Source organism: Hyperoodon ampullatus, assembly GCF_949752795.1.
Source record: "Hyperoodon ampullatus genome assembly, chromosome: 3".
NCBI lineage: Eukaryota > Metazoa > Chordata > Mammalia > Artiodactyla > Ziphiidae > Hyperoodon > Hyperoodon ampullatus.
Genome location: NC_136916.1, coordinates 152,841,993 through 152,908,276, shown reverse-complemented (window position 1 = coordinate 152,908,276; position 66,284 = coordinate 152,841,993). Strand labels below are relative to the sequence as shown.

General features: G+C 49.9%; 1 protein-coding gene across 1 annotated transcript; it reads right to left on the bottom strand.

Moving 5' to 3' along the window:
* Nucleotides 1-6,492: 6,492 nt before the first annotated feature.
* JDP2 (Jun dimerization protein 2) lies at nucleotides 6,493-37,508 on the bottom strand (the record flags this gene model as incomplete). Its single annotated transcript, XM_079700135.1, has 3 exons — nucleotides 6,493-6,678; nucleotides 15,579-15,683; nucleotides 37,308-37,508. The coding sequence occupies 3 exons, from the start codon at nucleotides 37,506-37,508 to the stop codon at nucleotides 6,493-6,495; spliced, it is 492 nt and encodes a 163-aa protein (XP_079556261.1).
* Between the last annotated feature and the right edge of the window lie 28,776 nt (nucleotides 37,509-66,284).

The window sequence follows — 66,284 nt, the reverse complement described above, 5'->3', positions numbered from 1 at the left end:
GTCCTTCCCAACAGCAGAAGCTGATGCTTAAGTATAACTTCACTGAAGTTGGTCCAAAGCACTGGGAGTCGTTTCTTTAGGAATAACCCAGAGCCAGTTTAGGACCTAAATGAGAAACTCAGTCTCTTATTGTATTTAGTTTTTAAGCCAAAACAGTATGCCTGGATTAATTAATCTGATCATTAAGCATAATTTAGCTCTTATCAAAGAAAGACAATTTGCCAGTATGGAGAACAAGCTCATTTCAAAGTTACAGAAAAGTAATATAAAGGAATAAGTCTGGCATCAATCTCATTGCTTTATACTTAGTCACACCTTATATGAATAAATGTGTGTCTATATATCTGTGTGTTGTGTATGTAACTGTGTTTGCCTCTGCCTATATTGTGTCACATATCTGAGTAGATCTGTGGATTTGTGTGTGGCGTCTGTGTTCATTGTGTGTTGTGCGTGTTGACCATCCACTAAGTGCCAAGCACTGGGCATGCCTGTATAGAGACTCCATCCTTATGGCACTTACTCGGAAAACAGTCTATCTTGCCAGGGAGTGAGGAGGGCTGCCGTTAAGAATCTCCAACTCTTGGGACTTCCCTGGCGGTCCAATAGGTAAGACTCCATGCTCCTAAAGCAGAGGGCCCGGGTTTAATCCCTGGTTGGGGAACTAGATCCCACATGCATGCCACAACTGGGAGTCCGCACGCCGCAACTAAAAAGATCCCGCAGGCTTCCCTGGTGGCGCAGTGGTTGTGAGTCCGCCTGCCGATGCAGGGGACACGGGTTTGTGCCCCGGTCCAGGCAGATCCCACATGCCGCGGGGTGGCTGGGCCCGTGGGCCGTGGCTGCTGGGCCTGCGCGTCAGGAGCCTGTGCTCTGCAACGGGAGAGGCCACAGCAGTGAGAGGCCCGCGTACCGCAAAAAAGAAAAAAAATAAAAGATCCCGCATGCCGCAACGAGGATCCCGCATGTCGCAACTAAGACCTGGCGCAGTCTAAATAAATTTAAAAAAAAAAAAAAAAGATTCTCCAACTCGTAAATTCCTATTGTGGTAGGCAGAATAATGGCCTTCCAAAGATGGAAACTGACTATGTTATGTCACGTGGCAAGGGGGAATTAAGGTTGCAGGTGGAATTAAAGTTGCTAATCAGTTGACCTTAAAATAAGATTATCCGGCATTATTCAGGTGGGCCAATATAATCACAAGGGTCCTTAAAGGATGTAAGGCAGAAGAGTCAGTGTCAGAGTGATCGACAGGAGAAAGACACAACCAGCCAGTGCTGGCTTTGAAGTTGGAAGGGGCCATGAGCCCAAGGAATGTGGGTAGCCTCCATAAACTGGAAAAGGCCAGAAAACAGATTCTCCCCCGGAGCCTGCAAAAAGGAACGCAACCTGCTGGCACCTTGATTTTAACCCAGTGAGACCCATTTTGGACTTCTGACCTCTAGAACGCTAAGATATTAAAATTTGTGTTGTTTTAAGCCATTAAATCTGTGGTACTTTGTTATAGTGGCAACAGGAATCCGATACACCTGTGACACCTGGGTCTTTAAAAGGTTCCCCCTTTGCTTTAAAGCTGCACTTAAAGGTGTGGTGGAGTTGCATTTTACACAGGGATTGGGTTGAATATTCAGAATGTAACAAGAAAAGGTAGAATCGGAATTAACCTTGAACATACCTTGCGTGGCTCATTATGTAGAGGGTAGGGACCAGGACCCACTGAAGTGGTACAGATAAACACTCACCAAGTGCCCTCACCCCAGGGTACCCTCACCACCAGGCGCTCGGCTTATTAACTGGAAGGGCCAGCTAAACAAACCACACGCTTTGAATCATCTTTCTCTCCCTCAAGGCATGCAATTAAATTTGCATAAATTCAAAGAGCGTATGCTGCAACTCTATTGTAATTTCAGATTTTGTTTTATTTCCTGAGTTTGCCGAGGAAAGAATGGAAAAACAAAACCTTCTATTTGTGTTGTCTGTGGCTTGTTCTTTTTATTAGGAAATATACCAAGCATACAGAGAAGCGTGAAGAAGATAACCTGCGTCTGTGTGCATATCCCTCACCTCTGACAAGTTCTATTATTCTACATTTGATTCAGATTTTTAAAAATAAATGAAATGTTACACATACAGTTGAAACCCAGTGTCCTCTTTAGCCTTGCAGATACCATCCCCAAACCCCTTCCTCCCCACCCCCCAGGAGCAATTCCCTATTACTTCTTTTTTCTTTTGCGGTACGCGGGCCTCTCACTGTTGTGGCCTCTCCCGTCGCGGAGCACAGGCTCCGGACGCGCAGGCTCAGCGGCCACGGCTCACGGGCCCAGCCGCTCCGCGGCATGTGGGATCTTCCCGGACCGGGGCACGAACCCGTGTCCCCTGCATCGGCAGGCGGACTCTCAACCACTGCGCCACCAGGGAAGCCCCCCTATTACTTATTTTGATGTTAACAGCATTCCTGTGCATGCTTTTGTACCTCTATTACCCAGTTCTGTGTGTACCCATAAACAATAAAGTATCAATTTCCATGTTTGAAAACACTGTATAAATGGTATAGCGCATACATGCTTCTGCAACTTGCTCCCCATCCTCCAGTTCAACAGTGTGTTTCTGAGGTTTACCCACATTGATACCTGTAGCTCTGATTCATTCTTTATAACTGCTGAGTAATACTCGATTTTATGAAAACACAATTTGTTTACCTGCTCTTCTGTTCATAGGTATTTAGGCTGTTTGCAACTTATCTTTATTAGAGACGAAGATTCAGTAAACGTGCTTGTACTTTTCCTTGTGCCCCTATGCCAGGGTTCCTCCAAGGTGTATCCTTAGGAGGGAAATTGCTAGGTCAAAGATGTGTGTAGCTTTAGTGTCACCCGTTATTGCCAAACTGCTTTACACAGGAGTCACACCAATTTCCCACCGGCAGTGTAGGTAAGTTCCCTTTAACCTGAATCCTGACCAATACATACTAGTTGCTGCCTCTCTGATTGCTAATGGGTCTTGTCCTTCTCGGGTTGCCCAGCTGATTCTCACAGCAACCCTGGGCAGATGTGGCACAAGTCTCATATATGACCACCTGGCAGGAGGGCACAAGGAAGCCCAGGGAGAGGATGATGAGCCCAACACAGCTGGCTGTGGCCATTCAGGAGCCGAAAGAACCCAGGAGTCTTGGATCCCAGGCATCCATTGCCACAGGAACCAGATACATGGCCAGAACACTAACTCTGCAGCTACTTTTAGAGAATAAAAGATATTCAAGTAATTAGTACTACGTGGTAAATAACAACCATCCACGCTAACAGAGGGCAAGATAATTACCATTTTGTGGAGCTTTGTATTTCACCAAACACTTCTACATGCATTCCATATTTGACCTTGACAATAACCCCATTAGGGGGTTGTTGGATTACTGTTCCTACTGTACAGATAAGGGGTTGGATTACTGTTCCTACTGTACAGATAAGAAAAGTGAGGCTCATGGTTGGTCAGTAGAAGATTGGATCTTGAACCTACTTGCCTTTAAAGTTATGTCTTCTGTATGTACACTTGGAGATGGGTGTCTGAGAGTTGGGAATTCTCAACCTGTGCCATCTCTCCTGGCCCTCTGCAGACAAGTTCTCCCAGTAACTGAGGTCACACCACAAACACAGAGCATTTCCCCCAGGGTGAGGCCCAGGTCAGCTTTTTACACCTGGAGTCAGACTGTAAGAACATCCTGACTCTGTCACTCAAAGGACTGTGATTTTGGGCAAGTTACTTCTTCTCTGTGCCTCGGTTTTCTCATCTGTAACATGGGAATGATGGCACCTACCTCCCAGCAAGGTCGTAGTACGGACTGGCTGCAGTAGCACATCTAACCTGTCAGGCACACAGAAAACATGTGAACATTAGCTCTTATGAGGTAGACTGTGACTGTGGCTTCTGGTTTCCCACAGCAGGGAGCGGTGGTCCTGATGAGGAAAGGTGGGCCGCAGCATAGCACATGTCACTGATTCTGGGAGACAGCCCGTCCTTGGAGGCGAAGGAGGGCTCTGTCCTGGAGGTACAGGCTCACGGCACCCAGCACAGGACCAGAGGAACCACAGCCAAGGGCAGGCAGTGGCCCTGCAGGAACGTCCACCAGGTCACATGAGGGGCCTGTAAAGTCCACATCTTCACTTTTCTCAAGGCTTGGTAAATGTCAAAGGATTACAGCCTGAGGGTTTGCCGTGTGCCACTACAGCTGCCAGTGAGCTGACCAGGCACTGCTTCCAAGGCAGGGCTCGGAGGGTGAGGGCTGGGCATGACCAAGCGTGTTGGGTAGAGGGGACCTGAGATAAGGAAGTAAGGAACCAAAGGTGTATTAATGACCTATTCTTGGTTCCTGTCCATCCCAGAAGGACTTGTTCAAGATCTGAGAAGCAACCCAAGCTCACTGCTGTCCTTGACATGAAGCCTCACCATCAGCAACTAGTTATCTAGCCCCAGTAATGGAGGAAAGAGAACACACAAGTATAAGGTAGGACAGTAGGGTTCAGCTCCTGAGTCTGCCTGTTTACAGCTGGGTGAACGTTAATCTTCGTAAGCCTCAGTTTCCACAACAGTACAATGGGACTAAAACACCTATCCCACCTGCCTCATAGAGCTGGAACATCAGATGAGTAACTTGCATGAAAGTGCCCTGTGAACCATCACATGCCATGTAAATGGCAGCTCTTGCCTATGGCACTGAGCTGTTCTTGCTCTGGGTGGGGTGGGGGGGAGGTAGTATTCATTCACACCATATGCTCACATCACTGGTTCACTCCATGACCATGGCACAGCCTGGAACTCTATCCAGCCCTCCCAGAAACTAGATCTGTAACCATGGCCTCATAGGCCTCCTGTTCTAATCAGGTGAAACATTCCACCATGGGGACAATCACACAGTCAGCTGGCCACAGGTGGAGAGTCACGGGCCTTTGGAAGCAGAGTTCAGACATCAGCTCTGCTTATCACTAGCTGGGTGATCTTGGATGAACCACTTACCCTCTCTGAGCCTCAGTTATTTTAAAAATGGGGGTAATGATGCCTATTTTGTGCTGTTGAGAGAAGTGAATGAGACCATGTATGCTGGTCACCCAGTAAGTCCTCAACAAGGCAAGTTTAAACTCCCTGGGCCTAGAATTCCTCATCTACAAATGGGGACAATGGCTGCTCCTTGATAAGGCTGTTCTGAAGATGAACAGAGACAGTGTATGGAGCACACACAGGACTTAGCTCATGACTGTCAGGTCCATAAGCGCAGGGCCTAGGTTTGTTTTATTCCCCAGGGACTACTCAGCCCCTTGTAGCGTACCTGGCACACACCCAGCTGGCACTCAGGAAACATTTGTTGAGTGAATGAGCAAAGTAAGTACTGCAGATTTAACTTCTCTGAGCCTCGACTTCCTCATCTATAAAATGGGCATGTAAATACTTACCTGGGAGGGCTGTTGTGAAAACCAAGGGCCCACGGCAGATGCTCCAAACATCTCCGACACTGCACACTGGGAGGTCACCAAGTGTGCCTTGCACCCCATTCCCTAGGCAGACACCACAAGAGGCGGCTGGGTAAGTGAGAGTAACGTTTACTGAGCGATACAGGACTGAGTACTATGAAGGGTTTACCAGGATGGAAACGCACCCCACCCCCTCCCCGGACACCCCGCAACACCCAGAGACTACAGTACTTAGGAGTTACACACAACGGCCATAACTGCTGGATATCTGTTCGTAACAGACAAACCATAACATATTTATACTGTATCACATCGAGTGATTATAGAAATCCATATATATATTGCTTGTATAAAATCTTTTTTTTTGTAAAAAATATTAAAAAAAAAAAAGAAAGATAAAAAACATGTGCAGTTGAAAGCCCTGCCAGGACAGCCAGTCTGTAAACATTCAGTGAGTATGTGCTTTGGAAGGGCGCCCGCGCCTCGTGCCCACAGCAAACTCCAGCAGGGCCGGCAAGGGTGCACCCGGCTGCTACTCCCCAGCAAGGCCGCACTGGGCCCCGCATCACGGCCCTCTCCGGCCTCGCATCAGGGTCAGGGGTCAGGGCTGGGGCAGGCAGATGGCAGTGTTACTCAGCTCCATCCTCAGCCGTGTTTGGTTGTAACTCATGGCTTTTCCTGGCTGCTCGGAGGTCCCTGGGGTAGGTGGCCTGGCGGAGAGGCCGGAGAAGTGCCCAAGGCTGCCTGGCTGGGCGTCTCTCCGGCCTGGGTGCCTCTGTCCTGCCTCATTTGAGCTGGGCCCCAGCAGGACAGCCCCACCCTCAAGTCTACTTTGGTCTCAGCGCTGGGTCCTTCTGGGTTTCGTCAGCCTGCTCTTCCCCTTACGTGGCTGATCTGAGTTTCACAAAAAAGCCCCACTAATTACTGGCTGTGCTGAGCCTTGTTGTAAAGTTTTTCATGCACCAAGGAAGGGCCCTCTGGTGCCCTCCTCCTCCTCTTCCTCCTCTTCCTCCTCTTCCTCCTCCTCCCAAGCCCACGGTCACTTCTTCTCTAGCTGCTCAAGCAGCGGGTTGCCTTCCGACTCGGGCGTCTTGACGCTGTCCGTCCGAACAATACAGGTGGGGCGATGCCGGTTCAGCATCAGGATGAGCTGCTGTCGCTCCTGCTTTAGCTCCTCAATCTGGGTCTTTAGCTCTGCGTTCATGAGTTCCAGCCGCTCGGATTCCTGCATGCAAAATAGACACATGGCTTTAGGCTCTCACTGGGAACCAGCTCCAGGCAGAGACTCTCCCTCTGGGTAGGCACAGGGCACAGCAGGCTGGCGTTTGCCTGTTTTCTGTCTGCCAGTTTCCCACTAGAGGAAGCACAGAATCTGCTATTGAGTCCCCCGGGGTAACTGACTTTCTTTAGGCCATGCCCGTCACACCTGTGACACTGGCCTGTGTTGCTAGTGGGATGAACCCAGGTTATATCCTGGGGCCAGCCTGGTTCATGTCCCACCTCTCTTCCCCACTCAATCCACTCCAGCCACAGTGGCTTCCTTGCTGTTGCTCAAATATGCCAAATACTCTCCTGCCTCAGGGCCTTTGCACAAGAAACAAAGGGTGGGACAAGAATGGAGGCCAAGTGGATCAGAACAGATGCATGGAGGGTCCACGGAGGGGTTAAAGGTGGCCTGCGATGGCAGTGCAATGGCAAGGTGCTTTATGTATGATAAATGTATGTTGGGGATATACTGGCCTGTAGGATCCACAAGCCCAGTGTGGTCACGTAATTCCTCCTAAAACATGTGCTTCCTGGTTATTAGTCTATAATTATTTAAACAGCCTCTTCCTTATCCCCTGATATCTAGAATCTCTGCCCACTGGGAGGCAATCAATCCAGAAGTCATCCTTCTGGATCCAAAACGTGGCTTTAAATAGACCTCAAGTGAGATTTCCAGAGAACTTCCAGCTCAGTTGGAGAGGCTGCAGGGCAAGGAAGCAGCGTTGATTTGATTTAGGGGGGTTTACCTGTTCATGATGACAGGTGACGGGCGTACCAATTCAAGGCTCTGGGGGTCAACACAGGAAAATACAGAGGCACCGGAATGATATTTCTTGGACTCTGTCTCAAAACGTATAACCAGTTTGGAGGTTGGAATTTACTCAAGGGCCAGCAAAGGTTGACCAGTGATTCTCAACCAGAAGCAATTTTTGCCTCCCAGGAGACATTTGACAATATCTGGAGACATTTTTGTGTGTCACAGCTGGGGAGGGTGGGTGGTCTTGGAATCCAGTGGGTAGGGATCAGGGATGATCCCAGATATCCTTCAATGCACAGGACCCCACAACAAGAACTATCAATTCAAAATGTCCACAGTGCCAAGGCCGGGCAACCTGCATCAGACCGAGTGTGGGCTGTGGTTGCAATGGGCTGAGCGGCCCCGCCTGGGGGCCCAGCCAGACAGCCTCCCTCGGGGCTCTCCAGGGCCCCAGGGCTGCTGTCTTCCCCACACCAGCCAGGCTGACTGAGTTGTTCCTTTTGCTCATCTCTGCGGAGGCAGCCCAGGGCTGGGGACTCAGAACTGCTGAGATGTACAGTCCTCATGACCAGACGCTGAGGGAGAACAGCCTTAAAGAAGGAAAAAGTGCTCAGGGGGAAAATATTAAAAGCCAGCTAGGGTGGTTTTGGATTCAGCTGGATAAAGTGCGACAGGGAGGCTGGCCTGGTCCATGGTTCTCCAAATTCCGAGAGAATAGCATCGCTGAGGGCCAGGAGAGACCCCACGTGAAACCATGAGTCTGGGGCAGGTGGGTGCCCATCTTAGCTGCCTGCTCACTGGGTCTACAACCTGGTGACCTTGGGAATGTCTCTGACCATGTGGTTCCCCCCAGTCAAGGTTTTAGCTCCAACTTCAAAGCCTCTGAGCCTCTTGCCTCCAGGAGTTTCGGTTCAATCCACCCACCCACAAGCCTGTGCTGAGAACCTGCTGTGTACAGTGAATGCTCTAGGGGGTCCAGAGGCCCATGAGCTCCTAACACAGATCTTGTGCAGCTTCCACTCTAAGGGGAAGAAGGATTTATAGAGCAGGGAAGAGCTTATCATGTGTCCATCAGCCATCCAGGGTCTAGAAGACCAGGAGAGAGTGGGCTAAATGGCCGGATCTGACATTGGGTTTGAAAAATGGGTTGACTCTCATTGAGCAGAGAAAGTCGGTAGGAGTGGGGGGCATTTCAAGAGGCAAGCCCTGAGTGAACAAGGACGCAGACATGGGAAAGCTTAAGATGTGTTTAGGAGATAAAAATCCTCCATTGTGACCATAGGTCACTTTAGGATACAGTAGGGTACAAAGCTGGGAAGGTGGATTTATAGCCAGAAGCAGAAAAGCTGGTGGGGTTTGGAATCAGAGTCAAGAGTAAGTTTCCTAACTTCCCTGAGCCTCAGTTATCTCATCTGTAAAAAGATGATGATCCTGGGGATTAAATGACTGCACATGGGAAAAGCATTTTGCAAACTGAAGGGTTAGGGAGGCTTACGGAATTTTTACTTTAAGCCATGAGCAAGGGAATATGAAGACAAGAAGGAGGAGAAGCAGAGGAGGAGGCCATTTCCAAGAAAACTTGGCAGGTCTTGGAGACTGCCTGCATTTGCAGAATGGGCAGCTGGGAGGAGCGCTGCCCTTGAGCCTGGGGTGGGGGGTATCCAAGGAAGCGGGGAGGAGGGAGTTGCTCTGGAGAGCAGTGGGGAGGGCAAGGAACGAGTTGGGTTGTACAGTGAATGGAAGTTACAATGGACATGCAAGGGGCAGGGTCCAGCAGCGCTGCACACACATCCTTGTCCTTGAAAAGACTGTACGTCAAACCCACCTTACACGTGAACACCTGTATCGCACAAAAAGACCAAGTGTGTATGTGGCAACTTGCTTCCCTGTGCATGTATCATAGGAATGGCATGATATTTTGCTGGTTTGAAAATGTATGGGTACCTCATGGACTATCCTGACCTCTGACAGTCTGGCTATCAGACTGTAACTAACTGCTTTTTCATTTTATTTTCTTCTGTTTTATTCGTTGGTGCTATGTATTTATTTAATGTGTAAGTATAAGTTGAGCTCAGAGGAATTTTTTTTTTTAACCATGATTGCAGAAGTGGTTTGTGGTTTTAGAACAGCAATTACCTGATCTGTTTTCCTAATAAATTCAGGAACGTGGGCTAGGAGCTTCACACCTTAAGTATGAAATGAATAACTCTTCTTGCATTTTTATTTATCGGTTTTTTTTTTTTTTTTTTGTGGTACGCGGGCCTGTCACCGCTGTGGCCTCTCCCGTTGCGGAGCACAGGCTCCGGACGCGCAGGCTCAGCGGCCATGGCTCACGGGCCCAGCCAGTCCGCGGCATGTGGGATCCTCCCGGACCGGGGCACGAACCCGTGTCCCCTGCATTGGCAGGCGGACTCTCAACCACTGCGCCACCAGGGAAGCACTGTTTATCATTTTGCCTCTGGTAGATATTTACTGCCCTAGAGAAAATGAAACCATTTGTTGTTTCAGAATGGAATTAATGCAAGTGAAGGAGGTTCTGTCTCCTCCACGGTGGTCAGTGAAAGGAGCAGAAAAAACACAGGGTGACGGGGCTTCCCTGGTGGCGCAGTGGTTAAGAATCCACCTGCTGGGCTTCCCTGGTGGCACAGTGGTTGAGAATCTGCCTGCTAATGCAGGGGACACGGGTTCGAGCCCTGGTCTGGGAAGGTCCCGCATGCCGCAGAGCAACTAGGCCCGTGAGCCACAACTACTGAGCCTGCGCGTCTGGAGCCTGTGCTCCACAACAAGAGAGGCCACGATAGGGAGAGGCCTGCGCACCGCAATGAAGAGTGGTCCCCGCTTGCCGCAACTAGAGAAAGCCCTCGCACAGAAACGAAGACCCAACACAGCCAAAAATAAATAAATTAATTTAAAAATAATAATAATAAAGAATCCCCCTGCCAATGCAGGGGACACGGGTTTGATCCCTGGTCTGGGAAGATCCCACATGCCACGGAGCAACTAAGCCCATGAGCCACAACTGCTGAGTCTGCGCTCTAGAGCCTGTGAGCCACAGCTACTGAGCTCACGTGCCACAATTACTGAAGCCCGCTCGCCTAGAGCCCGTGCTCCACAACAAGAGAAGCCACCGCAATGAGAAGCCCGTGCACAGCAACGAAGAGTAGCCGCCACTCGCCGCAACTAGAGAAAGCCTGCATGCACCAACAAGGACCCAAAGCAGCCAAAAATAAAAATTAATTAATTAATTAAAAAAAAAACCCCACAGGGTGAGGGGCTGGGCATCCTTCTGTGTGCCCTTGGAGGACTAGTCACTTCCCTTCTCCGGACCTCATTTTCCCCCTTAAAATATAATGATTGGCCCAGGGGACTTTAAGCATTAAGATTCTCTGACTCTATTATTTTTAAAAGTTACCCTAATGAACTTAAAATAGGGCTCTACTTCCCAACTCTTCCTGGTTAAAAAAAAAAAAAAAGCCTGGTACAGACTTCTGAGCCCAAAAGCCCTGTCTGAGTTAACATTTTGATGCTGCCACTGGCCAACCACACTGCTGTGAACAAGATTCCCAAGTCCCTGAGCCTGGGCACCTGAATAGAGTGCTGGGCCACAGAGGAAGCTCTGGGCTCCGGTCCTGACTCGGCCACCATGTGACGCTGAGCAACTTTCATCCCTCTGAACCTCAGATGCCAGTCAGTGGAATGGGGCTGCCTTGCCTCCTCCTGAGTCACTGTGACCATCAGGGAGAGAGTGGCTCTGAAGAGCAAGGAACGCTGTGAGGGTGTGAGACTGTGTCACTGATGCCACACCCAGGGAGCTGTGTCAGGCACAGCGGGGTTACAGAGGCCGGCTGTATAGCCGTGGGGAGCCAAGGGGCCGCCACTCCCGAATGCAGGCAGCGGAGGTGGCCTGGGGCCTGCATGGCGTGGATCTGACCCCCACAAAGGCCTGCCTCCTTCAGGGCTGTGGCTGGTCCTGGCAGGTGAACTCCGAGAGGCTACAGGACTCTCCCAGGGTGGCTCTGAGTGTCCAGGGGTCAAGGATGGGAGGGTAACTTTTTACATTATATGTATATGTGTGTATGCGTATGTATATATATATGCGTGTGTGTGTGCACATACACATACATATACCTTTGTACCTCTGAGCCTTGTAAATATTTGACGTGTTAAAAATAAATTACAGAAATACAAATCAAAACTACAGTGAGGTATCACCTCACACCAGTCAGAATGGCCATCGTCAAAAAAGCTACAAACAGGGCTTCCCTGGTGGCGCAGTGGTTGAGAGTCCACCTGCCGATGCAGGGGACACGGGTTTGTGCCCCGGTCCGGGAAGATTCCACATGCCGCGGAGCAGCTGGGCCCGTGAGCCATGGCCGCTGAGCCTGCGCGTCCGGAGCCTGTGCTCCGCAACGGGAGAGGCCACAACAGTGAGAGGCCCGCGTACCTCAAATTAAAAAAAAAAAAAAGCTACAAACAATAAATGCTGGAGAGGGTGTGGAGAAAAGGGAACACTCTTGCACTGTTGGTGAGAATGTAAATTGATGCAGCCACTATGGAGAACAGTATGGAGGTTCCTTAAAAAACTACAAATAGAACTACCGTACGACCCAGCAATCCACTACTGGGCATATACCCTGAGCAAACCATAATTCAAAAAGAGTCATGTACCAATACGTTCATTGCAGCTCTATTTACAATAGCCAAGACATGGAAGCAACCTAAGTGTCCATCAACAGATGAATGGATAAAGAAGCTGAGGCACATATATACAATGGAATATTACTCAGCCATAAAAAGAAACGAAATTGAGTGATTTGTAGTGAGGTGGATGGACCTAGAGTCTGTCATACAGAATGAAGTAAGTCAGAGAAAAACAAATACCTAACCATATATATGTGTATGCTAACACATATATATGGAATCTAAAAACAAAAATGGTTCTGAAGAACCTAGGGGTAGGACAGGAATAAAGACGCAGACATAGAGAATGGACATGAGGACACAGGGAGGGGGAAGGGGAAGCTGGGATGAAGTGAGAGAGTGGCATGGACATATATACACTACCAAATGGAAAATAGATAGCTTGTGGGAAGCAGTTGCATGGCACAGGGAGATCAGCTCGGTGCTTTGTGACCACCTAGAGGGTTGGGATAGGGAGGGTGGGAGGGAGACGCAAGAGGGAGGGGATATGGGGATATATGTATACGTATAGCTGTTTCACTTTGTTGTACAGCAGAAACCAATACAACATTGGAAAGCAGTTATACTCCAATAAAGATGTTAAATAAAAATAAATAAATAAACTAATTAATTAATTACAAGAGAATCCCCCATGTCTTCAGGTACTGACTGTGCACACAGCCTTCTGACTTCACGCCCTAAACCTCACACCCGGCCTCTGCTTCCAAGGCCAGAGGGGAGGAGGCGGGCGTGGGGATGAGGGGGGCTGGGCTTGAGCCCCGACAGACTTCCCGAAACCTCCCTCCTCGAGGCCTGCACTTCTCTTGGTCCACAGCTGCCTGCTCCTCTCACCAGGATGTAGCACCACCGCCACACAACCGGTCTTCCCACTCTACTCTCGGCTCCCCATTCCGTGCCCCACGCTGCAGCCACAGCGACAGGGTGTATCTCTCTCCTCCCGAAACCCTCCCATGGCTCTCCATGACCAACACACTTCGTCATCCTAACAGGGACACGTGAGAGAGTGAAAGAATGTGCCATCAATAACCAGGCCAGGCCAACAGGCACAAACCGGGACTGCCCCAGACAACCCAGCACAGGGAGTACCTGACAGGTGAAGGCTCTGGGGCCCTATTCTCTCCATGGACTGTACACTCCAGCTACACTGGTATTTTTTTCACTCCCTTCACCACATCCTTAAACAACGCCTCTTGCCTCTGGCCTTTGCTTTGGCTTTCCTGGTGACTGGCCCCTCCAGCCCTGTCCTTCCACGCGTTGGCTCCCGCTCCTGTCTTATGTCTCAATCAGCGGTCTTTCCGCAGCCTAGACTCAGACAGGGCCCCTCCGTCTGTGCTCACAGCCCGCCGCGCTTGCCCAACCAAACGCTCAGCACATATCCCATCCCTGTTTCCTGCCTGCCACCCCACTGCAGCCATGGCCTGTGGGCCCACTGTGTGGCGGGCACTCACTCAGCACTAAGGATGGACGGATGGGTCAGCGAACGGCTGGGTGAGTCCCGGCTCCAGCGCACACTAGCAGTGTGACCTCAGGCAAGTAACCTGACTCTCTGCGCTACGGGTCCATGTCTAAAATGGGGATCATCCATGTCTAGCTCAGTGGAATGTTATAAGATTAAACGAGATACGGGAAATGCCTGGCACACAGTAGGTGCTCAGCCGGTGTTACTGGAGTGTGCGGAGCAGCGAGCCCCGCTCACTCGGCGCTGACCACTTGCTGCACTCGTGTGTTACTGGTGTGCGTTCATGTGGGCCTTCTTGCCTGCTGGCTGGCTGACAGGCCCTTGAAGGCGGGGATGGGATGTGAGACGTCTCTGTCCCCTGCTATGCCTCGCCCAACTCCACAGGCACTCAGGGCTGGAAATGAGGGGTGTGACACTCCGTCTATCTTAAAGGCCTATGTGAGACCCATGTCTTAGAAATTTCTTGAAAACGTCCTGCCTGGTGTTGGTCCACCATCTCTTCCAAGGGGCTCCCAGCTCTAGGAGTCTAACTCCACCTCCACTGACCTTTCCCCTGCCCTAGAGGCTCACAGCCGGAGGTGTACACACAGCCCCACGGTGTTGACACCCAGGATCTCAGATTTGCTCTCTGCTTGTTGCAAGCATGAGAAGAGACCCACAGATCCCCAGCATCAGAGAAAACTCAGTCCAGCCCGGCCTTGTCTCTCCAGCTCCCACAGGACGGACCACGACTGGTCCTTCCTGCGTGTCCCCAGCACACCTAGCACAGGGCTGGGCACTCAGTACATGCTTAAGACTACTTGTCCACAAATCAATGAACGAGCAGATGAATGAATGAACAATGGAATGAACAAACCCATGAATGAATGAATGAGAGCCAGCAGGGCAGAGTGCTGAGGATGGATGCTTTGAAGTTAGCCTCAGGCCGAATCTCAGTTCTACCGCTTAGTTGCTGAGGGACCTGGGCAAGTTACTTAACTCCCCGTGCCTTCCTTAGGGTCCCCATGTGCAGACAGAGAATAACGCAGGCCCCTACCTCATACAGTTATTATGCCGATAAAATGAGCTAATATGTGCACTGCGCTTTGCACAGGGCCCCACTTCACACGTTAGCAACTAGTGTTAATGGTTGCGCGCTGTAGAAGGGAGCCTGACCTGTGATGTTATTATTCTATGGTGTTACTATTGTTATTTAGAAATCAACAAGGGATTGGGGGTGGGGAGGCTGGAGACCACCGGCTTGGACTAATTAGCTTTCTGGTCATGTCCCTTCACAGCCATCTACCGTTTCTGAGGAGCAGGGAAGGCCTATTTGGCACATTCCAAATGAAAGGGCAGGGATGTGCTCCGAGGGCCACGAGGCAAGGCGGCCCTCCACTGGCCTTGGCATGCAGAGCTGACCTCTGGTCCCAGAGGCAACAGCCAAGAGCTCGGGGGTCAGCTTTGGTGGGGCTGAGGCCAAGCAGATGGGAGGCAGAGCCAGGAGAGCCTCCTGCACGCGAGGGAGGAACTTTTCTCTGCCCCATCGCTACGTCCACTGCCCACGTGCAGGGAGCTCTCACTGACTTCATCTGCACCCGCGCCAGACAACTCTGGTAGCTCTCAGAGCACCGGCATGGGTAGTGCCAGTCCTGGGCCCTCTGGGCCCATCAGCACCGCGGGTCTGACCTCAGTTAGAGGGGGGAAACTTGGCTCCTCCCACCTTCTCTGGTGGTCCAGGGATCTGGGTGGGCGGAACGGCTGCTGGCTGCCCCTGGGCGTCTTGGCTCAGGGAGGGGGCATCGGAGAGAAGGCAGGGAAGGCAGAGGGGTCGAGGCCGGTTGGGCAGATGCCAGCGAGTACACATTGATTCTGCAGGCATTTGATGGCATCTCCCGGTCCATAAGCATACTAGCCACTAAAGGACAAGGCCGGGGTCCCCCCTGGCCACTGCCCTGCTCACCCGCTGCAGAAATTCCGTCCGTTCCTTCTTCTTGTTCCGGCATCGGGCGGCCGCGACTTTGTTCTTCTCCCGACGCCTTTTCCTTCGCTCTTCTTCCTCGTCTAGCTGTGAGGGCAAAGAGCCACGGATGAGACATTGAGGCAAGCCTGGCGTACAGCTTCCCTCCTTACGCTCGGACCAGCAGATGGACAACTTAACCCACACCTCGCCGTGAGTGAGCCACACTGCCAGCCCGCTGGCCTCTTGGCGGGTGGGATGGCAGCGTTTCCCAGCCGGCCCGAGGATGCTCTCGGAGTGGGTGGGCATCCCTGGGAGAAGTCAGTGCCCCAGGAGGGCAGGGCCACCTGGGTTCTGCCAGAGTTCAGGAGGCCCAGAGCCTGGTGCTCTCCTCACACAGGTGACACCCCATGGGTGGTGGCGGTCTGTTCTCTTGCCTGGCCCAAGCCCTCTGGGCACTATTTTCCAGGTCAGCGGCTCCCTGGCACTTCCTTTCAAAACACCTTGGGCATGAGTGTTGATTTCACCCTCTGCCCCACTGTCACCTCCCTGAGGTATTGTCCTCTCTCTCGGTCCTTCCAAACCCTCAGATCTATCCCCTGGTGATGGAAAAATCTCCCCAGCCCCCTCACCTGGGTTCATCCTTCTCTCTGCCTCTGCATGGCAGAGGACACCCACTTGCATCCCAGGATCCCATGGGCTCCTTAAAGTGCCCTGCTTGGGACACAGGCAGAGGGGCCTTTGGAGTCTCCAGGCTTGCTTCTCCCCGAGACACACTAGGAAATTTACCCTGCATGAAACAGGGCCCGTAGAATGGGAAGGAGAAGGCTCGCTGCCCACCAACACGGACTTTCAAAGCTGCAGTTATTGTTGTTTCATTAATAATAATAACAAGAGCTGCCATTTGTTGCCTACTTTGCTAAATGCTTTAAACACAGGTCATGTAATCCTTACAAAGTCTGATGAGGAAGGTACTATGACTGTCCCATCTCACAGATGGTGAGACTGAGGCTCGACAGCTGAGTTTGCCCAAGGCCCTACAGCAAGGAAACAGTAGAGTCAGGCTTCCAACTCAAGATTTCTCTGACTTCAACCTTCCTGCTCTTGACCACAGCCCCAGCCCATTAGGATCACTTTGACGTGATGCCTCTCACTGTCCATTACCCACCAGGAGAATCTGGAGGATACACAGGACCAGCCGGTCTGGGAACGGCCTAGAGTCCGAGGCCACTGGAGAAGTGTTGGGTTGCCAACTCTCTCACTTCTGGAGCCAGTTGCGGGTGCTTCTGGCAGCCTGAGGCCTGGAACAAGGTCTCAGCCGAAAGGGCTTCAGGCCAGGAAAATAAACAGCCTCTCTGCCTGCACTCCCGGCATGCTCTAGGAGCTCAAGACCGAGGGCCTGGGCTGGAGACCAGCACCCACGGCCCTCAGCACAGGCCCTGGCAGGGCACAGCCCCTTCTCCTTCTCCACCACCTTGGAGCTTCTCCCTGACCCACTCCCACCCTGCCTGGGAGGCTGGCTGGAGAGGCGCCTTGTCAACACGGCCGCACCCAAGCACCTCCCAGCCCCTTGGCCTCCTTTGAAACAGAACCAGAAGTGACAGCTCCTCTGGCTGACCCGCATCTGGGGAAATAGAAACCCGGACAAAGTTGATTCCACCCAACCTCTACCTCACCCCCAACAAGGCCAAGGTAACCGTGACGACAGGCAGAGGGAAGGAACTGGAGGAAGTGGCTGGCAGTGCAATCTCCCCTCGGCCGAGAGGGTTTGCCCACAAACTGCCAAGGTGATGTGGGCAACCTGGGCCCTGCCAGGCTCACAGGGTTCTGGGGTTCTGGCAGAGCCGCCGTTTCCTAGGAGACACAACCTCTGTCCTCCAGGACCCACCTCCCTACCCCACCCCTGCGTAGGGCCTCATCCTACATAAAGCTGGAAGCCAACGGAAGCTGCGCTAGCAGCAGATGCAAAGAGGCTCAATGCTGGAAGTTTAAGAGATCAACTGGGCCAGGATGACACCCGGATGGGGGGCTGCTCCACCCTGCCTCTGCAGCCACATCAATTCCCTCCTGCCATTGCTCTCGACTCCAAACGTCTCACCCTTCTCCAAGCCAGCCAGGCCCTCCCGAGATGACCTTCCTTTCCTATTTGTAAACTCTTACAACCCTCAAGAGCAAATGCCGCCTCCTCCAGGAAGGCTCCTTTGACTCCCCAGATAGAACTAACTGCTTTTTCTATGCTGCTACAGCACTTTGAGTTCCCCGCTGTAAGAGTCTCTATCACACCCCACGTTAATTCTCTGCTTATGTAGTAGCTGCCTTCCCTGCTAATCTGGCGAATGGGGGACCTGGGTATCCCCAGCACCTGGCATAGAACATGGCACTGAGTAGGGGCACAGCAGATGTTAGTCACATGAATGAATGGAATAAACAATTCAAGAGAAACATGCCACAGGCTTGGATTCTATAATTATAAAAGTGATGTATTGCCTACATTTGCATCTGCATAACCTTTTCTTCAGTGCTTATAAGGAACTGTCTCTGCCAGGGATGGCCTCTTCTCTCTGTCTGTAGGAGGCCAGCAAACCTTGGGGATTGGGTGCTGCCATCCCCAGAAACACATTGGCCAAAGATGGAGTCAAGATTCAGGGTGCAGGGACTTCCCTGGTGGCACAGTGGTTAAGAACCCACCTACCAATGCAGGGGACACAGGTTCGAGCCCTGGTCCGGGAAGATCCCACATGCCACGGAGCAACTAAGCCCGTGCGCCACAACTACTGAGTCTGCGCTCTAGAGCCCACGAGCCACAACTACTGAGCCCGTGTGCCACAACTACTGAAGCCTGCGTACCTAGAGCCTGTGCTCCGCAACAAAGAGAAGCCACTGCGATGAGAAGCCCGCGCACCGCAATGAAGAGTAGCCCCCGCTCGCCGCAACTAGAGAAAGCCTGAGTGCAGCAACGAAGACACAACGCAGCCAAACAAGAAAAAAAAAAAAAAAATTCAGGGTTCAGGCCCCCGATGGCTGTGGTGGGTGCACAAATCCCAAGCAGGCCCTGGAAGGATCCAGGCTGTGCACTTAAGCCTAAAGCCCCCAGCACCACAGCACCACCGGCTTCCAAGTCCATCCCTGGGCCTTTTCTGTACCTATGCCTTGGCTAATATCTCCCAATAAAGCAAGAAATGGCCCCAAAGCCCCATCATCACACTTTCCCCTTTGAAACTGTGCTGCCTCTTCCCCAAAATCCTCCTGCTGCTATTTAAGAGCCTCCCACAGGGCACATAGATAACGGATGCTGAGGTCCTGCTGGAAATAAGACAGAGATTGGGCAGTGCCCTTGGCCTTCTCCATCCCCCACGGGCTCACTCTGGCCCCTTCCGCAGGGCCTGCATGGTCTGCGTCTCTGACTGGAGCTGTCTGGACTGGCGCAGCCCTCCCCCAGGCCTTTGTTCATCCCCAGGGCTGAGGCTGCTGCCTTCTCCTTGAGGCTCCCCGGAGTCTCTGAAGCATTTGGTCCCGCGTGGGTGAGAGACAGCAGAGTGTTTTCACCACCCACAGCTCAGACATCTAAAACGGGAACCCCGAATGGGAGACATGACTTTTTCTGCAGATACAGTGGGAAGATCCAGCATGTTTGAGGAAGAGGCAGCTTGAGGCTCAAGACATTTAAAAACCATGAGATGGGGGCAGGGGTGGAGGAAGCATATCATTCCCTCTTCCCAAACTGGATCCTGGCTCTGTTTACCCCCAATTCCCAGGAAGGCCCAAGGACAAAGCTGTCTGTGTTCTGGCAGTCAGGGGGGCCCTGCACCACCCTTCACATTGGAGGGACAGACCTGGGGATCCACGGCCAAGGGTGCCCTCCTGTTGAGCAGTCCCTCCTCAGAGAGCCTGTCCCAAGCCCCTGCTGAGGGCCAGGGCGACCCCAGCCCCTGGCCCAGCTGACTGGACGAGGTGTGAGCAGCTGACCCAAGCTGGGTTGTATTCACCAACTAGAAATTTGAAACAGAACTGCTGGACTGGGAGGCATACAGGCTAGACAACCAATTTCAACCCAGAGAAGCAGAAAGATCAGGCTGCTGATGTGTGGAGGTGAGCAGAGACCACACGGCAAGAGAGAAACAAACGCTCAGCTATAGGAGGGAGTCAGACAAAGAGAGGGAATGGGTGGCAGAGAGAGAAGCAGGGCCTGGATAGGGTGTGGTGAGCGAGGTACCCAGGGTACACATTTCAGGAGGCGCTCACTCTGGGGCTTGTGCCAGGGCAGGGTCAGCACCTGAGGGTGGGTGCCTCCTTAAATGCCGTGCCCTGGGCATCTGGCTTGCCTCACCCTGTCTAGACCCCGAGAGATGGAGGGAGCTCCAGAGAGAGAAAGGTAAAGACAGAGACAGAGAGGAGAGACAGAGGAACACAGAGAGACAAAGGTGGGTGGAGAGAGACAGAGGGAACGAGGCAGAGACACAGAGAGAGAAACACAGGGATACGGCCACAGGCCGACGGTACAGACAGACAGAGGGACAGACAGAAACTCTCTTGGTCCTTCTGATTCCACCCCTGGAGAGGCCTGACTATGCTTTGTCTCCGTGGGGTCCATGATGGGTACACCTGAATCTACCCTGGAAATTCCTCCTTTGGCCTGAAGGGAGCTGGAGAAGGTTTCTGCCTCTTGCCACTGAAAGATGCCTGGGACACCAGGGTCCCACCCTTGTGAAGTCAGGTGATGCAGAAGGTGGTCCCCAGTAATCCAGGGGAGAAGGCCTACCCAGGAGCAACGCTTCTAGAACAGCTGGGAAAGTGGCAGAGCCTGGATGCAGAAGAGCCCTTGAACAAACAGAGGTGGGTCACCTCAGCAGGTAGAAAGTCCCGGGTATCAGGGGTCCCAGGGGGTTAAATGGTCTCAGTAAACCAGTCAGGACAGGCCTATTATCTTCCTCACTTTCACAGATGAGGAAACTAAAGATATCAAGGCTGTCCAGAAGGTCAGTGACAGCACTGAATCCAGGCCTTTTGGCCCCAGGGCCTGAGCGTCTTCTGCTCTTGGAAGGCCAGGCGGCCTAGGTAATAAGCCCCCCACCCTTTCAGCTCCACCCTGATGATGGGACCGTAAAGCAGCAGCAGAAGCATCTGACTCTGAGCACGATGACCGTTTTGTTTTTTCCTACCTGGGTTTTTTTTTTTTTTTTTTTTTTGCGGCACGCGGGCCTCTCTCTGTTGTGGCCTCTCCCGTTGCGGAGCACAGGCTCCGGATGCGCAGGCTCAGCGGCCATGGCTCACGGGCCCAGCCGCTCCGCGGCACGTGGGATCTTCCCGGACCGGGGCACGAACCCGTGTCTCCTGCATCGGCAGGTGGACTCTCAACCACTGTGCCACCAGGGAAGCCCCTACCTGGGTATTTTTAAATAAAAAATAGTTTTTGCACAGTTAACATTAAACGTGTAGCGCTGAAAGCAGGAGGGGGGCCTCTCCTCACCCTGGTCATGTTTCTCAGGCCCCGTCTGCCAGCCACGTGGCTCTCACACGGTGGCAACAGTCACCCAGATGTGATTTTGAATTCTGACATTTCATAAGCGTTTCCAAATATGTATCTTGCGAGACCCACAAAAAGACAGGATGAGAAAGAGCAATGACACTTTTTAACCCCAGGCACTGCAAATACAGAAACTCTCACATGGACAAAGCAATAGAGAAAAGAGCAATAAAGCAGGTGACAAGCAGAAATAGAGAGGGGGAAAAACCAAATCAAACCCCCAGCACTAAGCAGAGCAGTGAAGGTCTGAGAGGCTTATTCAGACTAAGAACTGTCTCACGGGCAGAGAGAAGCAGGCTTATCTGAGACTCAGGGCATCAGGGTCATCAGCATGAACTTTGGGGTCTAAGAGGCCTGGGTCGCCCTCAGCAGCTCTGCTGTGTGCTCCTGGGCAGGTCACTCAGCCTCTCTGAGCCTCCGTCCCTCACTTGTACAAGGAAGGCACTGAGCCCTGCTGCACAGGGTCGTCATGGGGACTAAGTCCCAGCCCAGAGCCGGGGACCCAGGAAGGGCTCTGAAAATGCCAGCTTCCCTGCCTGTCTTCCCAGGTGAGGCCAGTGCTGCCCGGGGCCCACCCAGCCTCCCCCACAGGCAGAATCTGGCATAAAAGGAGACCTGGGGGGGTGGTGCAGAGTGGAGGTGCTTCAGGGCACGCGAGCTGTCAATGGGCAGGCCTGGAGTGACTGCCCTGCTGCCTCCAAATCTAGCCCTGGCCACGCCCACTGGGGGCCCTCCCCCCTGCATGGAGGAGCCACATTTCAACACCAGGGACCCAGGAGCACCCTGGGAAGTAAACACCCAGATACCAAACATACCAGACATTCTCCCACATAAGCAGGCTGCTCGGAGCCAGGGGCTGCAGAACCTCCCCACCCCCTGCCTCCACCACCCTACCCTTCAGACATCAACAAAGCGGGCCAGTCCAGGGATAAGACTTCGGCCAGGCCGGCCAGGCTGGGCCCACAGTCCCCTCTGCCTCCTGCCACCCCTGCAGGGAGGAATGAGGAAACGCCAGGGGCCCTTGTCCAGCACCCTTGCTGACCCCCTGCAGCCCGCAGGGCACGGGCCCTCCCCCGGGTATCTCTCCTGGGGCTGAGCCATCAGAGACTCCACCCTCCTCTCTGTCCCATCTTCTCCAGCCAGGCCCTCTCACTCCGAACGGCCAAGGTATGGACCTCAGCTATGAAATACCGGACAGTTTTAGTGAACAGTTGGCCAGGCTGTAAGAAAATTCAGGACAAATGGTCAGTCAAAGGACTGGCGTTGCAAACTCAAGCCACCCCCAGGAGCCAAGCAAGTCAAGGCTGGTGAGGGAGGATGGCTGGATGAGGGTCTGGCCCCCAGAGGGGACACCCCCGACTCGCCCCAGGGCAGAGAGGGCTCAGTGTGGCCAAATCTTCCAAGTTTTCAAGTCTAGCTGAAAATGTGAGCTTGTGGGTAAAATCTCCCCATTTTTAATGTTGGCAATGAATTCCATTTTGAAAAGAACACTGCAGGAGCCAAACAAAACACAACTGTGGGCTGCCCCGGCCGTGGGCTACTAATTTATGATCCCTGGCAAGAGACAGACCCCGGCGGGGTTGGTCACCAGACAGCCGGTTCCAGTCACCGCGCTGCCCCTTCTCTCTGACCTTGGGCCAATCAGCCCACCTCCCGTCCCGTGGCTCATCTTTAATAAACACAATGGCCCCCACTTCCCCTAACCTTCAAACATTTCTAGAGGGTGGGTGCTAGGGGCCTCATTTTACAGGTGAGGAAGCAAGGCAAAGTGTCTGCCCAAGGCCACCAAGCTGGGGAAAAACAGGGATTCAGTTCCCAAACATCACACTGCCTTCCAACACTGGGCCGGACCAAGAGCTCCCCAAACCCCAGCCAGCTCTGACTCCCTGGGGTTTCATTTGTGTGACCCTCAGGGGTCACGAGTGCAGCGTTGGTTTTACTGAGGGGAGAGGGAGGGCCGTGTGGGAAGGGGACTCTTGGCAACACCGAGGCCAGGATGAGGAAACCAAGGCCCAGGGGAGGGAGAGCTTGCTCCAAGGCTCACGCTGGAGGGCAGGGCCTGGGTCCTCACAGACAAGCCCAAGGGACACCGAGGGTCAGTCCCTGGGCCTCCTGGCTCCACCGACTGTGCATCACACCCTCTTTCTGGAATTCTCTCCGCCCTGGATGCTCAACACTGACCTTGTGTGGTCTCTACTTCTCTGACTCTCCTTTCCTGTCTCTTGCCCGGGACCCTCTATACATACTGCCTCCGGATCACCGTTTCCATCTACTCGTGTGGTTTCAACCACCACCTCTTCTCAAATGCCAAACAAATCTTTATTTTCAGACCAAAAGCTCCACTGCCAGCTGGACATTCAATCCAGATGTCCCTCAGCCCCTCAAAGTCTTTATCCTCAACTGGTGGCTTCACCTCTATTCTCCACCCCACCTGGCACCACTGCCGAGTCATTCAAGGAGGTAGGAACTCAGGCCTCGCCCCTCACCTGTCCCTCTCCTTATCTCCAGTTTTGACCAGACAGGCCATCCCATTCTACATCCTAAACCTTCCTCAGATTTGCTCCCCGCTCTCCATCTCCCCTGCCACTTTCCAGGCTCTCTCTCTTCTCGCTGTCTCTGTCTCTGTTTCTCTCTGTCTCTCCACCGCTGTCTCTCTCTCCTGCATCACCTCCGAGGAGGCCTCCTGACCCTTCACAACCATCCTCCATCCCAGCCATTGGAGGGAACTTTCTAAAATGCAAATCTGATCCAGTTGTTGGCCTTCAGGGGGCTCCTCAATACCCTCAGGATAAAGCCCAAGCTCCTAATGTCCCCAGCAAGGCTCCCCGTGACTGGGCCCCACCTGCCGTGGTCTCACCTCCTATCTATCCCTACCCTACACGCCATGTTCCTGCAACCTGGAGCCTCTATTATACCTCACACTTCCCTGGCCTCATGCCTTTGCCTCTGCTGTCCCCTTGGCTTACTCTCACGCTGTACCTTCAGCTCAAGCATCACCTCCTACAGGAAGTCCTCCCTGATTCTCATCGCCTCCAAGTTGGGGAGGTGTCCCTCTGCTCTGGGCTCTCATGGAAACTTGAGTTTATCCTGGCCTCTACTGTGCTATATGCTAGCCTCAGTTTCTGCCCCCACTGAACTGGGAGTTCCATGAGGGCAAAGTCCATGTCTTGTTGACTTTCTGTGTGCCCAGCATCTTGTAGAGTTTATGGCCATCAGTAGCACTCAATAAATGTTTGCTCAAGGGAGGCCTGATCCACAGAGCTGGTGACCCGGACGAGAAGCCAGGACTCCTGACTCCCAGTCCAGTGCCCTTTTCAACTGCTCCCAATGCCAGGCTGTAATCCAACACTTTCACCTATGAACAAACCCACACATCTGGACGCCGTGTCCACTCAAAGCTCCAGCCCAGCCAACCACCAGTTGAAGGCTCTGAACAAGAGCTGGCAGAGGCAGTGGCTCCACCTGCCAAGACGATGCACTCGGCTCTCCCGGCTCGGGGCACGCGCAGGTGGAGAAGCAATGGCTCAGTGCGCTGGGTCTCTGCAGGAAAGCGTGGGGAGCAGCAGGGCTGGAAACTAAGCTCCATCCTGAGGTTCTGGAACTAAGAAGACCTAGAGATCCTTGATTCCTGCTGCATCCGCAGGCCTGGGAACTCTAGTTCAGGGGAGGAGAGTGAGTCTGCCCAGGTCTCTGGGTCAGACAGCAGTGAGACCAACCAGAACACCACTGCTTTCTGGAAAGAAGCAGGGAATACCTCCTTTACAAACTGAAAGCCTGCCCCCACTCTTGTTGCATTAGATCCATGGGGGATCCATCCGAACTGACCTGAGTGCTCACGTCTCAGCAAGAGGAAGCAACTCTGGACCTCGGCCCTCCCAACCCCCGCCCCTCACGCCCGTGGTCCTCAGAAAATCCTTCTCCTGGATTAAGAGAACCCAGAAAACAATAGGCTGCCCAAGGCTTGGGCCTGGTTTATATGCACAGAGTGGGAAAGGGCCATTCTCTCAGAAAGCAGTGGAGAACAGCCCATTTCCACTGCTAAGAAAAGGCAGCATTGTGTTTGGAACAAAGCCTGAAAAAGCCGGCTGGGCAGGGTGGCAGCCATCTGTGGACCGCCCTGCTAAGCGAAGAGCAAACACTGTTACTGCAAAAGTGAGGGGGAGCCCAGGAGACAGGAAAAATCACCTTGGCTCCGGCAGAAACGTAACATGGAAGAGAAGAGGGACAATGGTTGCCAGGATATCCTTCTGCGGACAAGAGCTCTTTGAAGAATGATGGCTCTTTTTTGTTGAAATATGTCTATTACAGGCCCGTTTCATATTTATGGTTTAGGGAGGTTTGGTTTCCCACTAGTCAATCGATCATTTTTCTTGCCCAATTGACATTCACTTCAAAAAGATGAGAAAAGAAGAGAAATCGTGGCCCCCACAAGATTCTCCCCACCCCCAAAAGACTGGTAAGAAGCAGAATATATCTGGCAGGGAAAAATCCATTTCCTTCTCAGAAAGCGTTAACCATACAGTTGAAACTGGGTCTTTAACAACAGCACCAACAAGGAGCAGTGTAGCATGCCTTGATTACACCAGGGCAAAAACAAAAAAAACCAAAAAAACCAATAACAACAACAAAAAAACAGAGACAAAAGCTCCTGCAAAATGACTGTCTACAATTAAATGAAAATGCAGTTGTTGCAAAGAATATTTATGAACAGGGCTGTTCTGAAAGTCCCGAGCTGGCCAAAGTAGAAGAACATTTCAAGTACCATCACCCTATTAAAGCCTTGGAAGTCATTTGTCTTTCATCATGAAGGTGAAAAACAAGGTCCTTGGCTCAATTCTTCTCCACCAACGCGGTTCTGTTGAATCTTTATGCAGGGTGGGCAGCTGAAACATAGATTTCGGCCAATTTCTTTCAAGCACAAGGCACAGACAACAAAACGCTAAGCAGAAGGGCGACCTCTACTTCAAGGGAACAGAACGCCAGCTAATAAGAATCCCACTCAGATGACAAGGGTCAAAGGAACTCACGACCAGAGATGCCTGGCCTGGAGGATGGAAGGGTGATTTTCACCATGCGTGACTTATGCAATGAAACGGATGCAGCTAAAGTTCATGGGGGGTGGGGGGGAAGGAGGGGTTTCACAGCACCCAGACAGATGAGGGGGGGGCAGAGAGCAACCCCCTGCCCCAGTTTTCAGACCAGAGCTGCTGAGACTCCGGGCCAGATTCAGCAAATGAAGGCTCCTTTGGCATCAGGACAGTTTATCTGATTCTCCCTTCTAAAACGATAAAGGAGCTGGCCTATTGACAAGCTCGGCTGCTTAATTAATTGGAAAGTCCCTTCGGGTGTGCATGCTGGCAGCAGGGGCATCTCAAGACCTGGAAATAACTGGTTTGGAAACGCTAAGGTGTTTGCAGACTCAGAGAACAACCCTGCCTAACACAGATTCAGGTACCACATCATGGCATGAGGGTTGCTCCAGGAAGCCTGAGATAGGTTTGGAGAAAAATGTGGCTTTAGACCCTAGTAGCCATTCTCAGAGAGAATCATTGCCAGTCAGAGCTGGAAGGGACGTTCAGTTCTGAGAGCATCAGAACCCGCTGGAGGGCTTATTACATCTCAGATTTGGGGGGCTCTGCCCTCTAGAGAGTCTGCTTTAGTAGGTTTAGGGTGAGACTCAAGAGTCTGTGCTCCTCACATGTTCCCAGATGCCAGCTGGTCTGTGCACCCGACTTTGAATAGTGCTGATGTAAACCAGTGGACTTCAGATGGGTTTCAGCAGAAGTCTCTTCTTCAAAGGATACTGCAATATACTAAACAGATAAAGGTGGTATTTTATTAAGAGGCTCAAATTGTATCATATACTTATTATAGTCATTCAGTGAGAACATTAAGATGTGGTTGATGCCAAATCTTTAACTCAGAGGTTATGAGGGACATTTGCAGGTTTCTGACAGCTTCAAGATCCAGATTATTCCTGTCTTATGTTTTCCCTGCACACACAGGTCAGTAGTTACAAACGGTGTTTATGTGTATATATGTGTATACATATATACACATACACACACATATGTAAATAATGTTTTTTTCAGTTTGCCTTGCACTTTCAGGATGCTCATCAGTAAAGAGAAGTAGCAGAAAGAGCTCTGTTCTGAAATCTATGCAAAATAGATTAACCTGGCACCAGACGCCACCTTGGCAGCGCTCTCCAAAGTGTTAGATTTGATAACTAATAGGTATGAGCATGGGTGTGGCTCTTGCTTTTTCTAAAAAACAGATTAGATAAAATTATGCCTTAAAAATGAGACCCTGGGGGCATCCCTGGTGGCGCAGTGGTTAAGAATCCGCCTGCCAGTGCAGGGGACATGGGTTTGAGCCCTAGTCCGGGAAGGATCCCACATGCCGCAGAACAACTAAGCCCATGCGTCACAACTACTGAGCCTGCGCTATAGAGCCCGTGAGCCACAACTACTGAGCCCATGTGCCACAACTACTGAAGCCCACGTGCCTAGAGCCCGTGCTCCGCAACAAGAGACGCCACCACAATGAGAAGCCCGTGCACCGCAACGAAGAGTAGCCACCACTCGCCGCAACTAGAGAAAGCCCGCACGCAGCAACGAAGACCAAACGCAGCCAAAGATAAAATAAATAAAATAAAATAAAATAAATTTAAAAAATGAGACCCTGGCAAGTTACTTAATCTCTCTGAGCCCTGGTTCCCTAACAACTAATGGTACTAAAAGCACCTACCTCACAAGGTTTTTGAACAGATCAAAGGAGAGAATCTCTACAAAAGCAGTTGTCAAACCCTAAAGTGCACCGCTCACATGATCCTTCTGTCCTGAAGGCAAACGTCCTCACTCCTTCAAAGACCTGGGCTGGCTTATAAGGTACCACGGGTTTCAACCAATGGCTACAGATTAGAACCACCAGCCCGCCCCACCCAGACCAACTGAACCAGAATCTCTGGGCTGAATGTCAGTATTTTTAAACACTCTCCAGGGGATGCTAATGATAACCAAGATTATTCCATATTTCCTCCCGAGTTCCACACAAAACCCTGCCAGGCTGCTCCCATTGCTTCTGGATGGCCAATAGCAACAAAAGAGAAAGAGAGAAAAAATATCCCTAACCAGACCCTGACTTTTTCACTGCTGTTGGCCTAAAAGGGGGGTTTTAATCACCATAGCTACTAATTCTGGAGCACCGATACATGCTGGGTGATTTACATACATTATCACTTTTAATCCTCCCTGTACCTGGGTGAGGTAGATATTATTCTTGCCCATTTTTACAATAGCTTTATTGAGATAAAATTCACACATACTGTACAATTCACCCACTAAAAGTATACAAATTCAACAGCTTTAAGTATATTCACAAAGTTGTGCAACCATCACCACAATCAATTCTAGAGCATTTTCATCACCCCCCCCAAAGAAACTCCATACCCTTTAGCCATCACCCCTGACTTCTCCCATCTCCGCCCCCGCCCCCGGCACCAGGAAACTGGTTCTCCTTCTTGTCTCTATAGATTTGCCTATTCTGGACATTTCATATCAATGGAATCATACAATATGTGGTCTTTTGTGACTGGCTTCTTTCTTTTTTTTGGCTGCGTTGGGTCTTTGTTGCTGCATGCGGGCTTTCTCTAGTTACGGCAAGCAGGGGCTACTCTTCGTTGCGGTGCGCAAGCTTCTCATTGCGGTGGCTTCTCTTGTTGCAGAGCATGGGCTCTAGGCGTGCGGGCTTCAGTAGTTGTGGTGTGTGGGCTCAGTAGTTGTGGGTCATGGGCTCTAGAGCACAGGCTCAGCAGTTGTGGCGCACGGGCTTAGCTGCTCCGTGGCATGTGGGATCTTCCCAGACCAGGGCTTGAACCTGTGTCCCCTGCATTGGCAGGTGGATTCTTAACCACTGCGCCACCAGGGAAGTCCCATGACTGGCTTCTTTCACTTAACGTTTTCAAGGTTCACCATGTTGTAGCATGTACTTTATTCCCTTTTATGGCCAAATGATATTCCATTGTATGGATATAGCACGTTTTATTTATCCATTCATCAACTGAGGGACATTTGGGTTGTTTCCACTTTTGAGATATTATGAACATTCCTGTACAACTTTCTGTGTGGACATATGTTTTAATTTCTCTTGGTCATATATACCTAGGAGTGGAATTGCTGGGTCATATGGTAACGCTATGTTTAGCCTTTTGAGGAACTGCCAGATTGTTTTCCAAAGTGTCTGCACCGTTTTACATTCCCAACAGCAGTCTATGAGGATTACAACTTCTCTACATCCTTACTAATACATATTATTATCTGTCCTTTTTATTATAGTTATCTAGTGGATGTGAAGTGGTATCTCATCGTGGTTGTGATTTGCATTTCTTTGATAGCTAATGATGTTGAGCATCTTTTTATGTGCTTATACTTCTTTGGAGAAACGTGCATTGAGATACTTTGCCCATTTTTTAATTGGGCTATTTGTCTTTTTATTAGAGTTGTAATAGTTCTTTATATATTCTAGATACAAGTCCTTTATCAGATCTATAATTTGAGAAAATTCTCATTCTGTGGATTGTCTTTTCACTTTTTGTCCTTTGAAGCACAACAGTTTTTAATTTTGACGATGTCCAATTTATTTTTTGTTGCTTGTGCTTTTGGTGTCATATCTGATCCAAGGTCACAAATATTTGTGGCTTTTTCTTCCAAGAGTTTTGTGGTTTTAGCTCTTACAGTAGGTCTTTGATCCAACTTGAGCTAATTTTTGTATATGTTTGGAGTTAGGGAGGAAGCTGAAGCTCAAATGTCTAGTAACCTCTCCAGAGCCAGACTGTTCCAATCAGCAGTCCTGCCTGGCTACATGGCTTCCAAAGAGCCAAGGTTCTGTACTGGTGGTGGTTTGCGGTAGAGGCAGGGAGAAGGGCCACGGAAGCAAGCCGAGGAGGAGCTTGTCACCCAAGACAGGCACAGGCACTGTACTCAGTAAAGGGGGACCCTGCAGCCAAAAAGCAGAGCACAGTCAATGAGCCCCACAGAGGGCAGGACATGCGCAGGCTCACGGGGTCGCTAAACCCAGAGGTGGCCCATTGACCTCACTCCAGTTATCTCTGCAGCCTACCCGAATCTGCCCCAGTGTCCTTCTAGGTCTCCGAGCTCCAAGCTCAAGTGAAGTTGTCTTACGTCTTTTGGGCACAGTTGAAGGGAAAGAGATTTGACTGGCTCCAGAGTTGTTCAGCCAGAGAAGGACCCGTGAGGGGACTCAGTTTCCCAACTCTGAGTCCATATTACCAGTGGGTCTGGGGACACCAATGTAAGATGACCAGCATTGATAGAAGAGGTCACTTCATAGGGCTGCTAAAAGAACTGAGGATTCATGAGAATCCAGCAACACCCGTAACACCACAGGAAACAAGATAAGGGGTCACACAGGGCAGCTTAGTGGAAATCAGAGGGTTGAAGGGCCTTTTCATTCACAGTTTGTGATGGTAACTAAAACTGTGGCTGCATCTAAACTATCAATACATAAACAGTGAGAAACAGGAAGGTCTGCTTGCTTCCCTGAAACCCAGGTCACGGGTACAAGACACTGGAAAGACAAGTGCTGTCAGAATTTGTAGTGTGATTCACTGCAAGTGGACTCAGTCCCTAATAAAGGTGATTTACAGGTGTCATGCACTGTAGTCAAGGTTATCTTTACACACAGTAAACTTCTTCACAATGAAATTCCATTAGCATCAGTTTCCCCCCTTTGCAAATGAGGAAACTGTGCTCAAAAAAGACCAGCTGACTTGTCCAAGGCCATACAGAGAATGGGAGATGGAGATGGATTTTGAGCCCAGAAGCTTGAATCCAAGCCTAGAGCTCTTCCCAGGCCCAAGAAGCAGCCCATCTGGTTAGAAAGCCAGGATGTGGTGCCCCACTCCCACGACACCTGGACACCTCCAAACACTCAGGCCACCCACCACATCCAAGGGCAAAATACCTCAAGCAAATGAAAGCCTGAGGAACAGTTTTTGAATCAATTATAAAAACTAACTTGCCTGATCCACACATATGAAAAGTAATCGCAATCATGTCTTACATTTGTTGTGTATCTTATTAAGTGCCAGGCATATGTGAAGTCCTTCTTTACCTGCATTAGTTCACTTAATTATCACAGCAGCACTAGAAGGTAGGTGCTATCATTATCCCCATCTTAAAACAGAGATCTAAGAAGGCAGCATGGGACTCCTTGAACTTTTCGAAGTGTCTGATTTCTGCTAACTACATACAGATCCAGCCATGTCCCTACCAACACCTCTCCAAGGGATCCAGTGCTAGGACAACAGTGGGTGTGACCAACCTATGAGGTTAAATAAGAGATTTGGAACCCTCGTGAATGCTCAGGGTATGGTATCAAATAAGACTCAATACCACAGGGACCAAAGTTAAACACACGCATGGTTGCCTTTAGCTATCGCTCGTTTGCCCTCAAATTACATGATTAAAGAAAAAAAAAAGCTAACAGCTTTGGAAAATGTGCTAACAAAGTGAAGGAACTAAAGTGGAAATTTAGGATTTCAAAGATGAGTTGGGAGACTCTATTCCAAGAAGGGACAGATTGGATCTCTCTGCCAAGCAAGAATGAGACAGAAAAAGCGTCTGAGTCAGAGGGAAGAAGGCCAATGCTATTCCGAAGAGCCACAAATTAAAAACCAATTATGCAAGGCTTGCTAAAAAAATGTCAGTGGGCTGCCTTTATGTTTTAAATCACTAAAAACATAAGCATGCTTATGCCAACATTTACCCAGCACATCAGCTGGTTTGGGGAAACTTTTTATGCTCAGGCTAAACATGGATGAACATTTTGGTCTTTTTGGTGAGCAAACTCCTAGGGTGAGCACACCTTCCAAGACCACACTGTAGCTCATGGATTCAAAGTCCCACTTCTTCCAAAGGTGAAAGCCTTCTAAATGTTCTCTAGGGCTCCTGGAGAAGTTGGGAGATGACCAATGTGAAATCCACAAACAGCTAAGTCTCCTCTCCTGTTCTCAAGAGGATGAGGACAAGGATCTAGTCGCCACATGCAGGATGTGCTGGAGAGACAGTCCATGATGGAATGCACACACTGATTCCTCAAGGGGACACCCTCAGAAGGCTCCCTGATAGGGATTAGAAGAGCACAAGAAGTACAAACAGATAAAGTCAGGTTCCCAAATGTAGCCAAGTACTCTCCGGGCCTACTAAAAACACAGATTCCCTGGACTCTGCCCTCAGAGATTCTGAGTCCACGGGCCCAAGGTTGGGACTGGAAATCTGGATTCATAAGAAGTTTCCCAAGTGGTTTTGATGATCAACCAAGTTTGGGAATGGTTGGTTTGATTTTCATTGTGTCCTCTTGTCTTTGGCCTGAAGTCGCTTATGTTCAGAAATAGAAAAAGAAATGGACAAATGCTTGGAGGTGAGAATTGGGAGATATAGAAACCAAGGGATGGAAAGTTTAAGTGACTTGCCAAGTTGACACAGCTAATTAATGTCCAAACCCACAGGCATGTGTTAAACAGTCTACAGGCCAGGCACTGTCCACCGACTGGGGGAAGTAAAAAGGAATGGAAGATGTAGTCCCCATCCTTGGGACCTAAACACAGGACACAAACTCAAAAGCTGGCTGGTGACATAGGCATTGTGAAGCAGGCTGGGAAAGGCAACAGGAGGCAGTGGGGACTGCAGAGAAATGAGGACCACATGCCAATATAGTGAGCTTAGCTCCAGCTTCTCATTGCATGTAAGGGTGTGGGTCTAGAGTGCCCAGATATTCTGGGTTTTTTAAAGAAGCCAAAAAGTCCACATTTCCTGGCTTTTAAATATAGCAACTCATTCAATAAAAAAAAAAGAAGAAGAAGAAAGAAAAAAAAAACCACCCCCCACTGTGAGGGCCAAACAAGATTCATCTGTAGGCTGACTCCTGCCCATGGAATGACAGTTTGCAATCTGTTTCTTAAAAGGTCATCCAGACTAACCTCCCTTGAACTTGAGTCCCCTCTAGAGAACTGCAGAGTGACACAGAGGGTGAGGGGTCCCATCCAGCAGGTTGTTAAGTCATTGCTTGCTCTGTGTGTGTGTATGTGTGCTTGCGCGCGCACGTGCACACACACAAGGGCGGGGCTTCTGGTCTCCCTCCGCCACTACTGGAAATGCATTCCAGGCCCAGAGGCAGGGCATGGCCACTGCAGCCCACTCGGAGATGACCCACCCAGGAAGGGCCGAGATCTCCAGGACAACAGAGAGTGCTTGGTGGAGGACTCCAGCTTAAGGGGCTGCAGAGCAAAAAGTGGAGGAAGGAAGGAAAGCTCTGGAGAAAGCCAGAGAGCAAAGCTGTCTTGAAAAGGAGTATTGAAAAGAAAAGAAGAACAAAGAGAAAGAGAGAAGCATCGGCTCGAAAAATCCCATAAGCCACAATATAACATGCCCAGATTCCCTAGCCAACCCTCACAACGAGCAGTCTGGCCACTTCCCATCCACCTGGTTTTCTTAGCTTTTCTTCACGATACTGACCACTACCTGGCCTTTTATATTGTATATGAATTTGCTTATTTTTGGATATCCCCACTCCAATACATAGTCCAAGAGAAGGTGGACTTTGTCTACTTTGCTTATGGTTCAGCTCCCAGTGTCTGGCCTGGTGCTTGGCACATGGTAGGTGCTTAGCATGTATCTGTTGGACAAATGGACTGCAGGGAAGCACTTGGCGCAAAAATAGTTTAACGTGATGTGACAACCCTATGATATTGGGTTGGCCAAAAAGTTCGTTCAGGCTTTTCGTAACATCGTACAGAAAAGCCCGAAGGAACTTTTTGGCCAACCCAATAAAAACATCAGCCCAAAGCATCTTATCATTTACAAAACCCGTCCTTTAACTTAATTCCTCTGATTTTCTTTTACCCAACTGCTTCATGTATTTGGACATGGCCCAAGAGGCTGCTGGCCTCTATAAGGCGGACAGCCCAAGAGCCAGCTGGGACAGAGCTGCCTGCACAGTGGCTCGGCCCGTCCTCTCTCCAGGGGCCTGGGAGACGATACGGCTGCAGAACTGCCGGGCTCAGCGTTAATCTGGGCGTGTCATCAAAATGATGGAGGATTCTGGGGCCAGGTTCATCCCGCTTCCCCAGCCCAATAGAGTACTGATTAGAGGCCTGGAAGTCTGGCAGAGAGCACAGGAGGCAGCATAGCATAAGGTTAAAGCTTTGGCTGAAAAGTCAGACTGCCTGGCCTCATTTTGCAGCTGCGTGACCTTGGATGTCCCCAAGACTTGTTGACTGCATCCACAATGTGGGCATAACAATAACAACAGCAATTATAATGACCTCAAAAGGGTTTTCAGGCGAGTTCAACAAGATGCTTCACAGACAGCACCCAGCACTGTGCCTGGTGCACACCACTGTCACAGCAGCAGCGTCTTGCCCATGCAGGGCCCAGCTCTGCCACCTTCCAGCCGTGCGGCCCTGAGTGACTTGACCTCCTCCTCCCTCGACCTCAAATTCCTCTTCTTTAGTTTTTTATTTATTTTTCTATTTTAAAATTTTATTATTATTTTTTTTGGCCGTGCCGCGCGGCTTGCGGGATCTCAGTTCCCTGACCAGGGATTGAACCCGGGCCATAGCAGTGAAAGCGCTGAGTCTTAACCACTGGACCGCCAGGGAATTCCCAAATTCCTCTTCCTTAAAATGGGGAGAACCAGATCACCAGGATCAGGTAAGGAATAAACAAGACTCTACATGTTGAGCCCTTAGCACAGGGCCTGCTACATATTAAACGTTTAATAAATGTGAGCTCCTATCTTATGATTATTCAAGAAAGTTTTACTAGTCCAAAATGCCAGTGTGAAAATCCACCAAAGGCAGTGTGCCATATGCAAATAAATCTTCGGGACATAAGGTTCTCCAGCTGCAAGTTTCTCTCCCAACCCCCTTTACCTTTCAGTTGCTCTCAGAAGGAACCCCCACCCATCTTGGCTCTGACCTAGAACATCGGAGGTGGGTTCCCAGTGCAGGGCCGACCTTACTCCACGCCAGCACCCACTACGCTGCAGTCTGACAGCGAGGGAGGGGACATGCAAATATGCCCTAAAAATGGCTTGTTATTTTCACAGCCTGGATGGTGTGTGTTTGTGGGTGCCTGGGAGGACGGCATGTCACTGTCAGGTACAGGGCACATGTCACCAATTTGGCGGAGGCTGTGAAATGTAAAAATACCCAATCCAAATAAAGGCCTTTTCAAAAAAAGAAAGAAAGAAAGAAAGAAAGAAGGAAAGAAAGCTCCTCCGGCGCCTTTTGCGGAGGGGAGAGGTGGTAACTCAGCCCCTGCTTCCAGGCAGATCTCAGAGACCAAAGCACCGGCTCCTCATCAACCCCACAGCCTCAGTGCCCCTGCTCAGCTACTGGTTTTAAATACTATGGAATGACCCAGAAATGAATGCTTTCAAGTTCTGGGCCTGGGAAGGCAAAATAGCACAAGACCAAAGATAAGGGCTCTCCATAAAGAACACAGAGCACTAACTAAGCCAGGAAGTGCTATCCACAGCACGCTCGTGGACAAAATCAATTCAGAAGAATATAATTACCATCAACTCTCGTCTTGTAATCAACTGTCTTTAGTGGGCATCTACAGGGCACCTAATCCAGGTGTCTCCAGCACAAATGTCCACAGTAGGGGCCATGCGGTCCAAGATAAATGAAGGCAGCTGGTGGCAACAAAAGCAAAACTGACAGCGTAAGCAAAATCGAGAGTAACAGGGAGGGGCCGGCCCGTGGGAGATTGGAGAGAGCCAAGAAGTGAAGCGGGTCCCCCGCTCCTGGCGGTGCCAGAACAGGGCACGGTGTGGCCAGATCTTCCCACTTTGTAATCAGAGATTAAAATCCAAATTTTCAAGTGAAATGTTGGTTCCAGCTTCTTTTAAAACACTGCGTAGGCCAAACAAAACACACCTGAGAGCCACATCCGGCCCGCCAACAGCCAGTGTGCCACCCCCCGCCGAGCTCCCCAGCAGCCCCTTCTGTGCAATTTTTATGGTACTTATGGGGAGAGGGAGGGCAGAGCAGGAATGGCATTAAAATACCCAACTCCCCCCTGCCGGTACCCAGACACCTTTCTCCACTAAGGGTCCCCCTTTCTGGGACGTCCAGCCCTGTGAGCTCCATCCTACAGGATGAGCCCCCATCCAGGCGCACCTCTGTCTGTGAATGCTCCCTCCCTGCAGGGCGGCCCAGCACCTGACGCTCAGCTGCCTCCCCCCAGGCCTCTGGCCCAGCCGCCTATCCAGCTCCCACCACTGGCTCCTTCTCCCTTCCAGGCGGGCAGCTACTCTGTCCGGCCTCTGAAGAAATGGCCCTGCTGGGGACCTCACTGGGGCAGGCAGGCCTCTGGACAAATCGCCAGCCCTGGGGAAGTGACCAGGGGCGTGCCCAGCACTGATGCTCACCCGCGCTGAGGACTTCTGCTTCTCCCCGGTCCCCAGGGAAAAGCTACTCTTCTACAAGTAATGAGCACTGCAGCTCCAAGGGACCCGAGGAGGGCGTGCTCCGCGTGTGGGTCCTCTGCAAACATCAGCTAAGGCAGATGATGCCGGGCAACTTGAGGCCAAGTCCAGCTCTGGCAGCAGCTTGGGAAGGGAGCCCACACCCCCACCCCCTCCAAGTTCCTGCTTTCAGCTCCAGCCTGGGGCCAAGAGCAATAGAGACAATGATGTGACTAATGATATTAATTTTTAAAGCTAACCCAATATTGGCAATGCCTTATATACTTTTCAAAGCATGTGCACATTCCCATTATCTCCCCTGACCCCACCCCCAGCACCCCAGAGAGATGGCCAAATGTTATTATTTAATACTTTTATTATTAATCACTCTCCTCTTGCCCCTCAAAGAACCAGAGACAGGTTCGGCATCCTGCCCTAGCCCAGTGCTTCTCAAACGCTAACATGGCCGTGAATTCCCCAGGGGAGCTTGTTAAAATGCAGATTCGGATTCAGACAGTCTGGGGTGGGACCTGAGATTCTGCACTTCTAACAACCTCAGGATGTTACTGACATGGATGCTACTGGTCCTCAGACCCCATGTTAAACAGCAAGGCTTAGGTCACATGGTGAGTTTAGGGCTAGACCTAGGACACTAATCCAGGAGTCCTACCCTCCCGCCAGGATCCTGCCCTGGGGGAACAAGGCTCGCTCACCTCACTCTTCACGGGTTGGGGCCTCTTGCCCAGTTTCACCTCCAGGAAGTGCAAAGGGGCAATCATGGCCCCAATGTTGCGGATGTCGGCGTATTTCAGCTCCTCTGCAGTCAGAGCCGAGCTGGGGAGTCCGGTCAGGGGGCCGAGCCCTGGCAGAGAGCCCGCAGTCATGGAAGGGTCTGGGATCTGCCCAGGCATCATAGCAGGAGGAGCGGCAGTCCAGCCTGGAGTGGACAGAAGAGCAGGACAGGCACTGTCAGCCGGGTGAGAAGTTCCATGAGGGGTTTACGTCCCTGTGTCTTACCAGGACCCCACCCTTTCTTTCACCAATGTCCCCCTAAACCCCTTCCCCACCTAAAGTTGCTCTTCCTGCCCTTAAGTCCAATCTGTTATTGAGGGAAACCTGATCAGTTAACTCACACCAAGGTTATTGTTGGCACTTAGGCAATGCTTAACCCAATCATAGGCCACATTGATTCAGCATTTGCTATGGGCTGGGCACTGCTGTAATCCTTCCATCAGTCCCATAAGACTGGGTCAGAGGCCATGACAGGGAGGAAGAAGCCAAGGCTTACAAAGAGAACTCGCTCCAGACTGTACACAGTTAAAACTGGAGGAGCTGGATTTAGACGGCAACACGCTGCCTCCGAAGAGAATGGGTCAGGATGGAGGCATCTCAAGCACCTTTGCACCTGTTTAAGAGGGAGCTATTTTGGGGGCTGTCATGGTGCTTCCCCTCAAATCACACATCCCATTCTGCATACTTGTTAAGACACCCTGAATACGAGATGAAGCAGATCTAAGTTAACAGTGAATGTGTGTGTGAGTGTGTGCATCTGGCATCTATGAGGAAGAGACTGAGGCACAGGAGATGGAATTAATTAGCATGTGCTTCCCCAGTGGAGCCCAGTACGAGAAAAGTCCTCCACGGGCTCTTCACTTTCAAAGCAAACACATATTCTAGCTCCACCAGACCCAGAAGGTTTGCAAAGGAAGACAGATTCAAGCATGAAAGAAAGACATAAAGTAGACAGGTCAACACTAAGGGAATTCTTTTTCCTTCTTTTCACTGGGGGAAGTTCATGGGTAAGAAACTATCCCTTCAAGGCACAGATGGCAAGGAAGAAAGCTTGTCTGCTAATAAAGCCAGACTTTCTGGCCACTTACAGGGCTCCTACCTATCCATCCATCCATCCGTCCGTCCATCCAATTGTCAACCACCTACTATGAGTCAAGCGGCACTGAGAACGCTAGAGGTCAGTTGCACACAGTCTTGGCTTCTAAACAGCCTTGTAAGTAGCATTTCAGTACAAAACTGCCTCTGGATTCTAGCCCTAAGAAAAAAAATCATTTCTCGGGCTTCCCTGGTGGCGCAGTGGTTAAGAATCTGCCTGCCAATGCAGGAGACATGAGTTCGAGCCCTGGTCCGGGAAGATCCCACATGCCACGGAGCAGCTAAGCCCGTGCGCCACAGCTACTGAGCCCGTGTGTCACAACTATTGAGTTCATGTGCTGCAACAACTGAAGCCCGTGAGCCTAGAGCCTGTGCTCCACAACAAGAGAAGCCACCACAGTGAGAAGCACACGCACCACAATGAAGAGTAGCCCCCGCTCGCCGCAACTAGAGAAAGCCCGCGTGCGGCAACGAAGACCCAACACAGCCAAAAATTTTAAAAAAAGTCATGTCTCCCCCTTCCCGCCTCTCTGCACAGGGCTATAAAATTAAAACTTCATCTGTCTTGGAAATCCTGGGGGAGAAGCTTTGACCTATCTTTCTATCTTCACTCTCTCTTCCCATAGAGAGGGGTGTATTTGGCAAGACAGGGAAGATGTGATGTCTGTCAGACCACTTTCAGTGAGAAAGTCACTCCCTCCACCCTCTGGAGCCAGGCCTGCAATGCAGAGAGGGCTGCAGGCTGCCACGCCCGGAGGCTGCTCTGGGGCATGGTGGATGAGTTACATGTCTCCCCAGAACTCCTCCAGGGAGAATAAGAAAGGGGCCAGTGTAAGGACTCACTCCTCTGTGGCAAAATGATGCCTGGACCCAGCCATGTGGATATTTGACAGGCCGGGGGCGGGGGGGGTGCGGGAGGAGGAGTGGGCGGAGGGGGGTGATTTCAGGCTACCTGAGCCAAAGTGACAAAGGAAACTCATAACTCTTCCTCAGAAGAGGGAATAAAAACCTACACAACTCCCCCTTCTAGACCTGAACTGATGCTACAAGGAGTCAGCAACCCCAGGAAGGATGTTTAACTGAGCTAGTCAAGATGGACAGGAGAGGGGCTTCCCTGGTGTCGCAGTGGTTGAGAGTCTGCCTGCCGATGCAGGGGACACGGGTTCGTGCCCCGGTCCGGGAAGATCCCACATGCCGCGGAGTGGCTGGGCCTGTGAGCCATGGCCGCTGGGCCTGCGCGTCCGGAGCCTGTGCTCCGCGACGGGAGAGGCCACAACAGTGAGAGGGCCGCGTACCACACAAAAAAAAAAATGGACAGGAGATGGGAAGCTTGAAAATGTCCTATGCCTGGTGTTTCAGCTGGGCACAAACCCCTAACAGGGGAGAGAGGCACCACACCTCAGGTATGGAGAAAAGCAAAAATATAGTGCAAAACCCCCTCTTTGGTCAGAAGCCCCAGAACCTCCCAATACTGTAAGGACCCGTTCATGTGTGGCAAAATGTGCCATGTGGCCACTTAGCAAGTGGAGGGGTGATTTCAAGGGGTGAGTAATGCAACATTTCTGGCGCAGAAAGGATAATCAACAAATACTTGTCAAATGAATGAATGAATGAATGAAGAAATGAATGATAAATTCATGGCAGAGCAAAATTCAGTGAGTAGGGTAAGGATCTGTCTCTGGAAGTTTATATGCTCGTTATCCACCTCCAGATTAGTCATTCCCACGGTAGACTCGAAGAAAAATCCTCCAGAGGCTTCTGTATGTTTCCCCGCCAGAGCCATCTCAGGAGATGGAAGCCAGACCCCACTCTGTTCCGGGAATGATAGGCTTGGCTTGCAGCTTCTGTTTATTTTCATACAGAAGGTATAAATGAGATACTAACAAATGATCCCAAAATATAATAAATTCTCTGCTACTGTGAGAAACCCCTGCCAAACGGAGCACCCACTGGGAGCTGCAGCCCCATGAATTCTTACCATTCCTGCTCCCCTGTGAACCTGCCCCACTGACAAGCCTCACCCAGGGAATTAGGCACCAGGTTTTCCTTTGCAGAAGCAAAAAATCCCCCTCTCCTGCCTTTCCTCTCAAGGGTGCCCCTAACCGCTCAGATACAAACCACAAAGTCCTTAACACATGCCATTCCTAGGAGACAACCACAACAGCTGACATTCACCAGCGAGAAGTCATCCTAAAGGGCTCCGGGGGTGGGGGGCAGAAGATGGAGGCGCTAGAGCAGCTGCCTTTCATAACTGGATCCCCATTAACTGGAAGGAGCTGACTGATGAGCCAAGGCTGAAAGGCAACGTGGGTGATTTGAAAAATAAAACAATTTGATGTGATTTAGGGATCTATACGGGGTGGGGCGGGGGCGGGTGGCAGGGAACCAATAATAGCCAGGAGGAATTTACCCACTTCAAGGAAGACAGAGGAAAGATGACAAGAGGTGAAATCATCTCCCAAACTGGTTGTTCCATACAGAAACAATTTAGTGGGAGAAGGAGAAGTACACACTAAAAGTTTTAAGGGAAGAACCCAGAGTTTCTTCCCTCTGGGGCCCAGAAGTCCATAAGGAAGATAAACACCCTCCATGTCTCCATTAGTAACTGGGATGCATAAATAAAGAGCAAACGCTATACACTGGCAGAAGACCCATATTGGCCAATAGTGCCTGTGCTTCAAAAGACAGGCCTAGAATCCAAAGACTTTGGCGCCCCAGTGTTCACTGCAGCACTATTTACCATAGCCAGGTCATGGAAGCAACCTAAATGCCCACAACAGATGAATGGATAAAGAAGATGTGGTACATATATACAATGGAATATTACTCAGTCATAAAAAGGAATGAAACTGGATCATTGGTAGAGATGTGGATGGACCTAGAGACTGTCATACAGAGTGAAGGAAGTCAGAAAGAGAAAAACAAATATCGTATATTAACGCATATATGTGGAATCTAGAAAAATGGTACAGATGAACCGGTTTGCAAGGCAGAAATAGAGACACAGATGTAGAGAACAAACGAATGGACACCAAGGGGGGAAAGCGGGGAGGGGGGGCGGGGGTGGGATGATTTGGGAGATTGGGATTGACATATATACACTAACATGTATAAAATAGATAACTAATAAGAACCTGCTGTATAAAAATAAATGTAGGGCTTCCCTGGTGGCACAGTGGTTGAGAGTCTGCCTGCCGATTCAGGGGACATGGGTTCGTGCCCCGGTCTGGGAGGATCCCACATGCCGCGGAGCGGCTGGGCCCGTGAGCCATGGCCGCTGGGCCTGCGTGTCCGGAGCCTGTGCTCCGCAATGGGAGAGGCCACAACAGTGAGAGGCCTGCGTACCGCAAAAAAAAATTAAATTAAAATAAATAAATAAATATAAATAATAAATTCAAAAAAAGACTGGCAATTCAGGACACTGACCAGGAACAACTTGGAAAATAGCCAATGAAGAAAAACTGGGTAATGCACAGATCAAAGATGAGACTGACAAGCAAGGCTGAATAAGACAGGAAGCATTCTGGAGGTCACAAGTGGACCCTAAGCTGCTGTTGAGACTAAGATTTGGGGTGGTTTGATGCAGCTTCCTGAGAGGCAGCTTGAAAGAAACAGGGACCAGGTGGATCCAAGGGAAAAGAACCTAAAGAAAAAATCTGGTATCTGTATCTCTCTATCCTGACTTCCTCAGGAACTTGTAGGCACACGATTTGGAATGCTGCCTTGTACAAGTAGAAAAAAAGTCACAAAACACTTCAAGTCCAGAAAATAGGCCCTATTGGGAGATATTAAGATGAAGTCATTTCAGCCAAAAGAATGAAGAGATAACTTAAAAACGTAAGTTTTTCCCTCTTATTTTCTTCTCTTGTTTACTGTATGTAAATCTGTAAGATATTATCATATTCTTTAATGGGAGTATCTATAAATAAACAATAGTCTTGCTTTGATGTGTCAAAATTGTAAAAGGTTACTCGTATTAGAAAGTGTCCAGTAATTGGCATCTTCATCTAGAATGGCAAAGGTAGATTTTTTTTTTTAAAAGACAGATCAAGAGAAAGTTAGGATCTGCATCATGAACTTTCTGTCCATTGGAAAAAAAGTTTAAGGAAGGCTCTAAAATCCCTGGGTCTCTTTGAGAAGGTCTGCTCCCCTCCAGGCAAGGTGAGTGAGGGCAGGTCAAGGAACAAGGGAGTTCATAGAGTCAGGCCCCAGGAGCACTAGTGGGGTTGGAAGTCAAGAGCAAGTAACTGGCAACTGAAATCAACAGGTGGGAGGTCTTGGGAGCTGGAGCCTGGGAAGATTCCCAGGAGGAAGATGTGGAGGGCAGAAGTCCATGGCAGGGGCTGGGGGGCAGAGAGGGCAGAAAGGTGCCAGACCAGTCATCACAGAGCATAGTACTAACTATCATGAATCTTGGAGAATTAAACACCAAATCTGTTCTTGGAGCTAAGGAATCACCTGGGATGACCTCTCTCCTGGAATCTGAAATCATGCAGGTCAACCAGCTTCCAAAACAAGGAGATCCAGGAGGCAGGGAGCAAAAGGATGGTGAAAGCTCCAAGATGGAGAAAAGGGCAAGCAGCAAAAGACCATCTCTGATGGCTGGCTCAGCTCTGCAGGCAGGAGAGTGAGGCAGGTTAAAGTGGAGACTCCAGAGCCAGATCATCTGAGTGTGAATCCTAGCTCTGCCCCTACTAGCTGTGTGACCTCGGGCAAGTTCCCGAGACTCTCTGTGCCTCACTTTCCTCAGCTGCAAAATGGGACTAATAACATTATTTGCCCTGTAAGGCTAAAAAGAAGATTAAATTCGTTAATACTTGGAAAGCACCTGGAACAGCACCTGCACTTGGTGAGTGTGAAGTCAGTGTAGCTTCAAGGGCCTTCCTTCCTGGAGCAACACTAGTGCTTGATGACCCCTCAAGGTCCCTTCTGCACAGTTCCCAGTTCCCATCTAACACCGATCTCCCGTTCCTATGGCCACGAGGAGGATCCCCGGAGGATTCTCTGGGGATCCAGCCCAGAGAATTCTCTGCTCTCCCACTGTCCAACTCTAAATCTCAAGGAGGCAGGACCATCCTGCATCCAGGCAGTTATTGCAGAATAGAAACAACAGGTGGCAGATCAGGGCTGGGTACAAAGGTGCAGAAATGAGACCCAGCACCTGCCCTCTGCCTCAGTTTCTCCTAAGTGCTCCTCCATCTCACAGGCCAGAACACAACTGCATAGATCACTGGTAACAGGGCACTCCCAGCTGGCTGGGTTTCCATGCCTGCCTCCAGAAGCAGAGCGCCAGCATCTCCTGTGTCCTTCAATCCACTGTAACCCTGTACTGCTTAGAAGGAATCACTCCTCAGATCTTCATAAGAGAATGTGATGTGGTGGGTGTCAGGAGAAGCCACCGACACAGCCTGATGCCTGCATAGCCATCCCAGCCATAGAGGAAACTGGAACCTCTCCCCAAGAAAGGTTCTTCCTTGGAGACCAGGGAAATGCTTTTGACAAGCCCTGCCTGTAAACACAGCTTTCTCCCCTGCCTAATGTAGGTGCTCAATAAAAACACAGCAAGTCATTTCTGCCAGGATACTTATCCTGAGCAGCGAGAATAAGCTGGGAAAGAACTGCCAGCAGGCCAGACTTCTAGACTCTCTTCCCACCTCACCCCAACTCTGTTCCTTGGTGCCAGGAGTTCATAGCATCATACATAATACAGACACACACACAGAATGTGACCGATCCTTTGGCCCTTTTTAAAAAATATGCCATTGGCCAGTTAAAGCTTTGGAAATGGAGCTCCACAAATGGAATCCCAAGGGCTGCAGCAAGAAAACAGACTGAAAAAAACCCAGAATGGTGGGCTCTGGCCGGGCCTCCCGCAGCGATTAGTGTAAAGAAACACAGGCTGAAAATTCCAACCGGGGGTCGCTAATGCGTTTGTCTCCGTTGAGCTTTGGGAGGCCAAACCATACACACACGCACAAGAGCAAGCGTGCGCACACACGTATGTGCACGCACACACAGGCACACGGAGCTTGGCAGCCTGTAAGTTCCAGAGCTGGTAACACAAGCCACAGAACCGACTGCCAAGACAAGCAACAGAAGGAGCCAGCCCCAGTTTCATTGGCCACCATACACTGCATATGGCCCAGGACGCAGCCAAAACAGTGTTCTCACCCTCCTCAAAGGCATAGGAGACCCTCTGTTTTCAAACACACCTCCACAGAGCCTTAATTAAAGGAAAATGGAAAAATAATGTGCCCGCTGCTCTCCCCCTGCCTATATAGGGTATGCACACACACATACCCATATACACTCCCTCTATTTTTCTCTTCCTCCCATTTCGGTTTCCAACATAATTCATTCACATGGAAAAAAAGCAAACTGCATCCTGCAGCAGAAAAGAATGTAGCTTGCCCTCAGCCCTGGCTCTGATCGCTCAAGTTGAGCTGGGGCTGAATGAATACAGAGCAGGCCAACCTAGAGTCTGCATTGGCCCCTTTCTTCCAGAACAGAGCTGGAAACAGAGACACTTGTGCGAGGGACAGTCGCAACACCAGCAGCCCCATGACAAACAAGGCCTGGAGAGCCTAGCCCTTCTCAGCCTTCTGCCGAGTTTTCTGCAGGTTGGAAAAGATGCCCACACATCCTGCAAACAGGTGGTAGCTGCAAAAGCCAGGTGGCGAGTGAGTGGAGAGATCCTTGACCAGATTCTTCCTTAGGGGACACTGTTACCAGTTATCAACACATCTCCTTGGAGGTGGCTGCAGCCCACCCAGGAGAAAAGTCAGAAGCCTCCACATCCATGCCTTCCAGCTGCCCTTCAGATCTCACAGCGCCCAGCTCTTCAGGAAAATTCTGGAGCTGCCTGCAACTCTGAACCGAAGCCAAAGTAGAAGGGGAACAGAAGAGTCTTTGAGAAATCCGTCCTCCCTGTTTTAAACAAGGCAAAACCTTAACCAGCCAGAGGCACGAGAATAGATCTTGTTTCTCTTCCCTGGTCGCCAGGTTTATATAAAATCAGAGCCATGCTCACACCTGATACCTAGTTAAACTCTCCCCTAGAAACCTGCAACGGAAGATAAGGCGTCCATCCAAACTGCAGCCAGATTGGCTGGAAAGATGAAAACAGTGGGAGGTGTTTTAAAAAACCCTCAGGGAAGGGAGGTTGGGGGGGGAAGGGAGATAACATGTGAACACAGTTCACTGCAAGGCCTTAAAGGACAAGCAGGCACCCAAGCATGGTTCAAAGCTTCAGTTTCTCACAGTTCCTCAAACTAAGACCCTGAGGAGTCCACGAAGGTTTGAACCTGGGAACACACACCCACACAGTCTGCAAGCCCTTTTTAGAGAGGCAGACCTGAGCCCAGCTGCCCTGAGCACATGTGGTCAGGCCACAGCCCAATGCCCTGGATGTGGGGGGAGGTGGGGGGGAGAGGCCCAGTGCAAGGGTCAGGCAATTTTGCTACGGGAGCTGACCCGAGGGGTCAGTTGTGCTCCTCTTTTACCAGCCTCTCCACCTCCAGCCGCAGGGATGGCCCATCCATCCCTGCAGAGGTGCGGAGGCCTCCCTGTCCCCCTACCCCACCACTGACTCAGGCAAAACCTGGGTCTGCAACCGCAGGGTCAGGGGTCCACAGCCGCTCAGGCTCCTTTTGGTGGTGGTGGGGGAGCAGAAGACAGCCGTTTGGGCTCGTTACCTAGAGGAGCCGGCTGGCCTCCTTATGTAACCTGGCTTGGGAGCTGGGGGAGACCAAAGGGGACCCGGCCACCCTGAGACCCCCTCCCAGAGGGGGAATTCCGGAGCAATGGCCCTGAGAGAAGCCTTCTTCACTGTATGGAGAGCCCCAGCCCTTCTCAGTGCCTTCCTCCAGGTCCTCAGGGAGCCGGGCTTCCTCCCTGCGACGGGGTTGGGGCGGGCACGACTTGCCAGCAGGTCCCTGTCATCCCTCCACCACCAGCACCCTGCACTTCCCTGGCCTTTCACCCTCCATCTCCACCCCGCGGCTCATCTCCCCGGGCAGTTTTCTCCCCCACTCACCCGCCTTCCCCGCCGCGCAAGGAGAGCACCTCCCTGCAAACGGACGGGGGAGGAGAGCACGGGAGGGAGACGGAGAGAGCGCCTCGGCTGCCCCGGGAGCGGACGGAGCCTCCCGTCCCAGGGTGGGAACCAAAGGGAAGCCACCGGCTCGCGGACCCTTGGCGGGAGGGGCCCGGACTGCAGCGTCCCCCTCCGGGGCAGCGCGGGGTCCCGGGGCTGCGGGAGCCTCCCCGCGGGGCTCGGGTTTCGGGGCCCGGCGCTCTCCGCCCGCGCGGGGGCGGCAGTCCCAGGTGCCCGCGGCCAGCGCGCCCCACCCAGCCCGGCCCGGCGCCCCCAGCGCGCGCCCTCGCACCCACCGAGCAGAAGCCGCGGGCGGAGGCGGCGCCCCCGGGACCGGGACCCGGCTGCAGGCGCCGTGCCCGCTCAGCGCCGCTGCCGCCCGGCCGCGGAGCTCCGCCCGGTGCCCAGGCCCGTCCCGGCCCGGGAGCCGCCGCGGCGCCAGCCCCGCCGCCGCTGCAGCGTCCGCCGCCGCCAGCGCCCCCCCGTCGCGGCCGCCGAGCGTCCCTCCCGCAGGCTGTGGCGGGCGGCGGGACGGGTTGCATCAGCCCCGGCTATATAGCGGCCCCTGGGCGGCGGGGAGGGGTCGGGAATGCGGAACCGGCCGAGCTGCCAGCTCCAGACGTCAGAGGGGGACGGAGAGGAAGGGAAGGAGGGGACAGGGGAGGAGGGGGGTGTGGATCCGGCGCTTCACACCCACTGACCTTCACCTCCCCCGCCGCATTTCGCGCCCTCCTCCCGCGGCTCCTCGCCGTCCGCTCCCCGCGGGGGCGGCCCCGGCCCCGCAGCAGCGGCCCTGACTCCATCGCGGCCCCCGGCTCTCCTAGCCTGCGGTGCAGGAGCGCGCGAGGAAGCAGGACGCGGCAGGCGGTTATGTAAGAGCATCCCCCAGCGCACAGCCGCCCGGCTTCCACCCCGAGACACAGCTCGGGCCGAGAGCAATGAGAAGGTGGCGGCCGGACAAGTCAAAAGGCCCTGGAAGCAGACGTAGCCTGTGTTGAACCATCTTCCTCAGTCCTTAGCTCTTTTTTCCCAAACACAGAGAGAGAGAGAGAGAGAGAGAGAGAGAGAGAGAGAGAGAGAGAGAGGGTTTCAACACATTTTCATCCTTGGACACTTCAGCACTGAGTGAGGAAATGATCTCGCAAGCCTGTTTCGTTTTTCTGGGCAGAAGGATGGGCAGAGGATCAAGGCGTTTGGGTGCCTCTAAACCCCCCCCTCCCCACTAGCCCACCTGGCCACCACAGCCGCCCTTCAGCCCTGGGGTGGTTCACTGCAAGAGACCTGCCCTCCTTGGACTGCAGCCTGAGCCCCCCACCCCTTTCCCTTTCCCTTTCCCCGTGGCTTGCACGGTTTGACCCCTGGGCTTTTTATCACACTCCAGCAGGCTTCTCCTTTCCGCTCACGGACGCGCGGGCGGACACCCGTGTGAGCAGCCGCCGCCCTCAGCCCACCCCGAATGGCCTTCTTTCCCTTTACAACTTCCATTGCCAACTGAACTCCTACCTTTCATCCTCCTCAGAGTGGCAGATGGTTAAGGGTGACTCCAGAGGAAATGCGTCCTCCACGGTGCCCTCAGTACGTAAAGACACAGAGACACCGAGCCCTCAAGCACACATGTGGCACCTGAGACCTTGGCATTCTGGTTTGCATCTCCTTCCTCCAGACCCCCTGGTTGCTCAGCCAACCCCCTGCCTTTCTGCCTCAGCCAGGGAGGAGTGACAGTGTTTATATTCAGTGACCTTCAGCCTCCTTCTCAGAGTGATGTCAGATCATCACCCATAGAAGAAAGGAAGTGAAAGAAAAAGTTCATGCCTTCTTGGAGTGCAGATGCTCAGAGAGAAAGAAACAACCAGCCTTGAGACCGATGGAAGCAAGTGAGCAGAGCCCAGTGAGCAGGTCTCTTCAATCTGAGGACAGTGAGCTCCTATTCTTATTGCCCCAGTGCAGGGAAATCTTTCTGGATCAGAGGACTGGTCTCATGGAGGGAAAGACAGAGCAGGTCCCAATGACATCGACTGACCATTTTCACCTTCACTGTCAGCTCTCTCCCGTGAAGCAATGAAGTTAGCAAGTAAAAAGAAAGTAAGTTCTTGAAAGAAGGTACAGTGGAAAATGAGTAGTAATTTGACAGTCTTGTGGAAGAACATGACTCTCAGCCCCAGAAAGGCCAACTACACCTTTACTACAGCAGAAACATCAAACCTGGGTACTATGAAACCGCCTTACAATGTTTCCCCCATGAGCCTGAGGTTTGGACGTTTATATAGAAGAAAACACTCAATGGGGGCAATGTTACTTTATGCGTCTTTGTCTGGGACTTTGGAAAAACTACACCGGTCTATGTGTAGGGACCAATAATTAGTGTGCATGGTTAGAGCAATCCTTTCCAGGGCTGCCTTTGGACATGGCTGGGCCACCGGCAGGCTGACTGGGCCTTTGCTTCACTCACAAATTAAATATACTACAGGGGGTGCACCGAGGGGTAACCTGGAGGTCTTTAGCCCCTTCAATCTCCCTATAATATCCATTAGGTCTCCTCCATTATTTGATATGGATGCTTTTTAATTTTATATAAAATGCTATGTGAGCACAGCTTCAAGACCTACAGCCACATTACCCCCTACTAGGCCCTCTACGTAGTTATTGCCCCTGGAAGTGGCTGGAGGGAGAGACCATAAATTGACCCATTTATGTTGATATTGGTCTGCTTCTCCCTGCCTTGCTGGTTGGAGCTGATCTACCACTGGCTCTTAGGGATGGACGAGTGACCCAGCCTAAGGCAGTTTAAATTTAGGTTTCCTATTGCTTGCAACTAAAAAAGTCCCAATTAATACATCCAGCCCTGGCCAATGGGCTGCCTCAGAGATTGCCATATGTCCAAGTGAGTCTGATGACACTAGGAATTTTGTGGATCTGCTAGGAAGAGAAGCGGACAGAAGCTGGATCTGAAAATGCCCGAAGCTATCACGTGGAGAGGGTCTACTGAGAGTGAAGCTAATGCAAAGAAGAGTAGAGAAGAGTATAGCCAAGCAACAGAGGGGAAGACAGATCAAGTTCAGATGTCGTTGTCTGCGTTCCTGAATCCAGACATGCCTGACATCATCCCTACCTCTGGAGTTTTTAGTTACAGGAAACTATATTATACTTTATATAATATAATATAATATAATTTCTATATTACAGAAATTATATCTTACCTAAGGCAGTTTGAATTTAGGTTTCCTACTACTTGCAACTAGAAAAGTCCTGATTAATACACTGGGTTTTGTGTCTCTGACTTATTTAGATATTGCCTTTTAAAGCTTAATGGACATTGATGAATCCCAACCTCTTTGCAAACAGGAAAAAGTGAACCAGCAAGGTAAAATAATTAATTCCCCATACCTGTTTCTCCAGTATCAATGGAGGAAGTGGTAGTTCTGAGTAAACAACCAATTGACTAGTCTTTATGCTAGGATTTATGGAAACTATATTTTGTGCCTGTGAGATACACAAACTTTAAGACATGATTCCTCACCTGTCCCCATTTCCCATCTCGTTAGGAAGAATAACTTGAACACTAATAAACAGCTAGACCAAGAGTAATTAAAAGCTACTAAGTGACACCAACTATAAGCACTGTAGGAGTTCAGACAGGATTGTTGCACAATAGAAAAAGCATTTGTTAATTGTTCCATTCTCTACTCAAACTGTAGACCAAAAATTGCAAACTAGCAGCTGCCAGGCTGAACTTGGCTTTGATGGCCAAATTCTTTTTTTTTTTTTAACTTGAAGATTACACACAAAAATCTAGATTTCTATTCTCTTGAAAAAAATCAGTCAGGTAACATATAATAGTCAGTTTAAGAAACAGACTCACAGACATACAGAATGACTTTATGGCTACGGATGTGGGGGGAAGGGACAGTTCGGGAGTTTGGGATTGACATGCACACACTGCTATATTTAAAATGGATAACCAACAAGGGCCTACTGTATAGCACAGGGAACTCTGCTCAATATTATATAACAACCGAAATGGGAAAAGAATTTGAAAAAGAATAGATACATGGGGGCTTCTCTGGTGGCGCAGTGGTTGAGAGTCCGTCTGCCGATGCAGGAGACACGGGTTCGTGCCCCGGTCCGGGAAGATCCCACGTGCCGCGGAGCGGCTGGGCCCGTGAGCCATGGCCGCTGAGCCTGCGCGTCCGGAGCCTGTGCTCCACAACGGGAGAGGCCACAACAGTGAGAGGCCCGCGTACCACAAAAAAAAAAAAAAAAAGAAAAGAAAAGGTTGCCCTGGGGACTTCCCTGGAGGTTCCAGTGTTTAAGATTCTGCACTTCCACTGCCGAGGGCACGGGTTCAATCCCTAGTCAGGGAGCTAAGATCCTGCATGCCACACAGCATGGCCAAAAAAAAAGAAAAAAAAAATTAAAAGAATAGATACATGTATATGTATAACTGAATCACTTTGCTGTACACCTGAAATGAACACAACATTGTTAATCAACTATACTCCAATATAAAATTAAAAAGTTATTTCTGGAAAAAAAAAATTGAAAGGACTAGATTCTTCCTCGAGAAAAAAAAAAAAAGTCAGTTTAGGACAGGTTATGCTGCAGTAGCAGACATCCTCCAAAACTCAGTGACTTAACACAATAAGGGTTTGTTTCTCACCCTCACAAGACAACTGTGGATTGAGGTTACTGTTCAAGGCAGCTGTCCTGCAGGTGGTGGCTCAGTATGGCACCTCCATAGCAGCAAGTGTATCCCTGGTCAGGATGGCATGGAAAGAGAGAGAGGTAGAGAGAGCCAGGCACCAGCAGTTAAATATTTCCTCCTGGAGTAACATTTAACACTTTAGCTTACATCTCATTGGCCAAAACAAGTCACATGGCCATTTCCCTTAATTTCAAAGAGACAGGGAAGTTCAGGCCTCCTATGTACCAGAAGGAGAAGGGAACTACATATTAGTGAACAGTTAACATTTGCCACACCATGCACTCCCTAATGGCAACAATGGGCCGTAGCCCACTTGAAGCTGCCCCTTGCATGGGACTTAAACACCCCAGTTTGACACCGTTTCCACCCAGCCTGCCAGGGCATTTACATGGCCTGCCTAGCCTCTGGGGGTATTTGATTTTGCAGCTTCTGGTATAAACAAAGCCAATCTCAATATCAGTCTTTCAGTGTCCCTGGTGATCCATGGGGTTATCACAAATTTTTCAAAAACAGGGTTTTTAAAATTTGCTAATTAAAAAAAAAATGCCACAGAGAATTCTTAGGTGAAGGGCAGGATGGTACCACAAAATCAAACAAGGAGTTGAGACTGGCTGTTATATAGTCTGCAAATTATGGAGACCTGTGTATGATAGTTTCTTCCTCCTCCTCTTCCCTCGCTCAATCAAATATCTACCAGGAGAGACCAGGAGAAATGAGGCTTCCACTCTCTCCCTTAGGGTAGGAGGAGAAGATACATGGTAGTAATTTTGTGGGGAGGTCTGTTTTAAAGTTTTTAAAATTTCCCATATATATGTATGTATATATATTCATGACTGAAGTATTTGAGAAGAAAATTTGAGTTGGGAACAGAACTGCTTCTCTTCCAATAACCACCAATGAGACTTTTATAAAACAACAGGCAACATGTCTAAAGGTTTAATAATAAATCAGCACCCATGGAAATACAGCCATCTCTGGGGAAAGCCCAGCATCTTCTCTTTAATCTCCTAACACAATTCGCTAGTTAAAATGCTGGGCCATGGGCTTCCCTGGTGGCGCAGTGGTTGAGAGTCCGCCTGCCGATGCAGGGGACACGGGTTCGTGCTCCAGTCTGGGAAGATCCCACATGCCGCGGAGCGGCTGGGCCCGTGAGCCATGGCCGCTGAGCCTGCGCGTCCGGAACCTGTGCTCCACAACGGGAGAGGCCACAACAGTGATAGGCCCGCATACCGCAAAAAAAAAAAAAAATTGCTGGGGCAGGTGGGGTTAGGAGAGGAGGGGTGTAGTGGAGGTATGTTGTCCTCCTCAGCATTCCTTTCTTTGGAAAACCACTACTCTCCCTCTCCCTGAGGCCCTGGAAGATGTCAATCCTGGCACCTCATCATCCCCACCCAAGTGTGGGTGTGTGGCCTCAGCTGGCCAATTAAAACAGACCATTTCCAAAGCTACAGTGATTGGTTCAGGGATGGGCACATGACCCAAACAGAGCCAATCATAGTCTTCCCTGAGATTTGATATGTGAATGTTAAGGAAGAGGGGAGCTTCTTTCCTTTAAACATCAGTGTAAGGATGTAGCTTGTGGCCAGTGGTGGCCATTTTTCTTATCATGTGACAAGAGCCTGACTGAGAATGGGATCAACACACAGAGGAAAAGAGAGCCAAGACACGTAAAGACAGAAAAACCATGAGATCTTCATTTGAGTTCCTGAACCTATCATGCCATGAGAACATGCTGAATTGGTCTTTGAACTTCATGGTGATGGAGTCAATACATCCGCTTTCTCTTTCTTACTAAAGTAGTTTGAGGGTTTTCTGCCTCTTAACCACCAAAGAAGGCTGAAAAAATCATGAATAAAATGGCTCAGGGCTTCCCTGGTGGCGCAGTGGTTGAGAGTCCGCCTGCCGATGCAGGGGACGCGGGTTCGTGCCCTGGTCCGGGAAGATCGCACATGCCGCAGAGCGGCTGGGCCCGTGAGCCATGGCCGCTGAGCCTGTGCGTCCGGAGCCTGTGCTCCGCAACGGGAGAGGCCACAACAGTGAGAGGCCCGCGTATCGCAAAAAAAAAAAAAGAAAAAAAAAATAAGGCCCAAAGTCAAGCTTATAAAAGGTTGCTGAAATGACACTGTAGAATTTTATCTGCTTACTATTCTTGCCCCATCCATCAAATGCCACTCAACTATCCGAGACTGAATACAGAACTACACTGAGCTGCTTTCTTACAGTTCAGGGTTCTGTTAGTCATTTAAATAATTTAGTCAGACAACCTTGTTTGAATGTTTGCTATATGCCACCTTATTTGAGGGGGCAAAGCAAAAAGAAGATATCATCCGTGCCCATAAGGATGACAGAGTAGAGGGCCAGGAAGATGGATGATACCCATTAACATGGGGAAATGAGGACTTGAGTGATCTAGGGAGATGCTGATTCATTCTGCTCCCAGAATATTATGTTTCAAAACATGTCTTGAAAACACCTGGGAGAAGATGAAAGGTCCATGTGGGGATGTCATTGTGTAAGTCATCCATATATATACATGCTCCCTGAAGTTGACACCAGGATTGTAGGTAGAATCACCAAACTCTTTTAGATTAAAGATGATCTTTATATATATTAAATTTCAAATAATAGGTGATCAACAAATTTTGAGTTAATGAATGAGTAAACAGAAGCTGGCCTAGGACTCAGTCTTAGGAGATGCTGATAATTAACAAACTGGGGATATAAGAGGAGGCAAAGAATTTAGCAGACAAAGAGTACCCCAGAAGATAGCAGAAAGGAAGGCACAGACAGAAGCAGCACAGAACCTCAGCGTCCCTCAGATGCCCTCCCCTTAACACAGGAGTGGGCTTCCCCACTGCCATGGAAGCCAAAATGGGTTGTCGTATGGTCAAATGTAACACAGAGAAAATCTGAGATGAGTCCACTGTATTTGTTCAGATCTAGAAAGTACATTATAAACATAGGGATATATATTCGAGAGGTCTCAAGTCATTCTTAAAAGAGGGAGTTTACTCTGAAAATGTAGACATTATGCTATGAAGATGTTTCCACTTAGCACCCACAGAATGCTGCTTCTAGAGGGATTGAGGACCCTTCTCCACTCTTTCCTTTCTTCTTAATCCCGGTCCCCCCAGACCTAGAGGTGTTACTATGGTATTGGTTGGATTCCCAGGTAAAATATTTGGACCTCGGTTTCCCCAACTGCTAAATGGGGACAATAATGGTGCCTACATTAGAGTGTTGATATGAGGATTAAATGTGATACTTATAAAGCACCCTATCAATACCTGCCACATGCTAAGAGTTCAATAAATTTGGCTGTATTCATCATCATCATCATCACCACAATCATCACCATCACCACAATCATCACCATCAACATTACGTTTTAGCCAACCCAAGCTCTACTGTTAGGTAGCCTTCTTAGATCTGTCAAACCCAGAGTGATTTCTCCCTCTTCCAACCTTAAGTAGCACATCCCTGCCCATCTAACAGCAATCATATGCTATTTTAAAATGTTCTCTTTATTTCATACATGTAGTGTCATTCCAATGTGCTTGAGTTTACCTTAGATATAGAGACAACATCTTACGTTTTTAAAACTCCTATAGCACCTACCGTATACTGACTTTATAGTTGGCATTTAATGGACACTTAAATAAGTGATGGGCAGGGGCCAGAAAATCATTTCTTTTGTATCCCCAATAATGTCAAAAGCAGTCTGCACTCCTGACACTTAAAGAATATTCATCAAACAGATGCTGAGCAGAGTGCAATGATCAGTCACTCCTTGTACAGCACACACTTGCAGAATATTGAAGTGAGGAAGGGGCGCCATATTTTATAGATGAGGAAATTGAGGCCCACATTGATGACACAGATCTAGCTGAACAAAAGTTATGATGGGAATAATTCTCAGGACTCTTTTTATGCTCTGTGTTTTAAAACAACCACCAATAAAAAGTTATTCCAGCAAATGTTTATTGAAGGGAAAAAAAAGTCCCCTAGGTTTCCTGCGGGAGGTGGCATTTCCTCTTACACTCAACAATTTTGGTGGTGTGGTAGAGAGAGGTGTGGGAAGGAGCCAAGGGGGCCCTATGACTGGGCTGTTGTGTGAGCCCCAGTGTTGGGGGCAGGGGTGGTACTTTCACTTCTAGGAAAGCTCTTCCAGCTCCAGGCAATCCAGGCCAGGTTTTGACACCTGCTTTCCTAAGCACACCGCCCTAAGTTGGCCCAAGGGTGCCTTCCAAAGAGCTCCCAGCTTTGTACCTGTCCCCAGGCCAGGCTAACAGAAGCTCATCCCAAGAAGCATAAAAGCTCCCCACACTTGGAACCTGGGGGGATCTGCTGTCCTTGGGCAATGAAGATAAAACATTTACAATTAGAACTGACTGCTGTTACAGGGAGACATCTGGAGGCTGGCCTCAGGACGAGGCTCTGAGGGAGGCTGCGCGTCCTGCAGAGGGAGGCCTCTGGACAAGGCATCTTTGGTAGCCCTGGCCAGGCTCACAGGCTCCCTTTCAGGTTTTATGCCCACATATTTCTACCCTTGCCTCCTGCCAGTGTTTCTCTATCTCTTAAATACACCTCCCTAATCCCCTCCTTCCTCCCTTTTAAAGCCTGCCTTTCCTTTCAAATACTTCCTCAAATGCCAACTTGTTATTTTTGTGCCCTCCCCTTCAAGAACCTTCCCAAGAGCTCTGACTGAAAGTATACTTTAGATCACAGGGCCAGATTTTCATTCATTTCTTCATTCATTCATTCACTCAACAAATATTTGATTATATGTGCAGGGCTGTGGCAACACAATCTTGAACGAGGCTGGCCCAATTCTTTGGTGAGAGAATAATTAGCTAATTAACTAAATAATTACAACTGTGCAAAGGAGAATTAGGGAGTGTTACGAGAAAAACCATCAGAATCAACTTTCTCTACTTGTCAGGGACTCTTATCCAAATCAGCTTGGTGCCCCAGGCCTGTTCCTCTCAAGCACAGGAGGAGGTGTCATATAAAAACTTGTTCCCTCCTCCCATACGTCAAAGTTTCAGTGCTCCAGGGGGTCTCCTGAGACTCCATTGCCTAGCCCTAACTCTCCCAGACTTCTTCATTATCTTGGGGTCTCAGGTTTTCATCCATGTCCATCCACATACAAGGTTTTCATCTAGTTACCTGGTCTGAGGTTAATGCATCGTGCAGGGCAGTAGACCATAGTGGCAAAGAGCATGGACTCTGGAACCAGACTGTCCCCATCTCTGATACATACTAACTGTGTGGCCTTGGGCAAGTTAATTAACGGATCTGTGCTCAATTTCATCATCATTAAAATGGGGTGTGAGTGTGTGGGGGTGTGTGTGTAATACCCAAACCATAGGGGTATTATAAAGATTTAAATATATAAATATACAAAGAGGTATTGCCTATAAAGCACTTGGAACAGTGCTTAGCACAAGTAAGGGCTCAGCAAGGGAGCTCCTGGATGCTATAGTTTGAATCTTCCCCGACAAAGGTGTCCAGCCTTGGTCTGAACCCAGCCCAGGTCAGAGACTCAGGCCGCTGCTTGCCTGGGAGGAGAGGCTGGACCTTTTTTAAAGAGATGAGATACTTACAGCAATGAAGACTGCCTGGAAGCTAGACAGACAAGGGCAGTGAAGCCAGATGGATGTGGGGCATGTTGATCTCAACTGCCTAAGACCGGGAGCCACTCCCACTGTCTGTTCCTCGAGCAATGAGAAGGGAGCCCAGAGACCTTGTTTTGAGCGGGCTCACCTACATCCAGCTTCTTATGTGGCCCCGAACAAAGATAATTTCTATGCTTTGTTTCCGTTTTTCAAAGGCAGAGGATAATATTCATAGAATCATAGAGTTTGAACTAAACTTGACCTTAGAGAGTCCATATTACAACACTGTTATCTTCTATCGAAGGAAATGGACACCCAGAAATATCATGTGACATAGGTGGCAGGGGCTAGGTTCAAATCCCAGCCCCAGGATTTATGCTCTTCTCTGAGGTTCATTATACTCTGAGGTAAAGTGAAGGTAGGACTTCCTGCTGAATAGGGTCACCATAAGAACTAAGCAAGACCACATATGATGCACCTAACCCAGAGTCTGGGTATAGTTGGGTAGGTACACATAAAGGTATTCCCCAGTGTCATGTGACTGGTTGGTAATCCCTTCCTTACCTTGTCCACTGGGTTGACAGAAGAATAAAGGAAGCAACAGAAGACTCACTCTGAAAATAGAAATGCCATGTACTCATTCTATGCTGTTAATGTTACCCATCTAATTAAGATTTACTAAACCCATTCGGGAAGCTGGCAAAGGTACTAGAAACTAAGGAGTTAATGTCCATGTGTAAAAACTTCGTTTCTGGTTCTTGGTTTCTCACTTGGGACTTGGTCTCTCAAAGAAGAAAGGGCTTTTCCAAGCCACAGTGCTTAGTAATCACGGTCTCACAGAGAAAACTCGCTTAAGGAGTCATCATTGCCCGTCACCCCTCCCCCGCACTGTTCCTGAAGCATTGGAATAAAGCGCATGTGTGGTCGGGGGCTTGGCTGCCAGCCTCCTCTGAGAGCAACTGGGGGGCCTGAGTCCACAAATGCTCCCACTGGGCCAGCCACTCAGGCTCATCCGACAGGGGACAGCTGCACCCGCTCCCTGGGGTAGGCTCCCTGCCTTGGGCCAGCGCGGAACTGCAGCCAAGCGCCATCAAACCGCAGACCCAGTCTCGGTGTCATCAGAAATGAGCCAAGGCCCACAGGCCAAGTCAAAGGAAGTTAGCCAGGTGCTCTTTAAAAGAGATCATGATCAGTAAAATAGGAATCACAATAAAACCGTGGAAAGACAGAGCTCTGCCCATTAGCGGAAGAAGATAGTTTCTTCCGCACTCAATTTTTAAGGTCAGAAAAACCCCTTCCTTAGACATCCCCTCGCAACTCATTGGCCAGATTTAGTCACATGCTCAACACTAGAACAATCCCTGGCCAGGGTGCTGGGTTGATGGTGACTGGCCTCATCACTTGGAGGCGGTGTGGATACCGGAACTAAATAAGCTGAAGCTTTGCCAGCCGGGAAGGCAGAGGTGGGCTGTTAGATGCGCAAGTCCAGCCACCAGTTACAGCCAGCAAAGGGAGGAAGTGTTAAAACTTAAGGGATCGAGCGTGGCTTTGAAGACAAAGAGCTGGGTCCAAATTGTGCCTCGTACCAACTGAAAAACCTTGGGTTCCCACCTTGGTCTCTGAGAGCCTCAGATTCCTCTACCAAGACTGTTGTGAGGGTTAAACTAGGTAATTTAACGTTCATGCAAGCCCTTGGCAGACTTTAACATCCCCTGAGATAGGGTGTCCTCCATCGCAGTTATCATTATCAATGAAATGGTGACGCAAACGTATCTTCTGTGGAAGGGAAAGTGTCTGGAGTTGCCTGTTAGGGGCACTCACTTCTTGGTCTCTACAGGCGGTGGCCAAGTGACCCTTTTTGGCCAAGGTCAACTATAGTCCCTGTTCTTAAGTACATTAATACCTGGCTTATTCTTTATCTGAAAGCAATATATATCATTTAAAGTTCTTAGGCCCTTTAAAAAAAAAAAATCCTGGGCTTCCCTGGTGGCGCAGTGGTTAAGAATCTGCCTGCCAATGCAGGGGACACGGGTTCGTGCCCCGGTCCGGGAAGATCCCACATGCCACGGAGCGGCTGGGCCCGTGAGCCATGGCCGCTGAGCCTGTGCGTCCGGAGCCTGTGCTCCGCAACGGTAGAGGCCACAGCAGTGAGAGGCCCGTGTACCGCAAAAAAAAAAAAAAAAAAAAAAAAAAAAAAAAAAATCCTAAATTGCAATGCAAACTAATTGTGTTGAAATGCATATGTGTAAATTCCAAATACAATTATGCCATTAGAACTATTGGGGAGAATGTCCAATAAACATTAAGTGCATTATAAGTATGCGACAAAATGTCCAAGTTTGTCAGTGGTTCTCAACTAATCTCTCAAATGTCATGGTGCTCAAGGGTGTTTGCTGTGGTCAAAGATAAGATCACCTCAAACTTGAGCAGGAATCTTTGTTAATCGTTGAGGTTTCTTCCCCAGAGTGACGTCAGAAACAGAAGAGTGTTTGGTTGGTGAAGGAAAGAATGGGGATGGGGGGAATCTGCCAGGTCACTCAGACAAATGAAATGTAGGTATATTGCTTTTTCCCTGCCTGATCCATTGGCATGGTCCCATTAAGAGGCATCTTCTCTGGGCCTCAGAGCATGCGTGGGCTTGAAAGCTCTAGCTCTGTAAAAGATCTTCTACCCCAACGTACAGTGGAGAGAAGTTCCATTCTGCCAGGCATTTGATTGTGTCTCCTGAGTGCAAGGGATTGCTATGGCCAAATGGTAGCAACAGCTGATCGAATGGAATCAGCTCTTAAAGAGGTTCACATTTTTAATAGTAGCTAGTACTGATTGAGTACTTACTATATGCCAACCACTGTGCTAAATGCTTTAGATTTATTAATTCCTTTGAGTCTCACAGAAGACCATGAAGCAGGCATATTATTATACCCATGTTACAGATGAGGAAATGAAGGCAGAGAATGTTTAGCTCATTTGCTGTAGATCACAGCTAGTTAGGGGGCAGAGCTAGGACTCACACGCAGACAGTCTGGCTCAAAAAGTACATGCTCTTGGGCTTCCCTGGTGGTGCAGTGGTTGAGAATCTGCCTGCCAATGCAGGGGACACGGGTTCGAGCCCTGGTCTGGGAGGATCCCACATGCCGCGGAGCAACTAAGCCCGTGAGCCACAACTACTGAGCCTGCGCGTCTGGAGCCTGTGCTCCGCGACAAGAGAGGCCACGATAGTGAGAGGCCCGTTCACTGCGGTGAAGAGTGGCCCCCGCTTGCCACAACTAGAGAAAGCCCTCGCACAGAAATGAAGACCCAACACAGCCCCAAATAAATAAATTTTTTTAAAAAAGTACATGCTCTTAACCATATACAATATGGTGTTTTATTCATTTTTGTTTTTTAATAGACTTTATTTTCTAGAGCATCTTTAACTTCACAGCAAAACTGAGCAGAAGATATAGAGATTTCCCATATACTTCCTGTCCCCCACACAAGCACAACCTCCTCCGCTATCAACATCCCCACCAGAGTGGTACATTACAATTGATGAACCCTCACTGACACATGACTACTACCCAAAGTCCATCATTTACACTAGGGTTCACTCTTTTTTTTGCGGTACGCAGGCCTCTCACTGTTGTGGCCTCTCCCGCTGCGGAGCACAGGCTCCGGACGCGCAGGCTCAGCGGTCATGGCTCGCAGGCTCAGCTGCTCCGCGGCATGTGGGATCTTCCCGGACCGGGGCACGAACCCGTGTCCCCTGCATCGGCAGGCAGACTCTCAACCACTGCGCCACCAGGGAAGCCCAGGGTTCACTCTTAATGTTGTACATTCTATGGATCTGGACAAATGTATAATGGCATATATCCATTACTATAGTACCATACAGAGTAGTTTTGCTGCCCTAAAAAGTCTCTATTCATTCCCGCCTCCCCACTAAACATCAGAAACCACTGATCTGTTTACTGCATCCATAATTTTGCCTTTTGTAGAATGTCATATAGTTGGAATTACACTCTATGTAGCCTTTTCAGACTGCCTTCTTTCGCTTAGTAATATGCATTTAAATTTTCTTTATGTCATCTCATGGCTTGATAGCTCATTTCTTTTGAATGCTGAATAATATTCCGCTGTCTGGATATACCACAGTTTATCCACTCACCTACTGAAGGACTCTTGGTTGCTTCCTAATTTGGGCAATTATGAATAAAGCTGATATAAACACTCCCTTGCAGGCTTTTATGCAGACATGTTTTCAACTTATTTGGGTAAATACCAAGGAGCACAATTGCTGGATTGTATGGTAAAAGTATGTTTACCTTTGTAAGAAATCGCCAAAGTTTCTTCCAAAGGAACTGTACCATTTTGATTCCCACCAGCAATGAATGAGCATTTCTGTTGCTCTACATGCTCACCAGCATTTGGTGTTGTCAGTGTTTTGGATTTTGCCCATTCTAAGAGGTGTGTAGTGGTATCTCGTTATTTTAATTGTTGTATATCTTCTTTGGTGAAGTGTCTGTTCAGAGCTTTTGCCTATTTTTTAATTAGGTTGTTTGTTTTCTTATTGTTGAGTTTTACAGTACAGCATTTTTAAGGATAAAATTATGGATTCATAGAATGTCAGGGATTAGCAATCTCCCTGTCCATCCCCCTCACTTTACAGATGTGAAAAATAAGGCTCAGAGACACTCGGATGGGGCAAAGCTGGAACCAGAGCCCAAGAGTTCAGTGCCTCTTCATCACAGTGCGTGTCATCAGGCAATTTCCTCTGTGAGCATGTAGCTCCCTAAGGACAGGAATCACACCTGGCCATCTGTCTGTCTTTCCCTCGCACCTCAACTGGCACACATTCAGTGACTGTCTATGGGAGAGAGGAAGAAATGACTTTCCTCTGGCGTCTATGCACCCTTTCCAGAGGTCAGGCCCCTCTGCCCTCTGCTCTAATCTGTGAAACAGGGAGCGAAGAGAATTAACGTTTTAGATATTCCATGGTGCAGCAGGGTGGGGGCAGAAGCCAGGTCAAAGTATAATTCTTAACCTTGGCTGTGCATCAGCATCACCTACAGGGCGTGTTAAAAACTGGATGCCTGAGCCTCATCCCCAGACATTCCATACATGGTTGTAGTGTTTACTGTATACCAGGTCCTGGGCTAAGCCCTTCACATGCAGCATCCTATTTAATCCTTCCTTATGCAATCTTATGATGTGAGCAGTATTATCCTCTTCCATCTGCAACTGAAGAAACTATGGTTCAGAAAGGTTAGGAAACTCACCCAGGGTCACACAGCTAGTATGTGCTGGAGCCGCCATGCAAATAAAAAACCACCTAACTGCTGTCAGAGCTGTTGGCCAACCTGTGTCCTGCATGTGTGGGTGCGTGCACACAGGCACTGGGGTCTTTATAGTCGACCCTGTGCAAACCCTATGTTTTGAACCCCTGGAAGCTGAAAGGCAGGGACATGGGATCTCCAGAAGGCTGCTAAGAGAAAGTTGTTCACAGGGTGTGACGATGAGGCAGCCCATGTAGAGGCCCTGAGAGCTATATGTGAGGCCCCAAATCAGAGCCCGTCATCTCCACCAAAAACCAGAGATCACAGACGCCCACACACTTGTTCTCATTTGCACACCATTCAGACAGAGCCCTCACTCTTTTATTTTTCTGATACTTAAGGGAATTTTTAAATTGAACTATAGCATACAAACAAAAAAGCACACAGATCTCAAGTGTACAGCTCAACGAATGTTCACGAAGTGGATGCGTCGGGTAACCTGCTCCACTTACATTAGGTAACATCTTTAGGCATCTCCAGTTGTCTTAAGGGGGTTCAATGAAGACTTCAAAGCAAACATTTTAAAGTGGAATCTCATATCACAGATAAATGCCCTTTTACATAAGGGATATTTACAATAATAAAACGGGTGGCAGCAGTGGCTGTGGGGACAGTGGCGCCGTCCTGGGGCTCTGGTGGGGGGCGGGGACAGGGGGCGCCGGCCTCACTCTGGGGCAGGCACTCTGCAGCGAGGCAGTAGATGTAACCCCCGGTAAGGTGCAAGGCTCATTTGGGTTTTCCTCTTCCTCTAGCTGCATGCACGTTGCATGACCTTCTCATGTCTTTTCCCTTTCTTCTACCAGAAGGAAAATGTGGGGAGTTTTTCCCTTCCTTTTGCATCTTGTAAGTGATGCCAATGAAGAAAAAATCCACAGAGCTCCCAGATTTGATATTCTAGGAGGGCTTTTTGCAGGAAGATAAAAATAAAATTTAAAAAATTTTAAAATAATAGGGCTTCCCTGGTGGCGCAGTGGTTGAGAGTCTGCCTGCTGATGCAGGGGACATGGGTTCGTGCCCCGGTCCAGGAGGATCCCCCATGCCGCAGAGCGGCTAGTCCCGTGAGCCATGGCCGCTGAGCCTGCGCGTCCGGAGCCTGTGCTCCGCAACAAGAAAGGCCACGGTGGTGGGAGGCCCGTGTACCGCAAAAAAAAAAAAAAAAAAATTTAAATAATAAAACAAACAACCAAAAGCAACAGAGCGCTGCAAGCCTAAAAAGCTCGGAAGTCACTGTGTTGATATTTTAAACAAAATGCGAACTTTTAATTTAGGAGGCAGGTTGATACTTCTTCCAGATCATTAAATCCTGGGAGGGGTCCTTTTACACTTAAGACATGTTGGTTTCCAGTGGCAGTGACAGGGAGAAACCTCTATCCTGGGTCGCATTTATATTCCTTGCATCTAGATTTATGCAAGTCACCATAGACAGTGCTCTCAGGACTGAGACTGAAAGGCAGTGTGCTAGCGGTTCTAGCACTGGCTTCACAATCAGACAAACTGGGCTCCCATCCAGGCTCTATCACACCCTGGCTCCATGACCCCAGGCAAGCCACTATAACTCTCCTCGAACGTCAGTGCCCTCACGTGTAAAATGAGCCCTCGTCCGCAACTTCTGTGACCGTAGTGAGGGTAAATGAGGCGTGTCAAGTACGACCACCATGCCTGGCATGTTGATGAACTCTTCCTCAGTCCTTATTAGGATAACCTGCCTCTTATTTTCTGAAAATATGCAGGAAAAGAAAGCAGTGGATCCAATACCAAAGCAGCGAGGGGAGGGAGACAGTGAAAGGGAGTCCAGGGGATGTTCCGAGTTCAGGGGACATTTGTCATCTGCCTTCAGGCCCTGACACAGAATGCCGAGGGGTAGGTTTATTCCTGTAGGTCAGCAAAGAGACTTTCCGCGCTGAGCCAGAAATAAAAATATTGATTCTCGAGGTTCAGTCCTGGAAACCTGAGGTGTCAAAGCAGAAATGCAATGGTCCCTTCATCTGGAGGGGCGCTCAGCCCAGCCTGAATCAGCACTGTCAGCCAGGAAGGCTTGCCTTCAGAAACACCCAGACCAACATGAGATTGGTTCAAGGAAAGGTTGCCACGACAACCCAGGGGCCAGGGGTCTAGTAGCATTTGAAGTCCTCCCCACATGCATGTGCACACACCACATGCTCATACCCACCTTGCAGGGACCCCGGCTCTCTGAGCCACAGACGTTGGGTCCCGTAGTTAGGAGAGAGTGTGTGGCCCTTCAGCTCCACCTCTCAAGGCAGCACTCCGAGCTCAGGGCTTCTGGAAGCACAGTAGAATATGAGAAGGAGGTGAAGGCACTCAGCATAATTGGCCTCCCTAAGTAGCTCACTGGAAATGATCAGCCTTGGGGCCCCTGGGACTCAGGTAGGAAGATAACCTTAGGCTCATCAAGGCCCCAGGGGAAAGGGGCCCTGAGCCAATTAGACACGTTCATTCTCCTTCCCATCCCCAGGCCGTCCCTTAGTTGTCCTTCCACAGGACCTGTGCGTGAAACTCTCCCTACTCCAGTGCTGTAAAATAAAGGTTTAGGGGACTTTACTTCCCAGGGACTTCTGCATTTTAATGGAGACTCTTGAAAATCAAAATGCTTTCAGCCTCAAGGAATAAATCTCTTAATGAGGAATCTTCAGGCTCCCTGGGAATGGTGGTGGGGAGTAGGAAGCAGGAAGGAGATGGCTGAGGGACCCGGTGAGAAACACCCTTACTAAGAAGACTACAGTCAGTTGTTTTTTGTTTTTGTTTTTGTTTTAATTCATTTATTTATTTTTGGCTGTGTTGGGTCTTTGTTGCTGTGCGCGGGCTTTCTCTAGTTGCGGCGAGCGAGGGCTACTCTTCATTGCGGTGCGCGGGCTTCTCATTGCGGTGGTTTCTCTTGTTGCGGAGCACGGGATCTAGGTGCCCGAGCTTCAGTAGTTATCTCACCGCGGGCTCAGTAGTTGTGGCTCGCAGGCTCCAGCTCGCTGGGTCAGTAGCTGTGGTGCACTGGCTTAGTTGCTACGTGGCATATGGGATCTTCCCAGACCAGGGCTCAAACCCGTGTCCCCTGCATTGGCAGGTGGATTCTTAACCACTGTGCCACCAGAGAAGTCTTACAGTTAGGTTTTATTGTCCAACAGGTTTGGATTTGAGTCCTCCCTGTATGACCTTGGGTAAGAGCCTCAGTTCCCATGTCTGTAAAGTGGGGTCATAATGCTTAAGTCATATGGCTGTTAGCACAGAGCCTGGCACAATGTCTCAAGTCCCGAAGTAGGACCAGAAAAGGAGACTGTTGTGCAGCCCAGCCAAAGACCAGGATGTGTTCTGACAGTGTGGGTCTGGGCTGGGGTGTTTATTAGTAGCACTATGTCCAGCTACCAGGGCTAGACAATGGGGGGGAAGAGGGGCCTGAAAGAAGGAGCAAGTTAAATAGCCAACACTTCGATGCAATTATGTTTGTAAATTTGTTTGTTTTTCTCGGGAATAGAGACTGACAAAGCATGAACTTACAAGGTCCTTAGAGTAGGGAAGAGAGAGAGGAGGTGCTTCGGGGGACAGAGAAAGGGAAGCAGCGAGGACCACCTGCCCAGGCACTGGGGACCTCTAAGACACAAGCCCTGCTGAGTAAAATGCTTGAGCTGAAGTCAAAGGACTTGTTTCTCTGCAGGAAGTTTCTGGCAGTGGCAGGGGCCGTTTTAAAATTAGTGATGTATGACCATCTCTATGATAAATGGATTGGCATTTATAAAGCTAGTGTAGCTACTAGACACAAAGGATGTTGAGCTAGAAGAATCCTAGTCGACTGGGGGGAGGTCTGGACTTGAGATGAGCCCCCAGGTGCTCCCACTCCCATAACACTTGGCTGACTTTGCTAAGGCTACCACTCTTCCCTTCAGGGCAGCGGTGGGATGGAGCAGAGAGACCCTGGCCCTACCCCAGCTCTACCACTGACAACCGAGGCGATTCATGTAGGTCTTGGGCCTTTGTTGCCTCATCTGTGTAATGACAGGATACTTCTACTTGGATGAACTGTGAGGTTAAATGTCATATATATGAAGCAACTAGTGGAATAACCA